At 37.8% G+C, this 72,089-nt stretch overlaps 3 long non-coding RNA genes across 3 annotated transcripts; 2 read left to right on the forward strand and 1 right to left on the reverse strand.

Annotated features, from left to right (window-relative positions):
- Positions 1 to 21,679: 21,679 nt before the first annotated feature.
- Positions 21,680 to 22,882, forward strand: LOC122053848. Its single transcript, XR_006132400.1, has 4 exons — positions 21,680 to 22,198; positions 22,289 to 22,357; positions 22,430 to 22,499; positions 22,817 to 22,882. It is a non-coding gene; the product is annotated as an uncharacterized LOC122053848 (long non-coding RNA).
- A 6,232-nt stretch (positions 22,883 to 29,114) lies between these two features.
- LOC122053849 lies at positions 29,115 to 29,939 on the forward strand. Its single transcript, XR_006132401.1, has 4 exons — positions 29,115 to 29,255; positions 29,346 to 29,414; positions 29,487 to 29,556; positions 29,874 to 29,939. It is a non-coding gene; the product is annotated as an uncharacterized LOC122053849 (long non-coding RNA).
- Positions 29,940 to 44,853: 14,914 nt separating this feature from the next.
- LOC122053850 lies at positions 44,854 to 46,322 on the reverse strand. The gene is made up of 5 exons (XR_006132402.1): positions 45,946 to 46,322; positions 45,687 to 45,843; positions 45,533 to 45,584; positions 45,392 to 45,428; positions 44,854 to 44,907 (listed from the first exon to the last, which is right to left on the reverse strand). It is a non-coding gene; the product is annotated as an uncharacterized LOC122053850 (long non-coding RNA).
- Positions 46,323 to 72,089: the final 25,767 nt, after the last annotated feature.

Genomic DNA, 72,089 nt, shown 5'->3' on the forward strand with positions numbered 1-72,089 from the left:
CACTCTATAGAGCAGTTGGCACAACTGTATGTTAAGGAAGTGATCAGACTTCATGGAGTTCCAAAATCTATTATGTCTGATAGAGATGGGTGCTTCACCTCTCATTTATGGGAATGTGTTTAGAATGCACTAGGCACCAAACTCAAGTTTAGCACAGCCTTCCATCCTCAGACTGATGGACAGACAGAGCGAGTAAATCAGATTTTAGAAGATATGCTCAGAGCTTGTGCGCTAGATTTCAAGGGAAGTTGGTGCAAGTATCTGTGCTTAGCTGAGTTTGCCTACAACAATAGCTATCAGGCCACCATTAAGATGACACCATATGAGGCATTGTATGGTAGGAAGTGCAGATCACCCATTTGCTGGCAAGAAGCAGGTGAAAGAAAAGAAATGGAAGTAGAGTTGGGCATCCAGACAGAGATGATAGATGAGACCACTCAGGCTATCCAGAAGATCAGACAGAGAATTGAGACTGCCCAGAGTAGACAGAAAAGTTATGCTGACACACGCCGTAGGCCTCTTGAATTCCAAGTAGGGGATTCAGTCTTTCTCAAAGTTGCTCCGATGAAGGGAGTGATGAGATTTGGCAAGAAGGCAAGTTAAGTCCTCGCTACGTAGGACCCTACCTGATCACAGAAAGGATTGGAAAAGTAGCATACAAGCTGGACTTACCACAAGACATGTCAGCAATACATAATGTGGTTCATGTCTCCATGCTAAAGAAGTGTCTCCACGGCCCTAGCCAAGTGATTCAGCCTCAGTCAGTGCAAATCCATGAGGATCTTAGCTATGAGAGCAGACCTACACAGATAGTGGATAGAGAAGTTAAGAGACTAAGGAACAAAGAAGTACCACTAGTGAAGGTCATCTGGCAGAATCAGAAGCACGAGGAAGTTACTTAGGAGCGTGAGGACAGCATAAGACAGAAATATCCAGAGTTATTCTAAGTTCGAGGATGAACTTTTTATAAGGTATGGGGAATAGTAACAACCCAAATTTCCTCATTTTGAGTCTTAATAGTATTTAAAAATATTTAGAAATGCTATAGAAATATTCTAGAGATTTTTAGAAATGTTTAGAGTATTTTTATGTAATTTTTGGAGGTCGTTTGGTATTTTTACTAAACGAAAGAAGTTTCGACAAAAATAATGTCCAAGCCGAGATTCAAACCGGAGACCTCCGGCCGAGCCAACTCTTAAGCAAATCCGGCTGACCAAGTGCCCAAGCGGGCGTTGTTGATCAAATAGAGGTCAGAAATAATTTAAGTGGTAGATAGTTAACAAAATATTGGAGTTATAAAGGGAGAACTTAGGTTTTACCGTGACCTAAAAACCTTTCCTCTCCTCTTCTCCCGATGGCACACGCAGCGGATCTGTTGGGCGAAAACGAAGAAGACTTAGGGCTTCACTCCGGCGGCTGGTAGAGGGGGTTTTCTGAGAGCCATCCACACCATCGCGATCACCTCGTCGAGGAGAGCGCATAGACGTGAGGAAGTTGCCGAGATTGCAAGTCTTCGAGAACCTAGAAACCCTTCTTCCTGGCTGTGAGTTCAAGAACACAAGTAAGTTGCTACTCTCCTACAGTAGGAGTAGTTCTGTGACTTTGTTTTCTTCTTTACTTCCTTTCCAAGCATGAACAATCCTCCTTGTGGCGTTAGGGTTTTGAATTCATGCAGTGAGTATAACCAGCCTTGTATTTGAAAGCATTGTAGATTGAGTTCTGGGTTTTTCTTATTAAGTAGGAACAGCTAAAAGAGCTAGTCTTTTGAATTGGTCACCTTTGATCTCCGTTGTGTAGTTTGGAATTTCAGATTTTAGTTTTCTTTGCTATTCCATGAGTCGGAATAGGCTCTCCATATTAGCATTTTTGGCTTAGACTCTCCTTGCTATTTTCGGGCAGCCTTACCTAAATTCCAGCATGCGGTTTTGGTGTTCTGTTAGCATTTCAGTTTGTTCGAGTGCCTAGCTAATTTATCAAACATGCATAGCCATGTTTCAGCCAGAACATCCCTTTCACAACAAGTGAAGCATTGCAGATTTTATTATTCATTAAGCTTCTAGTTTCCTTTAGTATATGCAGTAGGCGTGAATCATAATCGTAGCATTTCAGTTTATCTCCTTTAGCAGTGTAGATTCTTTGTTCTCTTTAAGCATCTACTTCCTTTTGTCTTGGTAGTAGGCGTGTACCATATTCAGAAGAGGTGCAAAGATTTTAGATCCCTTTAAGCATCTAGTTGTTTTGTTGTTATGCCCGTGTACACAATGAGTTTTTGTGTTAGGCAGCGCTTACCTAGTATCTAGAACCAATTGCTATTTTCATTGAGCATGCATGGTTTTCCTTAAACTTCCAATTTTAGTTTTTGAGGACCCAATTTTAGTTTGTTATATGTATATGCAAATTTTTGTAAAGCTTTGTATACAGATTTTTATTAAGCTAGTATGCAGATTTCTGTTAAACATTAGTGCAGATCTTTGTTAAGTATTGTATGTGTAGATTTCTTTTGTGTTCTATGCATGATTGTGTGTTATCTAGTTAGTTTCACTTATAGATGCATATGGAAAATACCCTATTAGTATTTTGAGTGTAAGAAAAGTATAAGAAAGATAAAGAAAAGAAAGAAAAAGGCCAAGGCCTTAAGTAGATTCCAAAGTCAAGACTTTAGGGATTTTGGCACACAAGGTGCTTGTTAAAATGCCGAGGCATTATATATTAGAAGTAATAAAAGATAACAAGTATTTTATTTTTTAAGAGGCTAGTACCCGACTTCCAAGGTTGTCGTAAAAGAAAATCCAGGTGACCAATTCCAAGGTCTTGGCCCTAGTAAGACCAAGGTCTTTACCCTCGTAGGACTGGTGACTAGTTACCACAGTCTCTATTAGGGAGCGCGCATTGGTACTAAGCCTGGGCCCAAGAAGAGATTGATTATTATTTTGAAGTATTAAAGTATAAGTTTTTAAACAAGTAAAATAAGTTTCACTTAAGTTTAAAATTCAGCAAGTTAGCTTCTTTTAATTCGAAGCATGCAGTATTAGTTTTATTTGTTTCCTGATTAGTTTATTGAGCATGATTAGCCTTGTCTTCCAGCATGCAGTTTTATTCTTGTATATCATGAGTATGCAAATTTTAGTGCTTCGCTATTAGATGAGCATGAGTAGTTTTCTTCTTACGGATTCAGTTTTTAGTATTGCTGTATTTATATGCACATTCGAGTTTTTGTGAGTTAGATAACGCTTACTAAGCAATTTTGGTTATAGATTGCATTTCCTCTTACTGCAGATAAAGGAAAGGAAAAGCTATAGCGAAGGAAGGCAGCAAGGAGGTGTAGATGGGTGTCTGATGCCAGGACTATGGGAGAGACTTGGGACGTTATTAAGTTTTCGTGTTTTAGTGGATAAGAATCATTTGAGATTGTACCTTATACACCATGTCATTTGAGATTATTCTTGGTTGAGATTGCATGCTAAGATGAGTTCAGTTTAGTAAGTAGGTACTTTTGTGTTTTCATTGAGATATAGTTTCATATGATTCTGCTATTATGAGTTATATGTGTATGTTCTGTATTTGGAGTATTGTATTGTATTTTAGTTCTGCTGAACTACATATACTCTGCCGAAATTTTAAGTTTCTGGAAAAATTTAAGTCTAGTTTGTCATACTAGTTAAGCAAGATTCTATAGTAATTAAGTAACGGGCACCTTTAGTGAGTAGTGAGAGTGGTGGTCGTTACAGGGCGCCCGAGATGCGCCATCGAAGGGGTGCCCTAACACGGTGACTAGTCAAGTGCCCTGGTGGTCTGGATGCCCGGAGCTGTTCTAGGTGCCCAGATTGCCAAATTTCATCGACTTGCTAAGCTGGAGTTTAATGATTAGCCAACCCATGTCAGCGGTCCAAACGCTCGGACGTGGATAAAATTCAGGGATGAAGTTTCGACGAGAGCATACCACATCAGCATGGTCTTGGCACCTGGGAGGGGATCCATGCACTCGAAATGGGCTATAAAAGAAGGCTTCGACCAGTGGCTCAACAACAACATTTCGAACAACTTTCACTTCTTCGTGCTGCTCATAAAACTCTCTAGTGGAATGAGTTATTATCGATGAACTTGAGTTGTGTGTTCAGGGCGAGCATGGGATACTCAAGCTCATCGGAAGGCCAAAATCAATTTCTCCTCTAGGTCCCTGTCGTAGCCTCATTATAGCCTTAAGTCCATCCAAATGTAAGGTTCTTCTTGGTGTACAAGAAGAGGTCAGTCCATTGCTTGGTGACCAAGCAAGGGCCGGCTACATCCTCTTCTATAGGGGCCGACCCTTTGCTTGGTGACCAAGTGTAACAACCACCCTTCTTACAACTCTACTACTCCCTAAGGTGACCGTTACTTAACTATTAACTCTACTTAACCGGTGTGATCGAAACCACAAGGAATCCCTACCGAAAAATTTTGGCAGAGTCTCCCCTGTACCGGTGACCATAAACATCAATACATACACAGTATACACAGCCACAGGTGGCTGGAACATATATCAAACACCCACGCAGTTCATATATAATAAAAATAACTAACTTACGCAAAACACGATAAAACAATCCAAATGACATGGAACTCAGAATACATTCTCAATGTTTATTAATCACTACAATGCGGAAAACTCAACAACATCCCAAGTCTCTCCCATAGTCCTGTCATCACACACCATCCGCACCTCCTCGTCGTCTTCCTTTATCTGCAGTAAGAGGAAATGCAAACTATAAGCAAAATGCTTAGTAAGCGCTATCTAACTCACAAAATCTCGATATGCATGTACATATATCTATAACATGATCTAACTGATTACTTACTGAAGACTACTCATGCTCATTTACTAGTAAAAGAATGAAACAGGCTGAAATGCTAAACATGTAAAGCTACTCATGCTCAGAAAATAGCAAAGAACAATAAGCTAATCTAAACAACATGCTAGCATAAAAGAAAACTCAACTTGCTAATTTTAAAACAAAGTGAAACTTATTTCATTTCTTCTAAACTTATTCTTTATTTCACTTGTTTAAAACTTATTCTTTAATACTTTATACTTAGGTAAAACTTGTTTTACTTGTTCAAAAACTTATACTTATAATACTTTAAAATAGTAATCAACTTCTCTTGGGCCCAGACTTAATACCATCTTATGCGCGTTCCTTAATAGGTTGGGGTAGCGAGCCACCAATCCTAAAAGAGCAGACCTTGGTCTACCAGGGCCAAGACCTTGGAATTGGACACCTGGATTTGTTTAACGATAACCTTGCGAAGTCGGGTACTAGCCTCTTCTTAAAAGTAAAATACTTATAATCTTAATTACTTCTTCCTTAAATGCCTTGGCATTTTAATAGGCACTTTGTGTGCCAAAAATCCCTAAAGTCTTGACTTTGAGATCTACTTAAGGCCTTGGCCTTTTCTTCTTTTCTTTATCTTTCTTATACTTTTCTTAAACCCAAAATACTGTTAGGGTATTTTTCCATATGCATCTATAAGTGAAATCAACTAAGTAGCACACAATCATGCATATTGAAGTAGCAAATAAACTCAAATTTGTATGCTTAAACAAATTCTAAAACTATAATTCTTAACCAAAATCTGTACTATGATACTTAACAAAAATCTGCACTATATTAAGCTTATCAAAAATCTGCATATTAAACTTAATAAAAATCTGCACTAAGGCTTAACAGAAATCTGCACTAATGCTTAATAGAAATCTGTACTAGATTGCTAATCTACACCACTAAACAACTTAACACTGCATGTTAAAGAATTAATAACAAAATGGGTCTAACAGTAGGTTAATCAATTAATAACGCAAGGTCTAGATAAGCTCATTTCTTCTTCTCAAGTAGATGCCAAATCATCCCTCAATCTAACGCATGATATCCTCTCATTGTCTGTAGCGTAATTTTAGATATTAAATCTCTCTTCTAATTAATTTCTTGTCAAAATATGAATATTGGAATCCAATTCTATCTATTTTCTCAATTGTCCAGTTTGAAAGAGAATTAAGGATGAAGATATTAATCAAGAAGAATGTCATCCTTTAAAGAACAAACCAACTTGAATCTTCATCAAATGCAGTTGTCTATTCTTTTGAAGATCAATCCAGAAAGCATGCCTAAAGACTTCCTCAATTCTAAACTGCAAGACTTCCTCAATTCTGTACAAACACAATCAAAAAGCAAGGAAGGAGGGCTAAATCCCTAGCTACTCAATTCTAAACTACAAGGCTAAAATCTAAGCTACTGTGATGAGATCTTCATTAAGGACTTCCTCAAAACTTATCATATCATGTAAAGAACATCTTTAACCCAACATAACCTCACAAATCTACAAAGGAATATACTTGAAACCTCTTAATCTACACCAGAAATTTCCACAAGCAAGGAAAGAACTAAAATGTTTCTTATCTTCTAATTCTTTTAATATAGAATGCCTCGGCATTTCTTCAAGCACTTGGCGTGCTGCTGATCCCAAATTCTGAAATTTAGAGATCCTATCAAGACCTTGGTCTTTTCTTACTTATAGCTACTCATAATCCTCAGAAACTAAGACTATCTGTTCATGATACATGTATAAATAACAAAAATCAGAACTAATGGTTTACTGAAAATTCTGGAACTGAAACCCACTGAAAAATCTGAATCTGAATTGCTTAAATTACACGATAAGGAGACCTAAAACTGTAAGTTAACACAAGAAAACAACAACAGATCTAACAACTTAATTAACACAAGTTACTCCCACATAGAATTCCATAGGGAATCAAAAATTCTGCACTTCTACTAATTATAGAACACGCCTACTGCCAAACAAAAGAAGTGAATGCTCATTGAAATAAAACTGCACTGCTATAAGACAAAACTTTCATAAACATCATTCGTGCATCATCATGACAACTAAACCTCTATAATAGAATTTAAACCAAGCCTTAAAGAATCTAAAACTTCGAAGTTATACTCTATATATTGAGATTGCAAATTTCTTTAACTTCTAAGGGTTAACATGAAACAACTTGTAATGCACATTGTGATAACTATATAACTTCTAAAATAGAATTTTAGGACTACCCTTATGGATCTGAAACCTACAAGTTCTAAATTTAATGGGAACATAAATAATTATCTAACTTCCACATAGAGGTGAGGAAGGAACCTAAATCATGGTATCATCTTCTTAAAAACACAAAGGACATAAGGTTCCATAAACATCCCAAAATCAGCTAACATGAGGTAAACTTCAACTCTACTCATTCTACAATCTTGCTCATTTAGTCAAGATAGAGAGTTATCTGAACTAACCATTACCCTATCTAGAAGAAAGGTTTTGTCATTAAACAAGTGTTGTACCAACATTTAGGGTCATCTAGAAAAAGTAGGAATCATGCTCAGAATTGATCTAACATTTACCAAAATCTGTCCATAACAAAAGAATTCGATGCCAAAACAAGGAGCAACAATCCCCTTACTTTTACGTCATAGAGTACTAGATCTATCCACAATTCTAGAAACGTTGAACTACAAACCCATATCAACTTTGGAAATCCACTAACCTGTCCATAGAGAGAGGAAATTCTGAACCCATCAAAATGTGCAGGAGCCTCAGATGAATTCACACTTCATCCTATAGATCTACTACCAAACCTATAACCAACTCTAAGAACCCAAATCACCAATGAATAAATTCCGAAATCTACAAGGCCCTACATGAACCAATCATGCCTACTAAGGTAACAAACAGAAAGGGTTTGGGTCGAAATCTGAGAATACTGATTACAAGGCTTGAAGGAAATCTAACCCACATGCTTGAACTGAACTAATCCTTCTCTTTCTTTCTTTAGGGTTCACGGCAGTAAGCATCAAAAACAAAACCCCTTAAAACATGCTTTGAAATCCAAAAGGAAACAAGAATCCGAAACCTCAACATATGGCAGAAAATAAAGGAAATCCCGGAACTACTCTTACCGCAGGTGAGTAAGCAACTTACACTTGCGTTCTTGCACTCACAGCCTGGAAGAAGGACTTTCTAGGGTTCGGGTGAGCTTGAAATTGTGGCCTCTTCCTCGTTCACGGCTTCCTTCTTGATGAGAGACCTTGGATCGACGAAGAACTCCCAGAGTTCGCCCCTCGCCGGGCGCCGGAGAGATGCCCTAGATCCCCTGCTGCGTTTTCGCCCGAGAAGGAGTCGCGCCGTCGCGAGAGAGGAGAGGAAAGGATTCGGGCTCGGGAAAATTTTGCCCTCTTTTTGTAACTAGGGTTTCATTATCAACTATACCTTAAATATATTCCGCTCCTTCCTAAATTAGCAAAGCCCGCTAGCACAGTTGGTTGGCTGCGTTCTGCTTAAGGCGCGGCTCGCGGGTTCGAATTTCGGCTGCAACCATTTTTCTTCCTATTTATTTCCTATTCATTAACTACTACTTAAATAGAATATTTCTCCTTCTTTAATAAGAAACGTCCGCTGGAACAGTTGGTCAGCCTGATTCGCTTAAGGCTTGGTTCGGCCGAAGGTTACGGGTTTGAATCTTGACTTGAACATTTTTTGTCGAAACTTCCTTCGTTTAGTAAAAATACCAAACGACCTCCAAAAATTACATAAAAATACTCTAAAAATCTCTAGAATTTTTCTATAGCATTTTTAAATATTTTTAAATTACCTTTGAGACTCGAAATAGAGAAATTTGGGTTGTTACACCAAGCATTTAGGGGCCACAATATTCAAACAAGGAGGGTTGTTTTTGAATTTTTAAAATCTTCTCTTTGTAGAAAACTATAAGTTTTAAAAGAGTAATTTTAATTTTAAAAACTTTCCTTATTTGAATTAGGTCACATGTTTTAATAGAGAGTTTTAAAAGTTTTAACACTTTCCTTTTTTTACCATTCTCATGGTTTAAGAAAAAAAGGAAGATAAGTTTTAAAATTTAAATTTTCTATCATCATGTTAAAAAAGGAAATTTTATAAGAGAAGTTTTAAATTTTAAAACATGATTTTAATTTTTAGAACTTTCCTTTTTTTAACTCCTACTTTAGGAAAAAGAACTTGTAGATTTTATAAGAGGATTTTTTCTTGTAAAGTTTTTTAAAAAAATATATTTCCTTATTCTTGATGTGGTGGCCAGCCACCTTGCTTGGAGCCCAAGCAAGGGGTCGACCAATTATAAAATAAAATCATCATCAATTAATTTTGGTGATTGATTCAATCAAGAAGAAAGAAAAGGAAAATTAAAAGGGAAAAGGAAAAGCTAGAGGAAGATTTTAATTTTTGTAAAAATTCTTCCCTTATTTGCCTTGGGCAACTAATATAAAAGAAGGGGTGAGGAGGCTTCATGAGACACAACTTTTATTCTTTTTCTTGGAGATCTCTTGGTGGTCGGCCCCTCTCTCTTCTCCCTTTCCCTTTGCTCTCTTCTCCTTGGTGGTGGTAGTGGCCGGATTTTAGAAGAAGAGGAAGAAGCTTTTGGGTGGTGTTCATCTTGGAGGATCATCACCCACACGACGTCCAAGGCGAGACGAGGAATACGGCAGAAGATCTTGAGGTCATTAGCTTACAAAGAGAAGGTATAACTAGTAGTTTTCTTCTGCATCATACTAGTTATTTTCTTTGTAAGAATTCTAAATATAAGAGGCAATTAGATCTAGTTTTTCGAATTTATTTTTTTAATTTGTGTTTTCTTCTTTTTCGAATTTGTGATTCGATTGTTCTTTTTGGTTAACCTAGAGTTATTTAAGGAAATTAAATATTAGCTTTCCTTAAAAGGCTTTGCCTAGGTGGTGGTGGTTGCTCCCATATCAAAGAAGGTCATATGTCTCGCCATGCAGTCCTGGATGCCAATTTTGGAAATTAATATTTAATGAAATTAATAACTTAGGTAGATTTGAATCAATAGTGTTAAGTTTCGCTTGCGATTCAAATCTAAACCATTAAGAACAGATAAGTTAAATTTGGAATCAATGATGTTAAGTTCCGTCTGCGATTCCTAATTTAATTTCTAAAGAACACAATAGGTTATTTAAGGAGAGGTTTGAACTTGTACAAAATTTTTGTACAGTGGAACCGGTACGTTTTTTCTAAGACTAACCAACACTTAGCTGAAGGCTCGCACGGAGAGGCAAGGAGGCGCCTTCTGTGTACCTGAAGGCACCTTTGAGTTGGGATGGAAGGCACCTTCCATGCCCTTGAAGGCGCCTTCAGATGGATAAACGTTTGCAAGCTACAAAGGTTATCAACATTGAGAAGTTAGGGATAACTTTCATAGCTAGAGGCATCTTCCATGGGGTTAAAGGTGCCTTCAGCACTTTATAAATGTTTTGTTCGAGTAGAGGCTTAATAACAACTTGAATTCTAGTCTACTCTCTTACGCGCTGCCCCAAAGATGATCCAACGAAGTCATAATGCTACTCCGACGACCAGAAGCTCTCAATTTCAACATCGTAGTTGTTGGTATAATTTTCAATTGTAGTACTTTAATAATAAATCTGTTGTACTCATTTTTATAATATTCTGGATTGATAGTTAATTGCCCAAAGTAAACACTCAACGATTGTGGGCCTTAGAGTAGGAGTCATCACAAGCTTCGAATCAAGTAAAACAAACTTGTGTCATTGTTTTCTTTACTTGTTCTGATTCCACTGTGTCTTACTCGATTGTTTTTAAATAAACATAAAAGCCACTAGTGTTATTCACCCCCCACCCCCCTCTTTGCACGTCTCATTGTAGTGCTATTTGTTAAAACCTTAGAAGAAAATATTTTTATAGTTTAAATTTATGTAGATGACATAATTTTTAGCTCAACCAACACTTATGTTTTTCAAACAAAATATGTCAAAGAATTAATTAAGAAATTTAGAATGAAAAATTCTAAAAATATTAATACCCCAATGGCAGCCAATGTTAAAATTGACTCTGACTTAGATGGAAAACCAGTAGACTTAAAATATTATAGAAGTATAATAGGAAGTCTACTATACCTAACTGCAAGTCGACCTGGTATTTTATTTGTAGTATATATGTGCGCTAGGTATCAATCATATACAAAAGAATCACACTTAACTAATGTAAAAAAGAATACTTAGATACATTAAAGGAACCCTAAGTGTAGGACTTTGGTATTCTAGAACTAGCATATTTGACTTAGTTGGGTACTCTAACTCAGACTATGCTGGATGCAAATTAGATAGAAAGAGTACAAGTGGATTCTGCTAATTTCTAGTCAATACCTAGTAAGTTGGTCCAGTAGAAAGCAACATTGTATTGCTTTATCTTAGCCATGGGAGAATGTACATCTCAACTATTATAGATAATGCACAATTTAAAAAACTATCAATTAGAATATAAAAATATAAAAATATAAAAATATCAATTGATAACATAAGTTCCATCAATTTAACTAGAAATCTAATTCATCACTCAAGGACTAAACACATAGAGGTTAAGCATCACTTTATAAGGGATCATGTCAATAAGGATGATATTGTACTTGACTATATTGAGTCTAAGTCAAACATAGCTGATATTTTTACAAAACCCTTACCTGAACCTGAGTTCAGCATACTTAGAAGACAGTTAGGTATGTACTTAGTAGAATAGATTCAAAATATTTTTCAAATTCTATTTTTTTCAAAAATTTATGGTTTTTCAAAAATGCTTTTCAAAATTAGCTTGATTTTAAAATTTTAGGATTCAAGCTTTCTATTTTCTTTAAAACTCTCAATTTTACTAGTGCTTTTAAAGATTAGACTTTACCTAGGTCTTTTCCCCTAAAAAGCATGTGCCCATAGGTTTCAACGAGAGAATCTCACAAGCACACTAGGAATATCTTGCTTATGTATGAAAAACACTTAGAATGTTGTGTAATGCATAGGGTATTGCCTAGACTTCAGAATACTTATGTTCGTGCATCAACATAAGTCTGGGCAATAAATACCAATTCGAATTGATCAAGTTGAGTAATCCTTTTTAGTCAAAACTAACTCAATCAAATACTTAACTTGACTAACAAAGTGAATGTTACTAGCTTATGGTAAACAGCTAATAACTAAAGGTTAGACATTTATTCTAAGGAAAATATATGAGTGTTTTAAATTTTTATTTTAAAAAATTCTTTTACTTTACATGCTTGGACTCTAGGATAAGAGACAAGAACTTCCCCTCAAGCCTAAAAGCATTTACTTAAAATTTTGGAATTAAGGGGGAGATAAAAAAAATCTCTAACTCTAAAATTATTTTTAATATATGTCAAAGGGGGACGAATAATAGAAGTTAAGTTAAATAAAAAAAACTAAACTAAGTTTTAAAGACAAAATCAAAACTTTTTAACTAAGCTTCTTTTAAATCGAAATACTTAACTAAGATTTTATCAAACTCTTTTCAAAGCTAAGTACTTAAATTAATATTTTTTTTCAGCAAAGTACTTAACTAAGTTTTTTTATAAATCTTTTTAAAAGATAATTAAGTACTTAAAGTGTTTATAAAAATATTTTAAAGCTAATTAAGTACTTAAAGTTTTTATCAAAATCTTTTTAAGTCTAAATACTTAATTAAGTTTCTATAAATCCTTTTAAAGCTAATTAAATATTTAAGTTTTTATCAAAATCTTTTGAAAGTCAAGTACTTAACTAAGTTTATATAAGAAATCTTTTTCAAAAGCTTAGTACTTAACAAAGGTTCTTAAAATCTAAGAATGGAGCTAAGGTTTTTATTAAAGAAAAAGATAAGAAAATGTTATGTTTCAGAGGGAGTTTTTAGAAATCTTTAAAAATTCTTAACTCCATTTCAAAAACTTAGAAATTTTGAAAAAGTTTCTATCTACTTGGAAGAATACTTAATTAGTTTTACTTGTCATCTATCTGGTTTTACTTATTTTAACTTAAATATTATTTGTGTTGTCATAATCAAAAAGGGAGAAATTGTTGGTGCAGAAAGCACCAGAAGATCAAACCTAAGTTTTGATTATGGCAAAGGATCCAAAGTTAAGTTGTCTTATTGATTGATAAGTTCAACTAAGTGTGCAAGAAAGTCCTAAGTGGTCTTAGGCTAAAGTGCTAGAGGATTCTAGGTAGGTGAAAAGTTCTGGTTACGGATAGGCAGCGAAGTCCTGGTCCAGGGGGCTAGTAAATCCTTGGTGAGTCAAGAACGTTGGGTGAAATCCTAGTGTCGAGTACACTAGGTGAAAATCCTAGCGATCGTGAACATTAGGTGGAAGACTGGACGGGTTGGGATCGAACATTCAACATGAAGTCCTGGCATCTCGGACACTGAGCAAAATTCTAGATGGTCTGGAGGACCAATCTTACAAAAGGTAAATTCTCCTAAGAGGAGTAGGTGAGGACGCGTTCCTCGTTGAGAGAACAGTAGGCGTCGGTTCAACTTAGGATTTTTGATAAATTTGAAAGTCATAACCGGACAGTCCAGAGACTGTCAAGAAGTTTTATTATTCATATTTTATTGTACTAACTTTGTCTTGTAGGGTATGTTTTATATTTTGGACTAACATGGCTTTCATGGAGTGAAAAGCATAAAATAAGCTTAGATGAACAGTGCACAAGGCACCTCCAGAGAGGTTGGAGGTGCCTCGAGTTCTTAGCTAAAGGCTCATGTGGAGAGGCAAGGAGGTGCCTTCCGTGTGCCTAAAGGCGCCTTAGAGCTAGGATGGAAGGTGACTTCCATACCTTGAAGGCGCCTTCAGATGGATAAACAGCACAGGCTACGGAGGTTATCGACACCGAGGAGTTGGGGATAACTTTCACAACTAGAGGCACCTTCCATGGGGTTGAAGGCGTATTCTGTACTCTATAAATGTCTTGTTCGAGTAAAGGCTTAATAACAACTTGAATTCTAGTCTACTCTCTTGTGCGCTACTCCAAAGATGATCCAACGAAGTCGTAATGCTACTCCAATGACCAGAAGCTCTTAATTTCACCATCATAGTTGTCGGTATAATTTTCAATTATAGTACTTTATTTATAAATTTGTTGTACTCATTTTTGTAATATTTCAGATTGATAGTGAATTTTGCAAACCACACTTGGAGTAGGAGTCGTCACAGGCTCCAAACTAAGTAAAACCAACTTGTGTCGTTGCTTTCATTACTTGTTCTGATTCTTCTATGTTTTACTCAATTATTTTTAAATGAATGTGAAAGCTACGAGTAATATTCACTCCCCCTAGCACATCTCAATCCTATAGCATACAGTAGTAGAAGTGTGAATAGAGAGGAACAGAAAGTTGTACAAGAGTTGTTCTAGCTTGGAGCTCGAGGTGCACCTTTTTAAGCAGCGTTTAGTTGACCCAAAAAGTTTTTGGTCGACTAATCATTTCAGTTGATGGATCCTATGCACTTCTTTCTTTACCGAGGGGGAGGTAACCTTAGGTAACAAGAAGTCTTAGAGGAGTAAACTCTAAGCAAGGTTGATTGAAAAGTTTCTAGTTAATTGTGCGCAGTGCACCGGACCAGCGGATCTCAGTAAATCTAAGTTTAGTTTTACTATAGTATTTTGCATTACTAATATTGTTGTTGGATGTCTTAATGGATCAAACGATCAGACATTGAGCAGAGAAAACCCAAATAGGTCTGGAGGACTAAATGTTTGGCAGATAGGCTGACGTAAGGAACTAGAGTAAAGCAACAGGATGGTTGTGTCTTGGAAGGGATAAATCCTAAGTCACTGATCCAACTGGAGAAACCGGGAGGTTTCTAAGTTGAGAGCAAGATTGATCTTATTGTCTTTTCTTACTCATGCAGCATTATACTATTGTGCTAACTTTGCATTGTAGGAATATTTTTATATTGTGGAACTAACTCTGTTTTACAGACTCTGATGGGATCGATAGATCAAACAAGAGGTTCAGTCGATCGAACCTAGCTGATATGGTAGGGTTCAGTTCGCACATACTAGACTTAGAAGTCAGGTGGATCGATCGACCGAACCTAATTCGGCAACACAGTGGCAGAAATCATTCCAATGAGTCTTTGAGTTCTTTGACCTGAGTTTTAAAATTGGAATTCTCCCTGAACTTGCTCAGTCAAAGAGCTCGAGTTAGTCGCTTCCTTAAGGGTTGTTACCTCCTTTTGGAGTGACTTGACCCAGACGTTGGATTTGGCCAGTTTTGTTAATAAATATGTAACTAAATTTTGTAAGTCCTCTATTTAAGTACCAACAATTAGGGAACTTACAATGTTGTTTGGCCCTTCGGAAACGGATACGGATCCGTGGCTTCTCTCAGACTTGGTTTCCAATTCGCTCTCAATTTTAGACTCAAACTCGATTTCGGCAACATACTCTTGTGCTGGTAGAGCGAGGAAGCTTTCTTGCTTGTGTTCTTATTCGTCAGACTCTTCCGATGACTTGGACCATGTTGTCGTGCTTCTGGTTTGGACAGTCAAGTTTGTAGTGTCCCTTCTTATTGCAGTCGTAGCAGGTAACTCCAAACTTGGCCTTCATGTTCGATTGAGTTACCTTCTTCTTCTTTAGTGCTTTCTGAACTAATTTGACTAGCACGGTGGTGATTTCATCTTTGAGATCCGATTCATCTTCGAATTCAGGTTCAGTTCAGTGTTTGATTTTTGGTTCTCTCATTCTACTTGTACCTACAATCAAAACAATACCTTTCTCACCTAGCAATGCATTAGTCTGCTCATGTAACTCAAATTTTGAAAATAATTTGTCTAATCTAATTGTTGATAGATCCTTGGATACCTTGTAAGCATCTACCATTGATGCCCAAAATGGATTCCTCGGAAAAGCGTTTAGTGCATACCTTATGATGTCACAGTTCTCCACCTTTTGACTGATTGCATGGAGGTCGTTCAGAAGGTCTTGGATGCGTGTGTTTAGTTGACTCGCAGATTCTCTATCCTACATTTTTATGTTATACAATTTATTTAAAATTAAATCTCTTTTCCTTACCTTAGTATCGGAGGTACCCTCGTGCAATTCGTTTAGTTTATTCCACAACTCCTTTGCACAGTTGAAGGAGCCGATCCGGTTCAACTCTTCTTTTGTCAGGCCACATTGTAGGGCTCGAGTTGCCTTGGTGTTAGCCTCGATTTTCTTCGTTAGACTCATGTCCCATTTTTCGCATGATACTAGTTTGCCAGTGTCGTCGAGTGGAAGCGCAAGGTCGATTTGGATGATTATCCACATCTCTACCTTGATCTTCAGATAGTACTCCATTCAACTCTTCCAGTAATCAAAATCTTCTCTGGAGAATAGAGGCAGACGTGCAATGTTGTAGCCTTCTTCGTGGGCCATTGTACAGGAAAATCTCGCAAGAAAAAAGAAAAAGAAAACAAATGTCCTAAGACTTGGTCTTGGATTAGTAGTGCGGGAGAAAAATAAAAATAGCAATACACTATTTTCAAAAAATAATAAAATATTAATAAAAAAAATATTATTATAAATTTTGGTAACTGCGATATTTTGCTAATACTAACCAATGGTGAAAAGATGAAAAATAATTTTTTAAAAATAATTTTAGAGGGAAAAAATGAAAGGTGTAAGAATCTTTTTATAAACAAAAACGGTATATAATTTTCTTTAAAAAAGAACCCCCTCTGCTCGATTGGTGGTTTCACCAATTCAGAGCGGACTTGCTCTAATACCAATTGTAAGATTGTTGACGTGCTAGAGGGGGTGAATAGCACTCGTTGCTTTATCACTAGTTTCGGAAAACTCAAACTAACGCAACGGAATAAAGAACAAGACAAAAGCAGTGCTAACACAATTTCTTTTACTTAGTTCGAAGCCTGTGTCGACTCCTACTCCAAGGCTCGCCATCATTAATCACTTTCGGTGGGCAATCACTAATAGTTCACAAATCTTTTACAAGTAATTACAAGTATTGAAAAAACAAAGTATACCGATAATAAGAAATTTGGAATTTATTCGTCGGTTTTCGGAGTAGCGTTGAAGAGAGCAGCAGTTGTTCATTTTTTGATCTCAAAAATTGTGTTGTTGAAGCAACTAGTCGAGCCCTCCTTAAATAGCCAAGTTAGGCTGATCCAGATCCACTAATCTCGGGATCAATTTGACTCGTCGCTGATCGGTCGACCAATCCCCTGGTTCGATCAATCAATCCTACCTGAATCAGTCTGTCTTCTTGTCCAGATTCAGCTTCGGATGAGTCCTCATTCGGTCGACCGATCTCACTATCCTTGCTGGCTTATCTGGTCTAATCTGATCAATCCGTCCTGATCTCAGTTATCGCATATCCAATGTTCGGTCGACCGATCCTTCAGTCAAATTCGGTCAACTGGCTGGAAATCAACTTTGTTTGCTTAGAGGTTCGGTCAACCGATCCTCGATTCGGTCGACCGATCAGGGCTAAGTCCAATCCTATAAAACTATTAGTTTCTTACAAAACAGAGTTAGACAAAATTACAAATAATATATAAATCATTAACTTGACAGCCTTCAGACTATCTAGTTTTGACTTCGGATTTCCTCCGGAAACCCTAGGTCGAACCGACGCCTACTATTCCCTCAATGGGGAACGCGTCCTCACCTACTCCTCTCAAGAGAGATTACCTATTGCTAGATCAGTCCTCTAGACCGACTGAACTTTTTGCCTAGGGTTAGCACCCCCTAGGACTTAGGGTTACCCCCCATAGGGTTTTTCCATAACCTAGGGTTACCGCCTCCTAGGACCAAGGGATATCACCCCCTAGGGTTTTCCATCTGCCTAACCGTAACTAAGACTTTCCATCACCTAGAGTTACCACCCCCTAGGGTTTTTCACCTACCTAGAATCCACTAGGACTTTTGCCTAAGACAACTTAGGACTTTCCTGCAAGCATAATCAACCTTATTAAATCACAAGACAACTTAACTTTGGACCATTTGACATAATCAAAACCTAAGTTCGATTGTCCGATGCTTCCCGCACCAACAAAAGGTTGCTATCTTAATTACTTTGATTCCTAAGGAATCCTTATATTTTGCACCAATAATTAGTTAATATGTAAAATGCATTTCACTTACCCTCTATAAAGATAATAATATGATGTATTTAGAGTTTTTAAAATGAATATGAATAAAATATATTTTGAAAAAAAAATATTTTTATTTTGAAAGGCTCCTATCAAAAAATATTTTTAAGATATTTTTCAAAAAGATTTTTCAAAACATATAATATTTTTACAAAATTAGGATATTTTTCATAGAAGAATTAATGTTTTAAAAATAAATTTTTAAGTATTTTGATTTCAAAAATATTTGACAATGATTAAGATTTCACAGAAATATTAAAAAAATATGTTTTCAAAAATATTTGCAATGTATTTTTATCAAACATCTTTTCAAAAAGTTTTTCAAAATAAGAAACATAGTTTTCAAATAAATTTTCAAAACATAATTTTTCAAAAAGCTTTCTAAAGTATGATTTTGAAAAATATTTTCAAAATAATTTTGAGAAAAAAAAAGAAGTTAGGTTAAAACTATGTTTTTAAAAAAGAATATTTTAAGTCAAAATTTTTAAAATATTTTATTTTGAACCTATTTTTAAAATATATCTTTCAATAGAGTCTCTCCCCCTTAATGAGATACTCTTTTGGATATCCTTGTTACCCACATGGAAGGCATTTCTAAATGTCTCAAGATTTTAGAGATTGTGGTTGACTTTATGACCTATGAAATTAGGTGTTGGTCAACAATAATATATGTAATAAACTCAATCAATCATCAATTAAAATTTTAGAAATATATTTAAGAAAATATATTTATAAGTTTTCAAAAATATATTTAATTTAATTTTTAAATATGGTAACTATTGGTGCGGTTAGCACTAACGGTCTAACTCAAATTTTGATGAATGACAAAGTAGGTTAAGTTAGATTTGTTGTGATCTAACACTTTGATTGAGTGTACAGAAGAAATCCAGCTAGGTCAACCAGATAACTAGTACGAAGTCCAGATAGGTCGACGGGCTAATCATATATTAGGCACGAAGCCCAACTAGGTCGACGGGTCGACTCGATAGCTGGAACAAAGCCTGGCTAGGTTGACGGGCTGACCGAATAACTGGCACGAAGTCTAGACAGGTCAACGGGCTAACCAGATATCTGGGAGGTAAGTTAAGGTAAGTCACTTGAGGGGAGTGACTTGGTGAGGACGCGTTTCTCGTTCGAGGGAACAGTAGGCATCGATCCAACTTAGAACCATTTTGGGAATCTAAGTTGAGATCGTGACTAGATTCTGATCTCGGTAAGATGGAATCTAATTACTACTCTAATTGTCTATAATTGTGTTAACACTTTTTTTTGCAAGGTAGTATAAGTTTTATTTACCTCGAACTAACTTTGTCTTGTAGGAAAGTAGCCTGTTGGAAAAGAAGGTCTGGGTGCCCGAAAGGGATCCGCGCGCCGGGATGGTCCAGGCGCCGGGAAGTGATCCGTGCACCCGGAAGGTAAATTTTATCTCGACAGCTTGGAGTGCACCGATTGATTGGCCGACGTCACTGTCCAGGCGCCCGGAAGGGATCTAGGTACCCGGAAGGAATTCGAGCGCCCAGATCACTCCTATAAAAGGAGCCTTCCACCAGAGCTTCGGTATATACCTTCTCTCCGCGATTTCTCTCGTGTGTGCTGCTTCCAAGATGCTCTTGCTACGCTACGAAGCTTCTCCAACAACCAACGATTCAGTCTTTATTTTCTTGATGTCAGTAATTTCATTTTACAAGTTCGTACTTAATCTGTAATCATTTTGTGAATTACTAGTGATTGCCCAAAGAAAGCACTCTCACGTGCGGGCATTGGAGTAGGAGTCGACGAAGGCTCCAAACCAAGTAAAATTAGTTTTGTTAGCATTGTGATTGTTATTTTCGTTGCGTACTCGATTTGATTTTCTAATTCTCAACAATCACTATTCACCCCCTCCCCCCCCCCCTCTAGCGAATTCTACAATCCAACAAGTGGTATCAGAGCAAGTACTGCTTTGATTTGGTGCAACCACCAATCAGGCAAAGGGGTGAAAGTTTTTTTTCTCTTCTCATTTTTCGGTTTTAAGTTTTTCAAAATAATCTAAATTGCTATAATTATCTCTTTGGAAATTTTTTTTCATAGAAATTCAAACTGAACTGGTGTAACACCAATTCAATCTTAAATATTTTACTTTTTCTCCCACACTGCTAAATCTAAGACTAAGTCCTGGGATCCTCTTCTTTATTTTTTGTGTGTGCAAGAATTATGGCCCAAATCGAGGGATTCAGCACCGTCCATCCTCCCCTATTCAACGGTGATGACTTCCCGTATTGGAAGAAGTGAATGGAGGTCTATCTAAAGACCGACTTCGACCAATGGTTCAGCGTCACCAAAGGATACAAGACTCTTGTCGACAACTCCAAAAATCCGTTGGACCCTGAACAGTGGAACCTGATGATGAAGAAGAAAGCCCAGACGGACTTCAAAGCCCTTAACACACTACAATGTGGGCTAACAAAGGAGGAGCTGAACAGAGTAGGCCCACACGAAAATACGAAAGAATTATGGGGAAAGTTCATCGAACTACACGAAGGAACCAGCAATGCTAAGATAACTAAACGTGATCTTTATTTAAATAAATTATTTAATATAAAAATGCAAGAATGAGAATCAGCGCGTCAACTCCACACGAGGATAAAGGATATCCTTAACGGGCTTCACATCATCGGCCACCAAATGGAGAACCACAATTTAATAAGGCATGCCCTAAACGCGTTTCCTCGAAATGCATTATGGGTATCCATCGTGGATGCCTACAAAATTTTAAAGAATCTTTCAAAATTAAAATTATATGAATTATTTTATGAATTTGAGCTACACGAACAAACTAATGCCATAACCGAGAAAGGTGTTGCTCTTTTTGCAGGTTCCTCCAAAGAAAAGTCAAGAACTAAGCCTGAATCTGAAGGTGAGTCTAACCAAGACTCAGAAGACGAAGAACACCTGGTGAACTTGGTAAGTAAAATGTTCACCAGGAGAAAAAAGAACTTCAGCAAAAAAGACCTACAGAAGATCAACTCCACCATCGAACCAAGAAATGTGACCTGCTTCGGATGCAACAAGAAGGGTCATTACGAGAATGAGTGCCCAAAATTGAAGAACGATAAGTCAAAGACTGTAAGATATCGCAAAATTAAATAATAAATATTATTGGACGAAAAATCTTATTGGATTTTTCCAGAATTTTTAGAAATTTTCTGGGAATTTTTCGGAACTCGTACAGAGGGTTTTGAGGGGATCGATCGGCAGGCATGGATAAGGCCTGTTTGGAATACCCATTTAAGTGGGAGTTGATTTGGGAATGGACTTAGACTTTAATTATTCTTAAACCTAGGTTTCATTTTTTTTATTTTTATTTCCTTTATTTTCTTCTTTCCTTCCCGATTCTATTTTCTTCCCTAATCTCCCGATTTCCTCCATTCGGCCTGATCACCTTCCTCCCCGATTTATCTCCACCGACGACGATCTTCCCCTTCGAGCACCTCATCAACGCCAAGCAATCTTGGCTACTTGGCGGTCCGACCTTCTCCTTCTCTTCATATCGCGCCCGACTCTTGCCTCTTCTCCCGATTCTTTCTCGTCGCCGGTTGCCATCGCCGGCTCTGGGAGCCACCGATCGTCTTCTCCTCTTCGTTGGCGCAGCCCCATCGCCAATTGCCAGCAAGATCGCCCTGACCGGTTGGATTCCCTCCTCATCTCCTCCGTGATCTTGCCCTCTTCCGATCTGGTCACTGCCGCCCTGACGTCGCCGATCCCCACAACCATCTATGCCAAATGTGATCGCGATAGGGGAGGAGACTAGTCCTTGGCCGATCCATCGCCTTGGTCGCCATCCGTCCACCTTCGAGCGCCGCTGAAGCCACCTCGACACCAGGTGATGCTGTTGCCGGAGGAAGAATCAACGCAGGGGGGGCTAGGGCATACTCTTCCTCTCACTGGCGGATCGGAGCAGAGCAGAGCAGAGGCGGTTTCCATCAGGGCTTTCTCCCCACCAGATGGATCGAATCGAGTGATCAACCTAGGTAAGCTTCCTCTGGACTCTAATGGATTCAAGGGTTTTGCTGCTTTGTGATGTTCTTCCTTGATGCTGGACTTGTGGGAAGCATCGGATCAACTTCTTGGTGGATTCTTAGTGAGCATATCACTGCCTCTTTACTTCTTGTAGCTGTTGGGGTCTTGATTGAGAGGTGGGGATCGATTTAGGTAAGTACTGCTTCTGTTTTGTTAGAGTTCAGCAACTCTTTGCTGTATAATTTGGATTCTAGATTGATTCTTGGAAGAATTGGTGTGTAGGTGTATTTGTAGCTGCTGGACAGTGGGGGTAGGGCTGTGGGGTACTGGATTTGGCTGCTCTATCTCAAGGTGAGTGTATTCCAATGAATGCATTTCTGTACAGTTGCTTCATGGGCTGATTCCTGAAAGAATTTGGTGTAGGACTACCTTGGGAGCTATCGGGCAGAGGTTGTTGGATTGGGAGCTACTGAATTTCTGTTAAAACCTCATGGTAGGCGATTTCCAGTGATGTATTTCCATTATTTTCATTAGTATGTGCTAGATTAGGGGTTTTAGTGGGTTCTTGCATGAGCATTCTTAGAATCGTTGGATTTGTTGTAGGTTAGATTTATGTAAGGGTTTGATGGTTGGATTAGTGGAGATGAATTGTAGAAATTAATGGTGGTGGATCATGTTTGGATCTAGAAGGAGTTGAATTAAGGAATTAGATAAGTTACTTCGATTAGGGTTTTCCCTAATTAGTTTGGGGAGTTTATTTAGCTAATTGATATCTATGTAATTAGCTAAATATATATTATGTGATCGCAGGACTTGGATTCGGGACGAGCGTCTCAACGTGGGATTTTCGGACACGAGCTACGTATTAAGGCGGGTATTTCTTCCTTGGCCTCTATGTAGATTCTTTTGTACTTAGTGCATGGTTATTATTGGATGAATTAGGCTGCTTTATCTTATATCATGATCGGTTGTTATTTTCCTGCATGATACTTATGCTTGACCCTTGTGATGATCTATTTAATTCATATACAGTTTCCACTCTTGATATCTACTCTGTTATGATTACACGTGTAGAGTATGTCTTGTAGGGATTGTTGGGTTGTTGGTATTCCCATGTTAATTGTGTATATGATGTACACTGAACATATGTGGGTATGTATTATAGGAGTCATCTTGTTGACCGTGCATTTACATGTGGTGTGTACATACGTATCTGTCATGTACTTTTGGAGGAGTTGTGTTGATTGTATGTTCGGAGTATATACACATGTCCGTTGTGTTTTTATTGGAGGATATATGTTGATTGTACTTATCTTTTGTGTACATGTGTGGTGGGATTATTGGAGATTTATGGTTGATTATACATATATAGTGTGTACATATGTTTGGTGGGATACGTGGTGGTATCATGACGATTATACTCTTGTTGGAGGTATTTTTTGAGGTTTGGGGTTGTTGCATGAATGATGATTATATATATATATATATCATGTTCATCATTCATTGCATCTGATGACCGTTGTCTCCCTTGTGGTTGAGAGAGTCATCAGTTGGTTTGGTTTAGCACCGCACACTCGGCCACTCATGGGTAGTGGTAGTTGGAGCAGTTGCTGCTAGTCCTGTCGTGCCACCCGATCACGAGGTTTAGTGAGATCCGGCGTTGTGAGCAGTCAGGGACCCTGATGCTATTTAGCTAGATAGCTATTAGCGGACTGTCCGCCTCGACCACTATATAGTGGGCTGGAGGGTAGTACAGTCGTCACAGACCCAAGCCTCTCGGCCATACAGGGGTCGTGGTGTTCGGAGAGGTGGCGGGGGTGACCATGGAGCATGCATGCACTTTTGCATATGATGCACGGTGCATCTGGGGGTTATATTTGCATAAATGCCTAGTAGATACTAGTTGCATGTGATTGTCGTTGTTGCACTTGATTGAGATATGGTTGTTGCATTTGGTTGCCATGCTGCATACATGTCATTTATTTTACATGTATATGCAGTCGTATTTATATTGCACAGGTGTCACGGGTATATCTGTTGCAGATCCGGTGAGTTTACTGATCATTGTACCATGTGTCGATTCCAGATTGGGTATGTATCTGTCATTATGTTAGTTGTGATTTGTACAGTTTATGTCAGGTTATTATGTCGGGTATGTTCAGATGCATTGATTATGATAGTATGATCATGTTCTTATTCCCTACTGAGACTGTATACTTGTGATCTCCATGTTTGTTCATTGACCATTCACTATCTTGTCTATTACCCGCTGAGTTACCTATACTCACCACCGCATGTATACATTTATGTTTTCAGGTAGATGGTTGGAGTGTCGCTCGGAGTATCCTGCCTGCCAGGTCCTACGTCACATCCGAAGACTGTGTTTGTTTTCTATTGTATATTCTTTTCTTATTCGTGGCATTGTATTTGTGTTTAGCCATGTGGCTATCTTATTCTTTTGGTGTTGTATTTAAGCCGTGCCGGCATGCATTGTATCTATTTGTCTTGTGTGGGCTTTCCGTTTTCGTTTTTCCGCTGTGTTGGTTTGTTTTGTACAGCCGTGTGGGCTATTTTATATATAACTGCGTGGTTGTGATTGTTTCATTCCAGCCGTGTGGGCTGTTATTATAACTGCGTGGTTGTGTATATAAATATTCCAGCCGCATGTGGCTGATGTATATTTTGTTTGTAGTGATGCTTCATATTGTCACTGGTACAGGGGAGATGTTGTCGGATTTTTGTCTGGCAGGGATTCCTTTGGGGGCGTGACAATTTAGTGGTATCAGAGCGAGGCTTGATGCCTGTTTTGTTTTTGTTTTGGATTTTCGAGATTTATCTGATACCAATTTTTGGTATCAGAGCAGGTTCGATGCCTGTTATTCGTGTTTGTGGATTTCGTGATTCGGTTTTCTTGATGTGACTTTTCCGGTTTTGGGAACAGGCAGCAGCAGGACATCTCCAGGCTATAGGAGGTATGTTTACATATTGTTATCATGCATTTCTGTTGGTGTATGTATTGTTGCCCATATAGTTTTGATGTGTGTTAGTGTTCTCTTGTTAGTAGTTGCCTAGTTGATTGTATCATGCATTTCATGTGTTGGGTCAATCACTGATCACGGTTGACCTAATGGAGATCAAGGATTACAGTCTCAAGGGATTTGTTATATCATACTACCATTTGTGTTAGTTACTGATACTATTAGTTGGTTGAGATTTAGAGTCACATACCAGTCTCGATTATCATTAGTTGTGTAGTGAATGATATCGGTATACCCATGTTGACTCAGTTAGTAGAGTACCGGTTTACTCCTGTTGAGGATTGACTTAGTTGGTTTTGTCAGTGGCGTACTGTTTTACTCATGTTGGTTAGGTTAGTAGATTACCTTCGTTGACTTGGGTAGTGGTGGATTGATTTTACCTTAGTTAGTTTCATCAGTGGATGATTGATTTACTCTTGTTGGATGAGATAGTGTTGATCGATTGATTTTATTGGTCCGACCAGTAGGGGATTGACTTACTCTATTTTTAGAGACGCCTATCTTTGGGATACTCGTACTGGGTTAGGTATTTTGGGAGACATACTTGAGTACATGACTTGTACAGTCATGGGACGGACTGACTTGCCGTATACCATTGTCGGCTTGGTTAGCTTGTAGAGGATTGTCATATCCTATTCCATGGGGACTTTGACCATGGATTGTCTGTACCTGATAGGATGACTTAGAAGGTACATTTGGATATGATACCTCCATTAATGCGGGAAAAGTGTAAGGCTACATGCTTAACACTTAGGAGATACATCCATTATTGGGGTGTATGAGTTGGAGAGTACATTTGGATATATGATTCGTACCAACATGAGAGAGTTGAAATTAGCTGCTTAACCTTTACGTGACCCGGTACCACGTGAAGGAAGAAGCAGAGAATGTTTTTGGAGATCAGGTCATCACTTAGCCTTAGCGATTTCCTTGAGGTGTTTGGAGAGAGAGTACCTCTTTACCTTGTGTACATTGCTCAATACTAGAGGTTACTGAACCTCAGATGGAGCAATCACAGTAATAAGGGGTACAAGACAATGGTTAGACGACTCAGCTAACATTGTCTCGATCAGGTGGCTTAAGACCTTGACCACGTGATCATTTTACCATATCTTGTAGTCTATATCTCATATTAGAGGGTTTGACCTTTTATCGGTATTTGTCGAGGGACATTTATAGATGAAGGTTGTGGAGATATCTTCTGGATGGATAGACTTTTAGTCAGGAGGTGGTGTGAATCTTTGGACTTGGGATTGACATCCTTTTACTGTGGATATTTGAGTACCTAAGAGGATGAGATGATGAGATTTGACAGACTTTTTGGATACAGCTAGTTTGTTGGCAATAGGTGTTGAGGGTTGGATGCTTTTCTTTTACTCTATCGTTGTTTAGAGGACTATCTGGTATGATTGATTGATGTTGAGGATGATTGGAGTTGGTGGATATTGGGAGATCAGATGTGGTGATAGGTTGCCTTTTGATGATCTATTGGTGGATATTTGGTTTGATGGTCTACTATTTGGTGTTTGAGGTTGATAGAGACATGAGGAGTAGCACTTGTGTGATATTTATGGATTTAGTGATTTGTAGTTGGTGATTAGATTATAGACTTGTTGTTGATGATCTTATGGTAGAGTAAGCTTGTGGTACGTACATTATGAGTCCTTGGTGTTACCATTTAGGCATACCGTGCCTAGATGTTTACATGGACTCAGTGTACTTGGTATTTTTAGGGTTTGGATCAGTTTTCATTGTCTTTATTGGCGAGGTTGTGATCTATTCCCGATCCGAGGTGGATCACGTACACTAGCTTCGCATAGTTCTAGAGATGTTTCGACGGGAACATCTATATGTGCAGTTAGTAGTACGTATTGTGATTGTCTTCTGCGAGATTTCTGGGGCGCGTTGTCTTTAGTAGAGAGATATTAGTGGATCCATGGGAATTAGAAGTTGTTACCAGTTGAAAGTAGTCTTAGTTTATACCAGAGACTCGCAGTTTCCTTTAGTTTGGCTGGATATTACTAGAGATTGATTGAGGGTTTTCTCCAGCATTTACGCAGTTGACCGGATTGTCTAGGAAGAGTATGGAATTTTCCTGGATAGATGTTTATGAGATCAGTTTAGATAACTGCACCGTCTTAGTTATGCTTTCTAGTGTAGACGGATTTGCACTCTACACAGATGTATCGTACTTGGGGTTTGGTGCAGTTCTGATATAGCATGAGCGAAGCAGTCTCATGCCAGTAGTTAGAATTCTCGTGTAATGAGAATTGGATTCTTTGTTTCGTGGGAGATATGGTGTGTTTCCGGGCCACTTCTTATCCGGGAAGAGTGACCGCAGGAAACACATCGTTCTAGATTTGTGATACATGTTGTATAGAGATTTGGAGTGTTCTTATTGGTGGATTTTCATGAAGGAAGACATCGTGGATTTTGTAGCTTGATGTCTAGTATGTCAGCAAGTGGAGGCTAAACATCGGAGATCAGTAGGATTGTCTTTGTTGATTTGGATACTAGAGTCGAGTTGGAAGCAAGTTATGACGGTTTTTGTTGTGGGATTATCCAGGAATATGATGGTTTGGGTAATCATGGATTAGTTGATGACTTTGCTCCCTAGCTATCAGTATGTACGACGGATTCTTTTGGATGGAGTAGCAGGATTATACTCTAGAAGGATTTCCAGACTGGATGATGTACCTCTGAGTATTGTTTTGGATGGAGATCAGTGATTTCATGTCATGGTTTTGATTATGGTTACAGCAGACCTTGGATTAGGAGTTTCACTTTAGTATAGATTTTCATCTCAGACTGATGGATAGTTTGAGCGCCCTATACAGATGTTGGAGAATCTATTGATGGTGGATTATGGATTTCAGAGGTAGTTGATTTATCCACAGTTGGCTAGATTGCTGAGTGGAAGTAGCGGGAGTAGGGTGAGTTCATAGCACACAGAGTTGTCGCTAGTCACTTGGAGGAGGATTATCATGTTTGGAGATATGTTTATGATACTAGGGTTGGAGATTTGGTTATGATATTTGGATGAAGTGGTATATGGGTATGTTGCTTGGTGGTTAGCTTGGTTGAGGATCCCTGAATTGACCAGTAAATTTGGGGACCAAATTTTTATTAGTGGGGGAGAATGTAAGATATCGCAAAATTAAATAATAAATATTATTGGACGAAAAATCTTATTGGATTTTTCCATAATTTTTAGAAATTTTCTGGGAATTTTTCGGAACTCGTACAGAGGGTTTTGAGGGGATCGATCGACAGGCATGGATAAGGCCTGTTTGGAATACCCATTTAAGTGGGAGTTGATTTGGGAATGGACTTAGACTTTAATTATTCTTAAACCTAGGTTTCATTTTTTTTATTTTTATTTCCTTTATTTTCTTCTTTCCTTCCCGATTCTATTTTCTTCCCTAATCTCCCGATTTCCTCCATTTGGCCTGATCACCTTCCTCCCCGATTTATCTCCATCGACGACGATCTTCCCCTTCGAGCGCCTCATCAACGCCAAGCAATCTTGGCTACTTGGAGGTCCGACCTTCTCCTTCTCTTCATATCGCGCCCGACTCTTGCCTCTTCTCCCGATTCTTTCTCGTCGCCGGTTGCCATCGCCGGCTCTGGGAGCCACCGATCGTCTTCTCCTCTTCGTTGGCGCAGCCCCATCGCCGATTGCCAGCAAGATCGCCCTGACCGGTTGGATTCCCTCCTCATCTCCTCCGTGATCTTGCCCTCTTCCGATCTGGTCACTGCCGCCCTGACGTCGCCGATCCCCACAACCATCTATGCCAAATGTGATCGCGATAGGGGAGGAGACTAGTCCTTGGCCGATCCATCGCCTTGGTCGCCATCCGTCCACCTTCGAGCACCGCTGAAGCCACCTCGACACCAGGTGATGCTGTTGCCGGAGGAAGAATCAACGCAGGGGGGGCTAGGGCATACTCTTCCTCTCACTGGCGGATCGGAGCAGACCAAGCGGTTTATCCATCAATGTGACCAACAGGTGGATTGGATCAGTGATCACCTAAGGAAGCTCTTGACTCTAATGGATTCAAGGGTTTTGTTGCTTTGTGATGTTCTTCCTTGATGCTGGACTTGTGGGAAGCATCGGATCAACTTCTTGGTGGATTCTTAGTGAGCATATCACTGCCTCTTTACTTCTTGTAGCTGTTGGGGTCTTGATTGAGAGGTGGGGATCGATTTAGGTAAGTACTGCTTCTGTTTTGTTAGAGTTCAGCAACTCTTTGCTGTATAATTTGGATTCTAGATTGATTCTTGGAAGAATTGGTGTGTAGGTGTATTTGTAGCTGCTGGACAGTGGGGGTAGGGCTGTGGGGTACTGGATTTGGCTGCTCTATCTCAAGGTGAGTGTATTCCAATGAATGCATTTCTGTACAGTTGCTTCATGGGCTGATTCCTGAAAGAATTTGGTGTAGGACTACCTTGGGAGCTATCGGGCAGAGGTTGTTGGATTGGGAGCTACTGAATTTCTGTTAAAACCTCATGGTAGGCGATTTCCAGTGATGTATTTCCATTATTTTCATTAGTATGTGCTAGATTAGGGGTTTTAGTGGGTTCTTGCATGAGTATTCTTAGAATCGTTGGATTTGTTGTAGGTTAGATTTATGTAAGGGTTTGATGGTTGGATTAGTGGAGATGAATTGTAGAAATTAATGGTGGTGGATCATGTTTGAATCTAGAAGGAGTTGAATTAAGGAATTAGATAAGTTACTTCGATTAGGGTTTTCCCTAATTAGTTTGGGGAGTTTATTTAGCTAATTGCTATCTATGTAATTAGCTAAATATATATTATGTGATCGTAGGACTTGGATTCGGGACGAGCGTCTCAACGTGGGATTTTCGGACACGAGCTACGTATTAAGGCGGGTATTTCTTCCTTGGCCTCTATGTAGATTCTCTTGTACTTAGTGCATGGTTATTATTGGATGAATTAGGCTGCTTTATCTTATATCATGATCGGTTGTTGTTTTCCTGCATGATACTTATGCTTGACCCTTGTGATGATCTATTTAATTCATATACAGTTTCCACTCTTGATATCTACTCTGTTATGATTACACGTGTAGAGTATGTCTTGTAGGGATTGTTGGGTTGTTGGTATTTCCATGTTAATTGTGTATATGATGTACACTGAACATATGTGGGTTTGTATTATAGGAGTCATCTTGTTGACCGTGCATTTACATGTGGTGTGTACATACGTATCTGTCATGTACTTTTGGAGGAGTTGTGTTGATTGTATGTTCGGAGTATATACACATGTCCGTTGTGTTTTTATTGGAGGATATATGTTGATTGTACTTATCTTTTGTGTACATGTGTGGTGGGATTAGTGGAGATTTATGGTTGATTATACATATATAGTGTGTACATATGTTTGGTGGGATACGTGGTGGTATCATGACGATTATACTCTTGTTGGAGGTATTTTTTGAGGTTTGGGGTTGTTGCATGGATGATGATTATATATATATATATATATATATATATATATATATATATATATATATATATATATATATATATATATCATGTTCATCATTCATTGCATCTGATGACCGTTGTCTCCCTTGTGGTTGAGAGAGTCATCAGTTGGTTTGGTTTAGCACCGCACACTCGGCCACTCATGGGTAGTGGTAGTTGGAGCAGTTGCTGCTAGTCCTGTCGTGCCACCCGATCACGAGGTTTAGTGAGATCCGGCGTTGTGAGCAGTCAGGGACCCTGATGCTATTTAGCTAGATAGCTATTAGCGGACTGTCCGCCTCGACCACTATATAGTGGGTTGGAGGGTAGTACAGTCGTCACAGACCCAAGCCTCTCGGCCATACAGGGGTCGTGGTGTTCGGAGAGGTGGCGGGGGTGACCATGGAGCATGCATGCACTTTTGCATATGATGCACGGTGCATCTGGGGGTTATATTTGCATACATGCCTAGTAGATACTAGTTGCATGTGATTGTCGTTGTTGCACTTGATTGAGATATGGTTGTTGCATTTGGTTGCCATGCTGCATACATGTCATTTATTTTACATGTATATGCAGTCGTATTTATATTGCACAGGTGTCACGGGTATATCTGTTGCAGATCCGGTGAGTTTACTGATCATTGTACCATGTGTCGATTCCAGATTGGGTATGTATATGTCATTATGTCAGTTGTGATTTGTACAGTTTATGTCAGGTTATTATGTCGGGTATGTTCAGATGCATTAATTATGATAGTATGATCATGTTCTTATTCCCTACTGAGACTGTATACTTGTGATCTCCATGTTTGTTTATTGACCATGCACTATCTTGTCTATTACCCGCTGAGTTACCTATACTCACCACCGCATGTATACATTTATGTTTTCAGGTAGATGGTTGGAGTGTCGCTCGGAGTATCCTGTCTGCCGGGTCCTACGTCACATCCGAAGACTGTGTTCGTTTTCTATTGTATATTCTTTTCTTATTCGTGGCATTGTATTTGTGTTTAGCCATGTGGCTATCTTATTCTTTTGGTGTTGTATTTTAGCCGTGCCGGCATGCATTGTATCTATTTGTCTTGTGTGGGCTTTCCGTTTTCGTTTTTCCGCTGTGTTGGTTTATTTTGTACAGCCGTGTGGGCTGTTTTTTATATAACTGCGTGGTTGTGATTGTTTCATTCCAGCCGTGTGGGCTGTTATTATAACTGCGTGGTTGTGTATATAAATATTCTAGCCGCATGTGGCTGATGTATATTTTGTTTGTAGTGATGCTTCATATTGTCACCGGTACAGGGGAGATGTTGTCGGATTTTTGTCTGGCAGGGACTCCTTTGGGGGCGTGACAAAGACAACCAAGAAGAAGGCACTCAAAGCAACGTGGGATGAATCATTTTCAGAGGAATCGGAAGATGAAAATCAGAAGCACTGAAGCAATCTCACACTAATGGCCCACAAATCAGAATTGGAAGAAGAATCAGAAGATGGATCCGAACCCGAATTGAGCCACGAGTCCGCAGTCGTTTCCGAAGGTTTCGAGGAGGTATACTTTAGTTTGAACAAAAAGTTTTTTAAAGTTATTGCATGCCTAGATAGAAAATTAACTGTAACTGAAAATCAAAATAAAATGCTCCTTGAGGAAAACTAACACCTCAAGGAGCATATTACAAAATCTAATCCAAATCAAATTGTAAAACTTGAGGAGGAAAATTCAATACTAAAAGTTGAAATCAACAAACTTAAAGGGTTATTAGAAAAATTTTACAACCAGATCTAAAAGCATGGACTTTATTTTAAAAAATCAAAAAGGTGTATACAACAAATCTGGTCTTGGATACAAGTCCAGTTCAACAAATAAATTGTTTGTATCACTCGTAACCCAAAACAAAAACCAAATTAAAACATGGGTTCCAAAAGCGTGTCTAACTACACAAGTAGGAATCAATCAATATTATATACCTAAAAATAAAATATATTATGTAAAATCAAATAACCTAAGTCAAAAGTCAAAATATAAACCTAAATCAACTAAACTAAAACCAAACCATATAAATAAGCATAAAATCAACTTAAACCAAGATTATAATCAAGTATATTATAATTATAAAAGTAATCAACATAAACTCAAAACTAAAACTTAAATCAGATCATTAATTCAGGGGGAGGTTCTAGAATAGCTAGCACCACTAAAAATAACCTACCCGATAGGGTAATTAGGATTAGCTTAAAAAAAGACAAAGTTTAACTTGATCTACAGTACTGGTAAAGTTTTGGATGATAATAGGTTAGAGAAGCTCCATCTATGCATGTCTAGGAAGATATGGCTTCGACCTGGTGCATTTTACTAAGTGAACTAACTGAAGCTACCCCTTACGGATCCTAACTAGTTAGACCAAGATTTTGTACTATGTTCAGTGGATGGGACTATTTGAAAACCTCGAAGGCATAGTTACTTTAATGATGTCCAGGTGACTCACCATAGCCCAGAAGTTTATCCAAAGAATATTTATTTGTTGAGCCCAAAGTTAAACCTGAATCTAACACAAAGTTAAACCAAACCATAAAATTCAATTTAACTCATCTCACAAAATTGTAGGATTCCCTGAGTGAAAACATAGATCGGGTGAGATAACTAAGGACATAATTTAAATTAAATTAAAATTAAGATTTAGATTAAATTAAAATTAAAATAAATTGAAATTAAAATAAATTAAATTAAATTATAATTTAAAATTAAAATTAAATTAAACTAAACCCAAGCTTAAAATTAAATTAAAAATTATTTTTAAAATTATTTTAACTTAAAATTTATTTTAAAAATTATTTTAACTTAAAAATTATTTAAAAATTTATCTTAACTTAAAAATTATTTAAAAATTTATTTTAACTTAAAAATCATTTTAATTTAAAAATTATTTTAAAAATTATTTTAACTTAAATTATTTTAAATTATCTTAACTTTAAAATTATTTTAACTTAAAAATTTATTTTAAAAATTATTTTAACTTAAAAATTACTTTAAAAATAATTTTAACTTAAATTTTTTATCTAAACTTTAAAATTATTTTAAAAATTATTTTAACTTAAAAATTATTTTAAAAATTAATTTAACTTAAAAATTAAGTTAACTTAAAAAAATTTTAAAATTTATTTAAATTTAAAAATTAATTTAACTTAAAAATTAATTTAAATTCAAATTAAAACTCTAATTTATCTTAAATCCTACCTGTTATAGGAAACCAAGTGGATCTTGGACAGTGGTTGCTCCAAACATATGACTGGAGATCACACCAAATTCACTCAACCAACCTACAAAAGCTTAGGAACAGTTGCCTTTGGGAATAATGACAAACTCAAGGTAATTAAGATAGGTAATGTTGAACTTAAAAGTGATTTTACTATTACGAAAGTATTATTTGTTGATAATTTCAAGTACAACCTTCTTAACATTAGTCAATTATGTGACTCTGGATATTAGGTTAGGTTCCTATCTTCTGAATACCTAATCAAGCACTTAAATAACCCTACCATAAGTCTAAAAGGATTTAGAAAAGGCAATATCTATGTAATTAACCTAACCATTTCTTCACTTAAGTATTACTTAACACAAAAAGAAGAAACCTGGTTATGGCATAGAAGAATGTCACACACAAACTTCAAAAATATATACAAATTAAATTGATTAGTTTGAGGATTACCAAAATTACCCAACTTAGACTTAACAATCTGTAATGCTTGTCAACAAGGAAAACAAACAAAATCTACTAACAAACCAACTAATCAACTTTTAACAAATTCAATATTAGAGTTATTACACTTAGACTTATTTGATTCCCATGGGGTCAAATCAATAAATGAAAGCTTATATTGTCTAGTAATAATAGATGACTATTCTAGATTCACCTGGGTAAAATTCTTAAGAAATAAAGATGAAACATTTGAAATCTTTACTAATTTTTCCAAACAAGTTAAAAATGAAAAAAAAAATCTAAAAATTAAAAGAATTAGAAGTGATAGTGGAGGTGAATTTAAAAATCACAACTTTAACCAACTTTGTCTTGAAAACGGTTACCATCATGAATTTTCATGTCCTAAAACACCTCAACAAAATGGAATCGTAGAACGAAAAAATAGAACTTTACTTGAAGTCTCTAGAACAATGCTAAATGAATATAACTTGCCAAAATACTTTTGGGCAGAAGCTGTTAGTGCAGCCTGTTATATACAAAATCGAACTACAATCAATAAAACTCATAATAAAACCTTATTTGAAGTATATTATAATAAACAACCTAACATTAAATACTTTAAAGTATTTGGATGCCCAACCTACATACTAAATACAAGAGAACACTTAGGAAAATTTATCTCAAAAATAGAAAATGGGATATTTGTAGGATACTCTTTAAACAATAGGCATTATAGAATATATAATAAAGTCACACTGAGAATTGAAGAAACCTCAAATGTGAAATTTGAAGAGTCCAACCAAAACTTAGATCAAATCCAAATCCAACCAATTGATTTTGTCCAAGTAACACTAGCCAAGGGGAACAAGCGAAAATCTAATTCATGAAGAATAAGATCAGATTCAAGGGAATGATCCTCCTAGAACCATAAGAGTCAAACCAAATCACCCAATTGACTAAATAATTGGTGATCCAGACCTAAGAGTTCAAACCAGGTCATCCTCTAGAAACCTAAGTCAAATATCCCTAATCTCAAAACTTGAACCCAAAACTATAGCTGAATCCTTACTTGACCAAGATTGGATCATAGCTATGGAAGAAGAATTAGCCCAATTTGAAAGAAACCAAGTCTGAGACTTAGTACTACCACCTAAAAATAAAAAGGTAATAGAAACAAATGGGTATTCAGAAATAAATTAAGTGAAACTGGGGAAATTACTAAGCTAGGTAAGTTGCTAAAACAAATGGGTATTCAGACTTAGTACCACCACCCAAAACAAAGCTAGGTTAGTTGCTAAAGGGTTTAGTCAAGTCGAGGGACTTGACTATGACGAAACATAAGCCCCAGTAGCTAGACTTGAGTCCATTAGAATGCTACTTAGCTATGCAGCCCATAAAGAGTTCAAACTTTATCAAATGGATGTCAAATCGCCTTTCTAAATGGACTAATAAAAGAAGAAGTCTATGTAGGTTAGCCACCTGAGTTTGAGAGTTTAGACCATCCCGACTATGTCTTTAAACTAAAGAAAGCTTTATACGGACTTAAGTAAAAGCCTAGGGCATGGTAAGAAAGGTTGACTTCTTATCTAATCTCCAAAGGATTCAACCAAGGATGAATTGACCCAACCCTATTTGTCAAATCAATCAAAGAAGATATCTATAGAGCCCAAATTTATGTAGATGGCATAATCTTTGGATCAACCAACTCAGAATTTTTACAAGAATTCATAACCCTAATGGAACAAGAATTTGAAATGAGCTTAGTAAGTAAATTAACTTATTTATTAGAATTACAAATTAAATAAACAAATGAAGGTAATTATATTTATCAACAAAAATATATTAAAGAATTACTTTAAAATTCAAAATGAAAAATACTAAAGAAATAAAGACACCTATGGTAGTTTACACAACCCTAGATGATGACCCTAATGGAAAACCAATTGACTTAAAATACTATAGGAGTGTCATAGGTAGCCTATCGTAAAGTTAGTATGTGAGCTAGATACCAAATATGTGCTAAAGAATCACATTTGACTCAAGTCAAAAGAATTTTTAGATATCTTAAAGGAACATCGAATATAGGAATTTGGTATGATAGAATAACCAATTTTGAACTCATAAGTTATTCTAACTTAGATTACGCTAGATGTAAACTGGACCGTAAAAGTACAAGTGGTGGATGTCAACTACTTGGCCCATCACTTGTCAGCTAGTTTAGTAGAAAGCAACACTGTGTTGCCTTATCTACTACTGAGTCAGAATATATAGCTATAGGAGAATGTGATGCACAATTATTATGAATGATGCACACTTTAAAAGATTTAAATTTAAACCTTACCAAAATAAAAGTACTCATTGATAATGTTAGTTCAATCAATTTAACAAAAAACTCTGTGCATCATTCAAGAACTAAATACATTGAAATTAGACATCACTTTATCAGGGATCATGTCACTAAAGGTGATATTGAACTCAAATACATTGAGTCCAAATCTAACTTAGCTGATATATTCACTAAACCCCTCCCTGAAAGTGAATTTAGCAACTTACGTCGATAATTAGAAATATGTTTAATAAACTAAGTTTCTTAAATTACAAAATTATTTTCAAAATTTTCTTTAAAATTCTAGGGTAAAATTTTTTATTTATATTTCTCAAAATTCCCTTGTAACACCCCAAATTTCATGATTTAGAGTTCTAAAAGTCTATAAAAATATTTGGAAATACTTTTAAAATATTCTAGAGATTTTTAGAAATTTTTAGAGTATTTTTATGTAATTTTTTGGAGTTCGTTTGGTATTTTTACCAAGAGGAAGAAGTGTTAAAAAAAAAAAGAGAGAAAAGGAATATGTTGAAGCCAGGATTTGAACCTGCAATCTGTGACTTCGAGCAAAACTAGCCCAACCAGCTGAGCTACACGATTTTTATTAATCTTATATGGAGCGAAATGTATATATGCAGTAGTTGGAACGTTTAAAATAAATAAGAAGGAAAAATGGTTGCAGCCGAGTTTCGAACCTGAGAGCCACGCCTTAAGCAAAACACGGTCAACCAACTGGGCTAGCGGTCGTTGCTAAATAGATAGGCAGCAACAAATATTTAACCTATAGTTGAGACGTTTAAAATAAATTGAAATTAAAAGTGCGCGGCTGAGGGATCGAAGTCGAGACGTTTGACCCGAGCAAAACCCGCCTGACCAGCTGTGCTGGCGGCCGATGTTAAATAAGGAAAGAGTGAATAATATTTAAGGTATAGTAATTAATAAAAAACTTAGTTATAAAAAAACAGCTTAAGTTTTTCCCGAAACCAAAACTTTTCCTCACCCTTCCCTCGTGACGGCGCCGGCTCTCGGGCGGAAACAGAGCCGAATCTAGGGCTCATCTTTGGCGGCCGACGAGGACTTTTTCCGGCGAGATCTCCACACCTTCGTGATCCCCTCGTCGAGAAGAACAAGTAGATACCAAGAGATCTTTGAGGAAACAACTTCTCCGAATCCTAGCAGCCTTTTTCTCTCCGGTTGTAAGTCTAAGAACAGCGAGGTGAGTTGCTACTCACCTGCAGTAGGAGTTGTTCCGAGCTTTGATTCGTTTTCATGGCTTTCGGATTCTTGTTTTCTGTGATTTTCTTCCTTATTGCTCTAAAGGTGGAAGTAGCCATAGAACCCTAGTTTTCAGATCTAAAGCTTTGGTATTCAGCTTAAGTCTTGTTGAGGTTTTGGTTAGCATAGTAAGTTTCGGATCTTGTTTCCCTTGAATTTGAAGCATGCCGTACAGCAGTGATTTCCGTTTAGTTTGTTTCCTTGGCACATAACAAGAAGAACAATCATGCTTTGGTTCCTTGTAGGTTCTAGTGTATCATCATATCCACGTATCAACTTTAGATAGCAGCAGAATTATTTTGGTAAATGGCAATTTTTAGCAAGTCTATATGCAGAAATTCATTGGTAGTATGCAGATTATCTTGTGAGAAAATTTTGGATCGAATTCAAGGTTGTTTATGTTCCTTAGTGATGCTTTCAGATTTTGGAACAAATTGTTTTATTTGTTTATGTTCATTAGTAGACTTATTCATTTGTAGCTTAATTAGACATGCCAATTTGATTTCCTTTATAGCTTACTGGACCAGCATGTGTTTATTAAGCATTTAAGTTTCAGTTTTGATGTATATACATATATATGCACATTGAGTATTATGAGTTAGTTTAATCTGTTGGTTTCCTTAATGGTAGATTAATGGATTTATTTAGAGCAGTGTACAGGATTGACTGTACTTAATTCCTTGGGTATCTAAAGCAAGCAATTAATTCTGTATCTTTTGGAAATGAATAAGTTGATTAGATGTTAACAGCATGGTGAATTTAGTTTATATAGATATACATGAGTAGATCTTTTAGTTCCCATTTGCTATTGATTTCGGGTTCTTTTCTTTTGCTGTTTTCAAGCATGAGCAGTTTTAGTTTTCATTGTTGTTTAGTATTTCCTGATGAAGCATGATATTCTGTTAATTCCATGCAGCAACGATTCCTTTATTTTCTAGATTCTATTGCATGCCTAGTAGTTGAATTGGTTTTACTTTCACAGCATGCTTAAGTTGTTCTAGTTTCCTATTTGCTATTGGAATAACATGAGCAGTTCTATTTTTATAGCATGCAGATTTTTATAAGTAAAGTATGCAGATTTTGATAGGCTTAATATGCAGATTTGTGTTAAGCTTTGCATGCAGATTTATGTTAAGCTTTGTATACAGATTTTCAGTACGTAGGGTGTGTTCTAGTGCACACCAAGTGCTTGATAAAATGCTTAGCTCAATATAATGCTACAGTAGGCATTTTAATAGCTCAGTTAATGCAGTAGAAGCATTTAAAATAACTTATTTAGTCTTGCTTCAGCTTATATAGGACTACGGTCCAATGGGTGGGCTCCCACAATCACCTCTAGGTTCAGATAACCTAGTTAAAGCAAGGTAAGAAAATTAGCTATGAAATCAGTATTTTATTTTCAGCAGTGGCACTGTACTGGATTAGATATCCATTGGGTTGGGCTCCCATAGTCGTCCCTAGGTTTAGATAACCTAGTAAACCCTACTAGACTCGCCGGGTTTAGTTAGGGATGCGCGCACAGCAAGTACAGTTGCCGGGCTCATCAGCAGCATGATTATTATTTTAATCTATTATGTAAATAGTTTTCAAAACTTCACAAATTAGTTATGTGAATACAAGTTAGACTCAGTTTAGCATTAATTAGTTCAGCTTATGTATCAGTTCAGTTTCCTATTGATACACATGATAGTTCTATGATTAGCTGTATATGTTTAGTATTTCAGTTAGCATGATTTCTTTGCTATTTATGAGCATGAGTAGCTATACATGTTAGTTTTTCAGTTAGTTGATTTATTTGCTATTTATGAGCATGAGTAGCTTTACATGTTGGCATTCAGTTTTAGCATGTTTTTATTTATATACATGCATATCGAGTTTTTGTGAGTAGGATAGCGCTCACTAAGCTTTTAGCTTATAGATACTATTTTCCTCCTACTGCAGATAAAGGAAAAGCTAAAGTATAAGGAAGAAGGCGACAAGTAGATGCTGTGACGGTGTGTGATGTGTGGACTATGGAGATCCTTTGGACTTAGCTAAAGAACTCACTTAGTTTAAGAATTTGTTTAGTTTAATTTCTTATTAAGTTGATAAGAAAATTTTGTAGTAAGAAGTTATGTTTCCGCTTTTCATTACCTGCATGTTTTGATTTATTAAACTGCGTGGTTGTGGTTAGTTTCCATTTTTATTAAACTGCGTGGTTGATTGGAATATATTTCCAGCCGCCTGTGGCTGAGTATATTATGCTTGTATTATGAAAAATGGTCACCGGTACAGGGGAGATTCTGCCGAAATTTTTCGGTAGGGTTTTCCATGTGATTTTTAATAAACCGGTTAAGTAGAGTAGTAGATAAGTAACGGTCACTCTTAGAGAGTAGTAGTAGTAGTAGTAAGAAGGGTGGACGTTACATCCCTATTTCTGTAACACCCCAAATTTTAATATTTGGAGTCCTAATAGTAAGTACAAATATCTAGAAATATTTTAGAAATATTCTAGAGATTTTTAGAAATTTTTAGAGTATTTTTATGTAATTTTTGGAGTTCGTTTGGTATTTTTACCAAAAGGAAGAAGTTGCAAAAATTAAAGAGGTTCGGACAAGGTTCGAACCCGCGGCCTCCGACCCGATCCAAGCCTTAAGCGGATCCGGCTGACCAAGTGCTCAAGCGGATGTTTCGTGATAAGAAGGGAAGCGAAATATTCTTAACCTATAACAAAATACCCTAGTTATAAAGAGAGAACTTAGGGATTATTTTCCCCGTGACCTAAACTTCTCCCTTCCTCTCCTCTCTCACTCGCGAACGGCGTGCAGCAGCTCCTGCTTGGGCAAAAATGAAGGAGGCTAGGTCTTCTCTACGGCGGCTGGCCAAGGGGTCTTTTCGAGAGTTCTTCATATTTTCATGATCCTCTCGTCGAGGAGAGCATGGAACCGCGAGGAGTCGCCGGAAATTTCAATCTTCCGATACCCTAGAAGCCCTCTTCTTCGGTGGTGAGTCCAAGAACGCCAAGATTTCCTTTACTTGCTGCCATGAATTGAGGTTTCAGATTCTTGCTTCCTTCTTGATTTCGTAGCATGTTGTAAGGGCAGTGCTCTTGATGTCTGCTGCCGAGAATCTCAAAGAAAGAAATGAATTGTTTAGTTAGGCATATGGTTTGGATTTCTACAGATTTCGGATTATGCTGAAAAGATTTGTTGATTGAGGTTTTGCTGCCGTGAGTTTTATAAAGAAGATGAGAAGGGGTTTTAATGGATTTGACATGTAGGTTAGACTTCTCATTTCGTATAATTAGCATCTCATAATTGGATTTTTGTTAATTGTGGTTACCTCAATGGACACAATCGGCTCATATGGAGCCTTGCAAGTTCAGTTTGTGCTAAGTAAAGGGCATGAATAATTTTAGTTCCGAGGTGTTCAATGGATTGTTGTGGCACAGTGTTTGAGGAATGATTGTTCAGTATTACAGATTTTGATTTGTTTAGCATTGCAGATTTTGAATTGTTTAGCATTGCAGTTTTGATGGTTTAGCATTGGAAGATCCAATTTGATCTCTAGTAGCTTAATTAGATTTGCAGATTTTTGATTGTTTAGCATGAAGTTTCGTTGGAGCAATGAAAAGGGCACAAGTAGTTTCCTTGGGGATTGTTGTGCAATCCGGTCATTCTTGGCTATTAGGCAATGAACATGAGATAGTATAGATTGGTTGTTGAGCATGTAAGTTTCGGTTATGATCACTGTCGTGGATGGCTATATGAAGCAATTTGTTTCCTTTTGGTTGCCTTGTAGTAGTGCTGAACAGGAGGAATTGTAGAGGTTTCGGCTTGTTCTTTTGATACTTGCTTCCATGAAACTTAATTCAGAATTTGTTAGATTTGGATATGAACAAATAGTTTTAGTTTTAGTTCTTAAAGCATGTAATTTAACATAGTGCAGATTTTGTAAGTTTATAGTGCAGATTTCGTAAGCATATAGTGCAGATTTTGTAAGTTTATAGTGCAGATTTCGTAAGCATATAGTGTAGATTTTGAGAGCTTATAGTGCAGTTTTCTTTAGAGTTTCAAGTGCAGATTTTAGTTAACATTTCAAGTGCAGAATTTAGTTAACATTCAAGTGCAGTTTCGTTAAGCTCATAGTGCAGTTTTGTTTAGCACAGTATGTAGATTTCTATTTGCTTAATATGCAGAATTTTATTTAGCACAGTATGCAGAATTTTGTTAGCAAAGTATGCAGAATTTTGATTAGCATAGTATGCAGTTTTATTGAGTATTTCAGTACAATTTTATTAAGTATTTCCATGCAATTCTGTTAAGCATTTCAGTGCAATGTTAATAAGCATTTTAGTACAGTTTTGTATGAGACATTCTTTTATTAGAGGTATTAACAAGTATAAGAGAGATAAAGAAAAGAAAGAAAAAGGCCAAGGCCTTAAATAGATCCCAAAGTCAAGATTTTAGGGATTTTAGCACACAAGGTGCTTGTTAAAATGCCAAGACATTTAAAGAAGAAATAATTAAGATAATAAGATATTTTACTTTAAAGAGGCTAGTACTCGACTTCCAAGGTTGTCGTTAAACACATCCATGTGTCTAATTCCAAGGTCTTGGCCCTGGTAGACCAAGGTCTAGTCTTTTAGGATTGGTGGCTCGCTACCCTAACCTATTAGGGAACGCGCATAAGATGGTACTACGCCTGGACCCAAGAGAAGTTGATTGTTATTTTAAAGTATTAAAGTATAAGTTTTAAACAAGTGAAATAAAAGAATAAGTTTTAAACAAGTGAAATAAAAGAATAAGTTTAGAACAAATGAAATAAGTTTCACTTTATTTTAAAATCAGCAAGTTTAGTTTTCTTTTATGCTAGCATGTTATTTAGATTAGCTTATTGTTATTTGCTAGTAGGTGAGCATGAGCAGCTTTACATGTTTAGCATTTCAGTTTGTTATGATTCCTTTACTATTAGATGAGCATGAGTAGTTTTCAGTAAACATTTAGTTAGTTTATGTTATAGATATATGTACATGCATATCGAGATTTTGTGAGTTATATAGCGCTTACTAAGCAATTTTGCTTATAGATTGCATTTCCTCTTACTGCAGATAAAGGAAGGCGACAAGGAGGTGTGGATGGTGTGTGATGCTGGACTATAGAAGCCTTGGGACTTAGTTTAAGAATTTGTTTAGATTAATTCTTTATTTAAGTTGATAAGAAAATTTTGGAGTAAAAGTTGTATGTCATTATGTTTCCGCTATTCACTACTTGTGATCCGATTTATTAAACTGCGTGGATGGTGTTATTTTTCTTGTGTATATATGCTTATATTGTCACCAGAGAGATCTTAGAAAATTTTTTAGGCTGTCACTGCCAAAGAGTCCCTGACAAAATCCGACAAGATCTCCTGCATCTGGTGACACATGAAGCGTCACTACAAACAAAATATCATCCGGCGTCTGGAATATTTATATACACAATAGCAGTTATAATAAATGAGAAAACAATCACAACCACGTATATTATATATAAAGCAATGTATACTATTGCAATTTAAAACAAAAAAGCGATCAAGCCCAACATAATTACATAATGCGCCATAGGCTAAACACAAATACAACACGAAACAATAGGATAGCCGCATGGTATACAAATACTGCGAAAATAAGAAAACAATATACAAAAGAAAACAATCCGATCTTCGGATGTGGCGATGGACTAGTGACAGACGAGATTCTCCGAGCGACACCAACCATCTACGAAGCACGAAAACATAAATGTATACGTGCGGTGGTGAGTATAGGTAACTCAATGGGTAATAGAAAAGATAGTCGTGGTCCATAAACAATATGGAGATCAACTGCTCTGATGAGGGAATAAGAGATCATACTATCATAATCATGATCCGAACATACCGCATAATAACTGATATAAACCTGTATAAACCACAACTAACGTAATGGCAGATCATACCACTGAATCGACATCAAGGTGATGATCGGTAAAAACTCACTGAACTGCGCAAACATACGTACCGTGATACTGCTAATATAAATACGATCGCGTATACATGTAAATAAAAATAAATACGCGTATACGTGACAACCATATCTGAACAATCATCGAAAACAAACGCAATACCACAAACAGTAGTAACTACTAGTGATGCAATATATCTCAAAGATGCCGCGTAGAATCAAAAGTACGTGCTCCAATGGTCACCCCGCCTCTCTCCGAACACCACGACCCACGTGTGGTGGAGGCTTGGGTCATGGACTGCTCGCGACCCATTCTCAACCTATATATGTGGTCGAGGGCAGACAGTCCAGCTATCTAACTACATAAAGATCGTGGTCCCCGATGCCTCGGATCTCACTAAACCTCGGGTGGTGGCACGACAGACGAATTTGCTCCAACTACCACTACCCAGTGGTAGGGTGTGCGGTTTAAACTAAACCAGCCAATCACGACTCTCTCAACCACAGGGAGAAATCGTGTATCGATGAATGAACGATATATATATATATATATATATTAATCATCATCCATGCAACAACCCCAAACCTCAAAAAATACCTCCAACAAGAGTATAATCGTGATACCTCCACGTATCCCAACATATATAATATACACTGTATAATCAACAAAAATCTCACGATTAGTATAGGCACAGATGATCCTCCAAATAAAGTCTGATCAATATACTATCCTCGTATACCCCAACAATCGTAACGTAACAATATATGCGTCTGCTAAATATACATGTACATCAAGTACATTATACACGTATGAGATAACGCATCTACCCGCATCTAATCCAGATCGTATTAATACCAACAATCGACAATCCCTAACAGGCATAATGCACAGCGTAATCTGCAGTATGTAGATATCTAGTTGAGACTATATATGAATTAAATAGATCACAATGGTCAAGCATAAGTCGTAAAGCGAAAAGACGATCGTCATATAAGAAGATACATTAATCAATATCATAACCATGCACTAAGTACAAGAAAATCTACAGAGGTCGGAAGAAATACCGTTTAATCGTGATAAAATAAATCCCACATCGTGATGATCGTCCCATATCCAAAATCCTGCATAAATCAATATATATATATTATTGTTTAGTTGATCACATAATCAACAACTAACCAAACCCAAAACCTAATCCTCAATCTGCATAATTAACACATCTTAAATCCAATTCACATAAATCATCATCAATCAAACACTAATCCAAACTCATCATAAATCCTTCTAAACCCACTAATCACAATTTATCCAAACAAACCTAGATCACGAAATCTCCAACATAATACAATACAAATCCTTATCAACCTACATCTCAATTGATTTCCTTAATTCTCACTAATCAAATCTCCTTATAACTCCTTCAATCTTTCCAAACATAACCTACCAGCCATTAATTAATCCAACACAAGAGCATCCAACTACAACGAATCCCTCTACATGCTTCCATGTGCTCTAAACTAAACATGATCTAATATCCAATAACAACACTGATAGAACAAAGCAATAATAGAAGGATCTAGAGATACATCATCAAAGGAAACTCACCTCGAGATAGTGCCACAAATCAAGAGCTCACAGTAACCTATCATAAAATCAATCCATTACACCTTAGATCAATTTCTATATTCCATTAGAAAACCTAATAGAGTAGCACACTAATAAGAAAAACTAGTGGTAACCCCTTACCTTGAGGGATGGCAGCAAACCAGTAGCTAACCCTACAACTCACTGCCAGAAGCTACAAAGGATACCCATAATCAATTCTTCCAATGATCAATCCATAAATCCAATCATATGGCAAAAGATTTGCTGAAATCCTAATTCACAACACTAAACTCACCTCAACAGATGCTTAATTCTTCAGCTGAGACTCCAATCAGCCACAAGGAGGAAGAAGGTCAAGGCCTGCTCAGGGAAGAACCATCACCAGGTTGATCTGAAGCCTTGATCAGTCGCCTCCGATGTTGTTTCCCAATCCAAAACCAGCAGGTGTGAAGCTACATATCAATCCCCGACGAACAGATTAAGGAGAAGACGATCGATCAGCTATATTGTTAGGGCACGGGTCAGAGAGTACCAAGAAAAGAAGGCTAGCTTACCCTCGGTGATCACGTGACTCCAAGCAAATAAAGATGTCTGGAAACCCTAGAATTAGCGCCCCTTCTCCCCCTTAGGTCAGTAGCCCGCGTGCAAGGGAAGAAGATGCGGCTACTGATGGCGGCAATCGGCGACCAGGGCTCATCAGCGTCGAAGGTCGGTAGTCTGCGACGATGAGAAGTCGAAAGAGGGCGGCGCGTGGATCGGCATTCAACAATCCGAGAAGGAAATCGGGATTTTAGGGGAAATCGCAAGAAGAGGCAAAAGCTCGGGTTCGGTGGCCGGCCGAAGCTCAATCGGGAGAAGGATGAGAATCTCCATGCCGCGATAGGGAGAGGAAGGAGGGAGGCTCAGCCGGCGGTGCATCAGGCTTCGGCGATCGGTTCCCTGGTGGCGTCGTCTGCTCCGATCGCATGAGAAGGAGCGAAGAGGAAGAAAGTCGGGGGCAGGGGAGGAGAAAGAATCGGGAGAGCAAAATAAAGAATATAAAACTTAGGTTTAATTATTAAACCTTTAAGTTAAATCCTAAATCAACTCCCATTTAATTGGGTATTCCAAACAAGCCTACTCTGTACCCAGAATCCGTCCTATCAAAACAGATCATACTGAGCCCGTTTAAATCCCGAAAAATTTCTAAAAATTCCAGAAAAATCCAATACAATTTTTCGTCCAATAACATTTATTATTTAATTTTACGGTATCTTACATTCTCCCCCACTAATAAAAATTTGGTCCCCAAATTTACTGGTCAACTCAGGGACCCTCCTCCAAAGTAACCACCAATCAACATCCTCATATACCACTCCATCCAAATATCATGAACCAATCTCCCACCCTAAGGGATGACTCTGTGAGTCATGAGCTCACCCTACTTCTGTTATTCCCACCTGCATCTAACCAACTGTGGATAAATCAAACACCCAAAAATCTAAAATCCACTATCAATAGATCCTCCAACACCTATATAGATCGCTCAAACTATCCATCAGTTTGAGATGAAAATCTATACTAAAGTGAAACTCTAATCCAATCTGCAGTAAACATAATCAAAATCAAAATCACCGATCTCCATCCAAAAACAATACTCGAGATCATCATTGGAAATCCTCTAGAGTATAACTCGACTCAATCCAAAAGAATCATCCTACAAATCGATAGCTAAAGAGACAACTAGTCAACCAAGAATGATTAACTAAAGCATCATATCATCTCAATGTCCTGGATAATTCCACGACAAATCTGTCAAAACATGCTCCCAACTCTACTCTAGCATCCAAATCAACGAAGATAATCCTGCTAGTCTCTGATATTCAGCCTCTCGTGCTGACACGCTAGACATCAAGTTACAAAATCCACGATGTCTTCCTTCATGAAAATCCACCAATAAGAACGCTCGCCCAAATCTCCATACATCATATGTCACCCGAACGTCAGGATCAATGTGTTTCCATAGTAACTCCTCCTGATAAGAAGTGACGAAACACACATAATCTCTCATGAAAATAAAATCAAACTCTCATTTCATGAGAATTCTAACCGATCTGAGGGCTCCGCTCGCCTCTTACCACGCCTGACTACACCATCTGATATGATACATATTGAGTACAAATCCATCTACACTAGAAAGCATAACTAAGCTTGTGTAGTTATCTAAAGCGATCTCATAAACATCTATCCGAAATTCCATACTTCCCGAGTCAGTCCGTCATCGACATAAATCTTTGGAGAAACCCTCAAATCTCGATATAGACTATGACTACTCCCCCAATGACCTCTATCTCCTGTGGATCCACTGATATCCCTCTACCAGAGACAATGTGTCCCAAAAACTCGTAAAAGACAATCACAATACGTACTACTAACCTCACATATAGATGTTCCCGTCGAAACATCTCTAGAACTATGCGAAGATAGTGTACGTGATCCACCTCGAATCGAAAATAGATCACAACATTGTCAATGGAGACAAAGAAAATTGATCTAAATCCCTAATAATACCAAATACATCGAATCCATGAAAATATAAGGTCTAGGGTACTGTAAGCCTAAACGATAAAACCATAAACTCATATATCCGTACAACCAGCACACCCAACCGTAAGATCCCCGACAACAAGCCTATGATCAACTCACCAAATCCATAGATATCACCGACATACCACACTCCATGTCACTATCAACATCCAACGCTAACTAATAGATCATCAAAACAAATATCCACTAATAACTCATCAAAAGACAACCTATCACCACACATGATTTCACAATATCCATCAATCAAAATCGTCCTCAACATCAATCAATCATACCGGATAGTCTCCTACACAAAGATAGAGAAAAAAGGAAAGCATCCAACCTTCAACACACACTTCCAACAACTAAATGTATCTAGAAAGTTTGTCAAATCTCATCATCTCATCCTTTCTGATAATTAAATATATAAAGTAAAGGAATGTCAATCCAAAGTCAAAGGGTCACACAATCTCCTAACTAAGAGTCTACCCATCAAAAGAGTATCTCCACCACCCTCATAATCATCCTACATATGTCCCTTGACAAATGCTAATAAAAGGTCAACCCTCTAATATGAGATATAGACAACAAGATCTGGTAAAATGATCACGGGGTTAAGGTCTTGAACCACCTGATAAAGACAATGTTAGTTGAGTCGTCTAACCATTGTCTTGTACCCCATCATACTGTGATTACTCCACCATGAGGTTCAGTAACCTCCAGTATCGAGCAATGAAGACAAATATAGAGGAACACTATAACTAAATAGCTTATCAAACCATCAGTCAATCAACGCTCAACCCCTCGAAGATCATCATCTGAAACTATACCTAGTTACGGTCGGACCTCCTAGGTATTACTCAACTAACACCACTTCCTCCGCACCATTGCAAGGTATATATCACTGAATACATCATGGATATCTAATCATATCTAATAGCTCCATGAGTCAGGATCTCCCATGGAACAACGTTAGGCGAATCGACTGATCATCGCCTTATAATCCATCATGCTACCGAAGGAAGAAGAGAACTACTCTCTCTCCAAACACCTCAAGGAAATCACTAAGTGATGACCTGATCTCCAAAAAGCATTCCCTGCTTCTTCCTTCACGTGGTACCGGGTCACGTAAAGGTTAAGTAGCTAACTTCAACTCTCTCATGTCAGTACAAATCATATATCCAAATGTCCTCTCCAACTCATACACCCTAGTAGTGGATCCATCTCATAAGTGTTAAGCAGGTAGCTTTACACTTTTCCACATCAGTGGAGGTATCATATCCGAATGTACCTTCTAAGTCATCCTATCAGGTACAAACAGTCCATGGTCAAAGTCCTCATGGAATAGGATACGACAACCCTCTACAGGCTGACCAAGCCGACAATGGTATACGGCTAACTCAGTCCTCCCCTTGACGGTACAAGTCACGTACTCAAGTGAGTCTCCCAAATATCTAACCCAACACAAGTAACCCCAAAGATCAGAATCTCTAAAAATAGAGTATACCCTAATGATCGAACTGCTAAATAAATCGATCGTCAACTAACTGATCTAATAAGGGTAAATCAATCCTCGTCAAAATCAACTAAGGTAAAATCGATCCCCCACTACCCCAGTCAACGAGGGTAATCTACAAACCTAACCAACAGGAGTAAATCAATACTCTACTAATCAAAATAACAGGAGTACGAAACCAACTAAGATAAATCAATCCACAACTGCACAAGTCGATCAGGTAAATCAATCCTAAACTGATCTAACCAACCGGAGTAATACAAACTGAGTTAACATATGCATACAGATATCATCCACTATCCAGCTAATAATAATAGAGATAGGTATGTGACTCTGACTCTCAACCAACTAGTAGTAACAGACACTAAAACTACTAATAGTATGATATGAGGAAATCCCCTAAGACTGTAAATCCTTGATCTCCATTAGGGTCAACCGTGATCAGTGATTAACCCCACCCATGAAATGCATGGTACAAACAAATAGGCAGGTACTAACAAGAGAACACTAACACACATCATAACTATATGGGCAACAATACATACACCAACCGAAATGCATGATAACAATATGCAAACATACCTCCTAAAGCCTGGAGATGTCCTGCTGCTGCCTGGTCCCAAAACCCGAAAGTCACATCAAGAAAATCGAATCACGGAATCTAAAACACGAATAACAGGCATCGAACCTGCTCTGATACCAAATTGGTATCAGATAAATCTCGAAAATCCAGAACATGAAACAAAACAGGCATCGTACCTGCTCTGATACCAAAAATTGATATCAGAAAAATCTCGAAAAATCCAAAACAAAAACAAAACAGGTATCGTACCCGCTCTGATACCACTTGAGGCAAAACCTTAATCCTTAATCCACAATATCAACCAATCCACATCACACCACTCAAAAACTAAGCAAGCACAAAACCCTACAACCCATTAGAAAAACTTAATTTAGCAACCTACAAATGAGTAACCCAGCAATACATCACTGTAAGGCATTTACCTTGCGTGGATGGTGTTATTTTGCTTGTGTATATATGCTTATATTGTCACCAGTACAGGGGAGATGCTGTCGAAAATTTTTCGGTAGGAACTTCTTTGGGGGTGTTACAAATTTAAGTGTTACTAATATTAGCATAAGTAACACTAGTGAGTAGAGTTAATAGTTAAGTAACGGTCACCTTAGAGAGTAGTAAGGAAGGTGGGTCATTACAGTTGGTATCAGAGCAGTTCCTATTCTCCAGCATCACACATCAGCATCAGCTTTGCCGTCTTCAAGTAAGAATGTATTTATACTTTTTTTATGCTTTTCCTTTAGTGCTTGCAGTATAGAGAAATGTTTAGAAGTACCTACTCATATGTGTTAAAAGTCAAGAATCATGCTTAACTAAGATATATCTAGAAAGTATAGTGATGATTTTAAGTTTTCTTTCCCTCTGCCTGACTTGATGGCAAGAACAGGACGTCCCCGTACCAAGTTTTTTATATCTAGGAAGTATAGTAGTACTGGAAGGGCAAGTGTAACAAAAGGGAACAATGGAATTCGGGAGGTAGCCAGGAGCGAGGTCCAGTAAACAAGTAGACCAAGTTTATAACAGGTCTTCCAAGGACCACTAATGGGTACGATGCGATATGGGCAATAGTGGACAAAGAAGTTAAGAGACTAAGGAACAAAGGAGTACCACTAGTGAAGGTCATTTAGCATCAGAAGCACGAGGAAACTACTTGAGAGCGTGAGGACACTATGAGACAGAGATATCCAGAATTATTCTAAGTTCGAGGATGAACTTTTTATAAGATAGGGAGAATTGTAACACCCCAAATTTTAATATTTGGAGTCCTAATAGTAATTAAAAATATTTAGAAATGCTTTAGAAATATTCTAGAGATTTTTAGAGATTTTTAGAAATTTTTAGAGTATTTTTATGTAATTTTTGGAGTTCGTTTGGTATTTTTACCAAAAGGAAGAAGTTGCAAAAATTAAAGAGGTTCGGCCGAGGTTCGAACCCGCGACCTCCGACCCGATCCAAGCCTTAAGCGGATCCGGCTGACCAAGTGCTCAAGCGAATGTTTTGTGATAAGAATAAAAGCGAAATATTCTTAAGCCATAACAGAATAACTTAGTTATAAAGAGAGAACTTAGGGATTATTTTCCCCGTGACCTAAACTTCTCCCTTCCTCTCCTCTCTCGCACGTGAACGGCGTGCGACAGCTCCTGCTTGAGCGGAAACGAAGGAGGCTAGGTCTTCTCTCCGGCGTCGACGAGAGCATGGAACCGCGAGGAGTCGCCGGAAATTTCAATCTTCTGAAACCCTAGAAGCCCTCTTCTTCAGTGGTGAGTCCAAGAACGCCAAGGTAAGTGCTCTCACCTGCAGTAAGAGTAGTTCCGAGATTTCCTTTACTTGCTGGCTTGAATTAAGGTTTCAGATTCTTGCTTCCTTCTTGATTTCGTAGCATGTTGTAAGGGCAGTGCTCTTGATGTCTGTTGCCGAGAATCTCAAAGAAAGAAATGAATTGTTTAGTTAGGCATATGGTTTGGATTTCTACAGATTTTGGATTATGCTGTAAAGATTTGTTGATTGAGGTTTTGCTTCCGTGAGTTTTATAAAGAAGATGAGAAGGGGTTTTAATGGATTTGGCATGTAAGTTAAACTTCTCAGTTCTTATAATTAGCATCTCATAATTGGTTTTTTGTTAATTGTGGTTACCTCAATGGGCACAGTCGGCTCATATGGAGCCTTGCAAGTTCGGTTTGTGCTAAGGAAAGGGCATGAATAATTTTAGTTTCGAGGTGTTCAATGGATTGCTGTGGCACAGTGTATGAGGAATGATTGTTCAGTATTACAGATTTTGATTTGTTTAGCATTGTAGATTTTGAATTGTTTAGCATTGTAGTTTTGATGGTTTAGCATTGGAAGAACCAATTTGATCTCTAGTAGCTTAATTAAATTTGCATATTTTTATTGTTTAGCATGAAGTTTGGTTGGAGCAATGAAAAGGGCACAAGTAGTTTCCTTGGGGTTTGCTGTGTAATTCGGTCATTCTTGGCTATTAGGTAATGAACATGAGATAGTATAGATTGGTTGTTGAGCATGTAAGTTTCAGTTATGATCACTGTCGTGGATGGCTATATGAAGCAATTTGTTTCCTGTCACGCCCTAGGGAAGTACCTCCCAAAAAATTTCGGCAGCACCTCTCCTGTACCGGTGACAATATGACACTCTCATACATGCAAAATACGTCAGCCACATGCGGCTGGGATATATATGCATAAAAATAACCACAACCACGCAGTTGAATATGTAGCCCACACGACTATATCAAAAACACAGCGGAAAAACGAATATGAAACCCACAAATTCGAAAGTCCACAAAGACACACCACAGGCATAAGTCCACAATACGCGTATCAAAACATAGTACTATCTAACAACACCAAATCCATGAAACATGAAATACCACTAGTAAGAAACTAACAACCGATAAGAATCCTCGGATGTAACGTGGGAAGAGAGACAGGCTGGCAGCATACTCCAAGCATCTCCATATCACTTACCTACTACCTGAAAACATAACAGTATAGACGGGGTGGTGAGTACAAAGAACTCAGCGGGTAAGAATAGAATAAAGCATGGTAAGTACAACAACATAAGAATCAAGGGATACAGTCTCCATAATAAGAATAGAATCATGCTATCGAAACATAACACATCTAGCCATATCTAATACAATGACTATACATAAACATACCTGACATAATAGATGCACATGCTCGATTAGAATCAATACCGTGATACCAAATTCAGGGAACTCACCGGACTAGCAACAGATCTACTCAAGACACCTGTGCAAATATAGATACGGCTGCATATACATGTAAAATAGATGACATGTATGTAGTATGACACCCAAATGCAACATACATAGCGCAAACAAATGCAACAGCACACAATCACATGCCACTAATATCTACTAGGCATGTATGCAAAAATATCTCCCCAGATGCACCGCGCATCATATGCAAAAGTGCATGCATGCTCCATGGTCACCCCCGCCACCTCTCTAGACACCACGACCCCTGTATGGCCGAGAGGCTTGGGTCTGTGACAAACCGTACTAGCCTCCAGTACAAGCACCGCTATAGGCGGCCGAAGCGGACGGTCAGCTAAGTAGTTATATAACTACACAGCTAAGGGTCCCTGACCACTCACAACTCAAGCCCTCTGACTACTGTACCCTCAAGACCCACTACTCCAGAGTGGTCGAGGCTGACAGAGTATAATCACTGAACGGCTGAGCAAGCGCGATAGGACTAGCTCCACTCCTATCTACCACTCTCCTAAAGTGGCTGAATGGACAGCTATAAACAACTGACGACCCTCTCACCACAAGGGAGACGTTAGTCGTCAGTATGCAATGAATGATGACATGATGTGAATAGTCACAATATAAATACCATCATCCATCGTGTACCCCAACACCCCCAATAACCACCACAAACGCATAGACATACTCCAACACATAACATGGTCAACCAACTGTACAACCCTAACTCCACATACCCGTCACATGTACACTCTACATCATAATGCATGATAAACACGCTAATCGTACCAACCAGATAACTCCATGACACAAACTCAACATATGTCCATGCACAGAGTTCTGATATCAAGGGTGAGACTGTGTCGAGGTAACAAGATCATATCAAAGCTCAAAAAGAAAGAGACAAGAGGGAATAAAACAAATATACAGATTTAAGGTAATGCAACCTAAGCATCCGAAAATAACCATGCTTTATAGTTCAAAGAACTAAATAGGAGATAAGAAAGAAATACCCGCCTCGATATATCCCGTATCAATAGAACCACCCCACGTCATGCTGCTCGTATGGATCAAGATCCTGTGTCACATATACAATTCAATGAAATCATATGTATTCACTACAAATAGGTGAATTACCTATAAACAATTAACCAACTTTAAATACCCTAGTTATTGTGATTACTACTCCCTCCCACAGATAAAGCTAGATTAACTTTCTACCTAGCTTAACTCCTCCCAAGAATTAATTCCCATTGAACCCTTTCATAGCCCCTAACAGGAAGCACCAATTATTATTGTTAATCCATCCTGACCAAGCCAATACACAACAACCCTAGTAACACAGCACAATAATAAAAACATCTAACACCTAACAAATCCAATTTGTATTGCTTCTGCTATCAATCCAGATCAAAAGACATACAGGGCAATCACTGGATAACCTCTACTGCCACTAATAATAGTTAAGAGGTAAGAAGAAGCACCAAACCATGTATCTTTTACCTACCAACAGGAGACTTCCTACTACATTTTCACCAGCAGATCAAAAGAAAGAACAGCAGAGATTAGAGGAGCTACTCACCACTACCCATTGGTGAGGATAATTACTCTCATTACCTCTTCTTTGATCGCTGGAGGGAACCACAGATTTGATGAAGAAGGCTATTCAACGGTGCTGTGGTGGTCGTAATCCTATACCCAAGTGCTTACTCTCCAGAAGCAACCATCTGAATCAATTCGATGTTAAAGATTTAAATGCCCTATCCATTATAGGGTTTAATCGCCGGAGACACTTATAGATCCGATGGAGAGAAGCAATCCCCCAACAGAGCTGTGGTGGCCGGAATCCCAACACAAACCTCTGCCTCTCGGAAACACTCGTCCGAATCAACCCTAGAAAGACAACCAGGAGTACTAATCCACAAGCAAATCAAAACACTTACCTCAACTTCAAGACTAGGGCACGATTTGTTGTTGCCGACAAATAGAGGAAGGAGATCGGAGAGGAGTCAGTGTCGTTACCTCACCCAATCAGTCGACGCTGGCCAGATTCCAACGTCGGTGCCCTCGATTCCTCCCGACAGCACGCGAGATCGATGGATCGGAGGTTCGTCGCTGCTGTTCGTCGAGACCAGAGGAGAAGGAAAGGTTGGGAAAAGAATAGGATCCCCTCCCTCCTAACGTTTCGAGATCCCTCCCCGTCGGTGCCTCCGAGAGAGGAGGAGAAGAAGGTAGTCGATCGCCGAGGTAGCGTCTGCGTCGATCGTTCGCGCGAGAGAAAAAGGGGAAGTGGAGGGATCGGGTCGGGTTCTAGGGTTCGGGTGATAAAAAGCCCTATTAATAGAACCCACTTAGGGTTAAGGAAATCAAACCCTAACTAACATCTCAATTAAACCCTCACACGCGTATTCCTAAACAAACCTCCACTTCTATCCCCGCAAAACTACTCATACAACATCCGAAAAATTCTAGAAAAATTTATAAAATTTCCTAAAATTTTCATAAGGTTATTCCACCATAACCCTAAAATAAATTCGCATATCTTACATTCTCCCCCACTAATAAAAATTTGGTCCCCAAATTTACCTCTACCAACAAAAGCAAGAAGTAGTAGATAAATTTATTCTAGTTACTGAAATAAACTTTACTCACCTTCAGTAAACAGGTGTGGGTAACTAGCTCGCATCTTATCTTCCAATTCCCAAGTGGCTTCTTCATCTGAGTGATGTCGCCATCCCACCTTGACCAGTCGAATTACCTTGTTCCGCAACCGGCGCTCTTTGCGGTCCAAAATCCGAACTAGAATCTCCTCATAAGATATATCTGGCTGAAGTACAACTGATACACCTGTGAGAACATGCGAAGGGTGCGGTATGTATTTCCTCAGCATAGATACATGGAAAACATCATGCACCCCAGAAAGTGATGGTGGTAGCGCTAGCCGATACGCTACCGCACCTATTCTCTCGAGAATCTAGAAGGGTCCAATATAGCGAGGTGCCAACTTACCCTTCAAGCCAAACCTTTTTACTCCTTTCGTAGGGGATACCCGTAAGAATACATGATCACCAACAGCGAACTCTAACGGTCTCCGTCTACGATTCGCATAACTCTTCTACCGATCCTGAGCCTCTGACAACCTGCGCCTGATAGTACGAACCATCTCTGCATCACGCTGAAGGCTCTGTGGCCCCAAAATCTAGGATTCCCCAACTTCTACCCATAAGGTGGGAGATCTACAGGCTCTGCCATACAACGCCTCATAAGGTGCCATCTGTATCGCTGAATGATAACTGTTGTTGTAGGCAAATTCTGCTAAATGTAAATGATCCTCCCAACTACCTCTGAAGTCTATGACACATGATCTCAATAAGTCTTCTAATGTCTATATAGTACTCTCTGACTGACCGTCTGTCTGGGGGTGGAAAGCGGTACTGAATCGTAACTCTGTACCCATAGCCTGCTGTAAACTCTGCCAGAATCGCGAAGTAAACCGCAGATCTCTATCTGAAATAATGCTGAGAGGTCCAATGACTCCGTCCTACGTATCGGTAGAAAATGAGTAGATTTGGTTAACCGATCAACGATTACCCAAATCGTATCATGTGCTCGTCGGGTTCTGGGCAGTCCCACGATGAAATCCATCGTGATGTGCTCCCATTTCCATTCAAGTATCTGAATCTTCTGAAGCAAACCAGCGGGTCTCTGATGTTCAGCCTTCACTTGCTGACATACAAGGCATTGTGCAACGAAATCTGCAATGTCCTTCTTCATTCCAGTCCACCAATATGAACATCTCAGATCTCTATACATGCGTGTACCACCAGGATGTATCGCAAATCTGGACCAGTGTGCCTCCTGGAGTAGGCATTCCTTCAAAGGAGGTGATTCAGGAACACACAACCTTCCCCGGAAGTATAGAATTCCATTTTCATCACAAGAAAACCCTGTCTGCTGTCCTGGGATGATTTTGCTACACAAAAACTGCAGATGCTGATCTGTAGCCTGAGCTTCTTTAATCCTCTCTATAATGGGCGACTGGGCAACCATAGATAACATAATACTCCGCTCAGTTTGACCCTGCTCTACCAATCCCAACTCAGAAAATTTCTGTACCAATTCAGTAACCATCACACAGTGACAAGCTAGAATTCCTCGGGATTTCCTACTCAACGCATCAGCTACCACGTTGGCTTTCCCTGGGTGGTAGTTGATCGTACAGTCATAATCCTTCAAGAATTCCATCCATCTTCTCTGTCTTAAGTTCAATTCTTTCTGAGTAGCTAGATACTTAAGACTCTTATGGTCTGTGAATATCTCGAAGGTAATCCCATATAGATGATGTCTCCAGATTTTCAGCGCATATATAATAGCTTCTAACTCCAGGTCATGCACCGGATAGTTCTTCTCATGCTCTTTCAACTGACGTGATGCATAAGAAACTACCCGTCCATGCTGCATAAGTACTGCGCCTAACCCCTGCAATGATGTATCCGTATAAAGCACGAAGCCATCATCTCCAGAAGGAAGCACTAGTATAGGTGCAGAAATGAGTCTTCGCTTAAGTTCCTGAAAACTCGTCTCGCAAGACTCTGTCCAACAAAACTTCACCCCTTTCCTGGTCAACTGAGTCAACGGCAGAGCTATGCTAGAGAAGCCCTCAACAAATCTGCGGTAATACCCTGCCAGACCAAGAAAGCTACGAATCTCCTGTACAGACTTTGGCTGCTCCCAACTGGTAACAGCCTCTATCTTTTGTAGGTCCACGGATATACCACTGCTAGAAACAATATGTCCCAGAAAACCCACAGAAGATAACCAGAATGCACATTTGCTGAATTTTGCATAGAGACGTTCTCGCTGGAGCGTCTCCAATACTATACGAAGATGTCGCCCGTGTTCTTCTTCGGATCGAGAATATATCAAAATGTCATCGATGAACACAATCACGAACTGATCCAAGAACTCCAGAAATACCCTATTCATCAGATCCATGAAAACTGCTGGAGCATTGGTAAGCCCAAATGGCATTACCAAGAACTCATAGTGTCCATATCGAGTACGGAAGGCTGTCTTCTGTATATCTGAATCCCTCACACTGAGCTGATGATAGCCAGAGCGCAGATTAATCTTTGAATACACACAAGTATTCTTGAGCTGATCAAACAGATCCTCTATACGTGGCAGTGGATATTTATTCTTAATAGTCACTGCATTTAGCTGCTGATAGTCGATGCATAATCTCATCGATCCATCCTTCTTCTTCACAAAGAGAACCGGAGCTCCCCATGGAGACACACTAGGATGGATAAACCCTCTATCCAGCAGCTCCTGTAGCTGTACTTTTAGCTCCTCCAATTCTTTAGGTGCCATGCGATACGGGGCTTTGGACACTGGTGTTGTCCCCGGAATCAACTCAATCGTGAACTCCACTTGCCTTTTCGGGGGCAATCCGGGTAATTCTTCTGGAAATACGTCAGGGTACTCCTGAACTATAGGAATGTTAGAAAGCTGTGTGGTAGTATCCTGATCAATCTTAATCATAGATAACAAATACCCCCGACATCCTTGAGACAATAATCTCTGAGCTTGCATTGCTAAGATGACAGAAATCCCCTTATCCTTGGTACCCATGAATACCCAGGATGGTAGACCCGGAGGTCTAAATGTAACCACTCTAGCGCTGCAGTCGACGGTAGCATAATATCTGGCTAACCAGTCCATACCCAAAATGATGTCAAATTCTAGCATATCTAGAACCTGCAAGTCCACCATAAGGGTCTAACTCTCGAAATCCAACGGACATTCTTTAATCTCTTGACTGATATCTAGTATCTCTCTCGAAGGTAAAGATACCGCCAATGAGTGAGTCCGACGAACAGGTAGTCTACAAATCTTACTCAGAAATGCCCGGGAAATAAAAGAGTGGGAACTGCCAATATCAATCAACAATTCAGCCGGAAATGAATAAACAGAAGCCCTGGGAGGTGCGGATGGATGTGTGATGCCTGGACTATAAAAGCCCTGGGACTTAATTTAAGAATTTGTTTAGATTAATTCTTTATTTAGGTTGATAAGAAAATTTTGGAGTAAGAAGTTGTATGTCATTATGTTTCTGCTATTCATTACTTGCATGATCTGATTTATTAAACTGCGTGGATGGTGTTATTTGGCTTGTGTATATATGCTTATATTGTCACCGATACAGGGGAGATGCTGCCGAAAATTTTTCGGTAGGAACTTCTCTGGGGGCGTGACAAATTTAAGGGTTGCTAATATTAGCATAAGTAACACTAGTGAGTAGAGTTAATAGTTAAGTAACAGTCACCTTAGAGAGTGAAGGTGGGTCGTTACAATTTCTAGACTTTTAAAAATCAATTTTAGCCTTAGTCTAGATCAAATCCTTAGAATGCATGTTCCTATAGATCTAGGACTTGAGCATCTCACCAACACATTAGAGTTACCTTGTGTAACGACCCAATTTTCCTCATTAGGAGTTTTAAAAGTTCTTAAAAATATTTAGAAATACTTTAGAAAAATTCTAGAGAATTTTAGAAATTTATAGAGTATTTTTATGTAATTTTTGGAGTTCGTTTGGTATTTTTACCAAAAGGAAGAAGTTAGAAAAAATAGGGAGATTCGAACTCGAGACCTCGAACCCGAACCAAACCTTAACCGAACCCAGCTAACCAACTGTTCCGTGATTATTTTGTGAATAGATAAGAACCTGTAATATAGTTAAGTTATAAAAGGGAGATAAGTTATGAGAGGAACTTAGGTATTGTTATCCCGTGACCTAATTCCTTCTCCTCTTCTCTCCTCGCGTCTCTCTTCTGCGCGTGACGACCGTGCTTTGGCGGAAGGCAAGGAAGGTTAGTGCTTCACTCCGGCGGCCGATTGAGGGAGTTTTCCGAGAGTTCTCCACCTCCTCACGATCCTTTCGTCGAGGAGAGCTTGTGGGCACGAAGAGGAGCCGGATTGTTGAGTTCTCCGCAAGCCCTAGAAGCATTAGAAGCCTTCTTCTCGGTTGTAAGTCTAAGAACGCTAGGTAAGTCGCCACTCACCTGTAGTAGGATAGTTCCGGATTCTTTTTCTTTTGATTCAAATTTTCTGAGAAGGTTGTGGTTTAGGGCTTACTGCCGTGAGTTGTTAAGGAAGAGGGATGTGGTTTTTAATTGGATTAGATTCTGAACTTTGCTTATTCTTGTGTTCCGAATTTGTTCTGTGATGAAGGTTAGTTTAGGGTTGCTGCCATGACCTTAAAGGGGCAAGACCGGTTATTCTTGCTATTAGGCAATATACATGAGATAATATAGATTTCCTTTTTAGCATGTAGTTTCGGATTGTGCTGTTAAATTGGCATGAACAGCTCGGTTTTGAGTTGCTGTGCAGTTTGGTTTGTGCACGAAGAATTTGCTGTGCAGTTCGGTTCGGGTTTGTCTGATTTGGTTTTGGAGATTTAGAAATCCTCACGATGAGGTGAACTTTTTTTTTTTTGTGTAAAGCAAGACCAAGGTCTTTATTATAGATTTGGTTTCGGTTTTGTAATGCACGTGGTTTCCTGGACAGATTCATAGCAGATAAAGATGGATTTTCATTGGGTTTTTATTCTAGTTTTCTACCATATATGCTAGTTCCTAGATTAGTTCTTGCAAGCATTAGTATACAATCCAAGTTCTGCATTTTATTATAGTAGTTTTTCTTTTGGACCTTTGTCTCTTAATGTTACATAGGAACTTATATGAAGCATGTTGTTTTCAGCTTTGAGACAGTTAGATGGAGAAAGATTTTAACAGTTATGTTTTAATTGAGCAGTGTTAAGTGGTATTCTAAAAGGTGAAGTGCTTTTGGATGCTTTAGTTTGGACTAAGCATTTGAGATTAAACACCTTGAAGTATATCATTTTTAAGCATTTAGTTTAGTTTTGTTAGAGTATATATGAGAACTCATCCCCTTTAAATAAGGTTATTGCTAGCTGGATCTAAACAAATCTGTGAGTCTTATGCTACAATCGTCTAGAATGATAGCAGTCCACCATCTATTCATGGAGTGGTACTATTGTCAAGAACGGATGGATATGGTATTGTGAATTTTAGTTGAATCAGATGGTAGTAAATTTGTAAATCCGAGGTTTGTAGGTTGGTCAAGGAATTATAAATGGGATGAGATATCATAAGAATTTAGTGCAGGTGTAATACCATTGTATTGTGCTAAGGAGTGTATATGGATAACATCTGTGCTTGGCTAATTCTGGAATTTTAAATGGATTACGAGTTATAATATCTTTATTGAGTGAATTCCAGATAAGCTGTGTATTAGTCATATTATGGAAAGGAAGTTTGAGAGACGATGAAAATCTGTACTAGCCAGAATATGTTTCTTTTGTTAAGTTTCTTTGCAGAATTTCTGTTAAGCAAGTGCAGATTTTGTTAAGCTAGTATACAGATTTTTATTAAGCTAGTATGCAGATTTCTGTTAAGCATTAGTGCAGATTTTTGATAAGTATTGTATGTGTAGATTTATTTTGTATTCTATGCATGATTATGTGTTACATAGTTAGTTTCATTCATAGATGCATACGAAAGATACCCTAACAGTATTTTGGGTTTAAGAAAAGTATAAGAAAGATAAAGAAAAGTATAAGAAAGATAAAGAAAAGAAAGAAAAGGTCAAGGCCTTAAGTAGATCCCAAAGTCAAGACTTTAGGGATTTTTGGCACACAAGGTGCCTATTAAAATGCCAAGGCATTTAAAGAAGAAGTAATTAAGATTATAAGTATTTTACTTTTAAGAAGAGTCTAGTACCCGACTTCTGAGGTTGTCGTTAAACAAATCCAAGTGTCCAATTCCGAGGTCTTGGCCTTGGTAGACCGAGGTCTGCTCTTTTAAGATTGGTGGCTCGCTACCCCAACCTATTAGGGAACGCGCATAAGATGGTACTAAGCCTGGGCCCAAGAAGAAGTTGATTATTATTTTGAAGTATTATAAGTATAAGTTTTTGAACAAGTAAAACGAGTTTTACATAAACATAAAGTATTAAAGATTAAGTTTAGAACAAATGAAATAAGTTTCATATAGTTCTAAAAATCAGTAAGTTTAGTTCTTTATTCTACCATGTTTATCTAGTAGATGAGTAGTTTTTCATGTTTACCTATTAGATGAGCAGCATGATTAGCTATTAGAATTACATGAGTAAATTCCTTAGCTTTTCTTTGCTATTAGTTTGACATGAGCAGTTATGTTATGCTTTACTTTCTTTTAGAGCATATAGTTTCTAGTTCTTTCTATATACATGCATATTCATGTTTTTGTGAGTTAGATAGCGCTTACTAAGTAAATTTTGCTTATAGATTGCACTTCCTCTTACTGCAAATAAAGGAAAGGAAAAGATTTAGCAAGGAAGGCGACAAGGTGGTGCGGATGGTGTGTGATGCGTGGGCTGTGGGAGAGATCAGGGGAATTGAGTCACACTTTATGTTTTATGTCAATAGAGATTGATAAAGAGTTGTTTCTATTTTTTCTAATGTTGCTATTGAGTCTATTCCGCATTGTTTGTTTGGTTGTTGTGTCTTATTACTGCGTGGTTGTGATTAGTTTTTGTCACTTATTAAACTGCGTGGGTGTTTGATGTATTTCCAGCCGCCTGTGGCTGTGTATACTGTGAATGTATTGATGTTCATGGTCACCGGTACAGGGGAGACTCTGTCAAAAATTTTCGGTAGGGATTCCTCATGGTTTCGATCACACCGGTTAAGTAGAGTTAGTAGTTAAGTAACGGTCACCCTTAGAGAGTAGTATGGTAATAGTAAGAAGGGTGGTCGTTACACCTTGTTTGTGTATTACTGAACTTAGAAAGGGGTGAGATGCACAGGCAGATTGCATGGACTTAAGATTCTTATTTCAGTGCATCAACATAAGCCTGAGCGTTAAATACCAAACTAATAGTAATCAAGTTAAGTACTTCAGCTTAATCAAACACTTCCTGAATAGAGTTAACTTAACCTGACTAACCAAGTGAAAACTGTTATCTTCTGATAGTCAGTAAGTAACTAATGATTAGACAGTTAAGGATTTTTTTTTATATAAGGTTCAGGGAGAGAATTAATTCAAATTGTTTTCTATTTGTACCAAAATTATTTTCTCTTCTTTGAAAATATTTTGCAGTGTTTTAAAATTTCTTTAATTTTACAAACTTATTTTTAAAAATTATTTTTAAATTACTTTAATTTTGCAAACTTATTTTTGAAAATTATTTTAAATTTTCTTTAATTTTATAAACTTATTTTTAAAAATTGTTTTTAAATTTACTTTAATTTTGTAAACTTATTTTTGAAAATTATTCTGAAAATTACTTTAATTTAACAAATTTATTTTTGAAAATTACTTTAACTTACAAAAATAAGTTAACTTACAAAATTAGTAAGTTTTTACCTTAATATTTTATGAAAATTATTTTTTAAAATATTTTTTCAAGACAACTTAAAAACTAAGCTATGTTGACAATTGTGAAAAGTGAGTAGGTTTTTGAATATGTGTTCAAAAGTTATCTTCCAAAAATAAGCTATTTTAAAAACGTTAGAAATTATTTCTGATATAAAAGTTTAAAGCTTATAATTTTTTTAAAATCACTTTATATGATGCCTTTACAGACTTTTCCAAAATTTTTCTTTGTTTTCTAAGTTAAACTCCCCAAGTAACTCTAGATTCTATTAGTAATCTCTACTGCAATTTTGTTTAGCCGCTTATTCCTATCTTTTCTATGTTTTTTTTACGAATGTCAAAGGGGAAGAGTTAGGTAGATTAAGTTAGCACCAAAAATACAAAGCAAATGTTGGTGCAGGAAACATCCGACGATCGAACAGGTGTTTTGATTATGTCAAAGGGTTCAAGTTAAATTGGTTTGTTATCTAATGTGTGTGAATGAGCTTGTAGGAAAGTCCTAACTGCGGTTAGGCAGGGGGAAAACCCTAGGAAGTGGTAACCCTAGGTGGTGGAAAACCTTAACGGGTGGTAACCCTAGGTGGTGGAAAATCCTAAAGGGTGGTAACCTTAGGTCCTAGGGGGTAGTAACTCTAGGTGGTGGAAAACCCTAAGGGGTGGCAATCTTAGGTCCTAAGGGGTGGTAACCCTAGGTGGTGGAAATTCTAAGAGGGCTAACCATAGGTCCTAGGGGGAGGTAACCCTAGGTGGCGAAAAATTCTAGGGGATGGTAACCCTAGGCAGAAAGTTCAGTCGGTATGAAGGACCGGACTGACATCAGATATACTCTCCTGAGTGGAGTAGGTGAGGGTACGTTCCCCGTGGAGGGAACTGTCACTCCCCCAAAGGAGTCCCTATCAAAAAATTTTGGCAACATCTCCCCCGTACCGATGACAATCTAAAACATACATACATACAAAATACATCAGTCACATGCGGCTGGAATATATACACAACCACGCAGCTTATATTTAGCCCACTTGGCTGGAACATAATAAAACACAACCACGCAGTTATATATATACAATGAACAGCTCACTCGGCTGTATTAAAAACCAACACAGAGGAAAAATGATAACGGAAAGCTCAATACAACACAAATCAACACACTGCTAGTTGGCTAGGCTTTATACAACAACCACAACAACAAATACAACAACACACCAAATACAGCAAATACCAAATACAAATAAAACATATATAAAACCTGAAATGGTCTTCGGATGTGACGTAGGACCCGACAGACAGGATACTCCGAGCGACACTCCAACCATCTACCTGAAAACATAAGATATATATGCAGTGATGAGTATAGGTAACTCAGCAGGTAATAAACAGGATAGTGCATGGTCTATAAATAAACATGGGGATCAAAGTATACAGTCTCAGCAGGGAAATAAAGAACATGATCATACTATCATAATCAATGCATCTAAACATACCTGACATAATAACCAGATATAATCATAACTGACATACAAACTGCACAAACCACTACTGACATAATGATAAATACATACCCAATTTGGAATCGATAGATGGTACAATGATCAGTAAACTCACCGGATCTGCAACAGACCTACTCGTGACACCTGTGCAATATAAATATGACTGCATATACATGTAAAATAAATGACATGTATACAGCATGACAACCATATGCAACAAGCATATCTCAAACAAGTGCAACAACCACAATCACATGCATCTAGTATCTACTAGGCATGTATGTAAATATATCTCCAAAGATGCACCGCGCATCATATGCATAAATGCGTATGCATGCTCCATGGTCACCCCCGCCACCTCTCTAGACACCACGCCCCCTGTATGGCCGAGAGGCTTGGGTCCATGACAAACCGTACTAGCCTCCAGTACATGCACTGCTATAGGCGGTCAAAGAGGACTGTCAGCTAAGTAGTTATCTAACTACATAGCTAAGGGTCCCTGACCACTCACATCTCTAGCCCTCTGACTACTGTACCCTCAAGACTCACTACTCCAGAGTGGTCGAGGCTGACAGAACACTGAGCGGTCGAGTAAGCGCGACAAGACTAGTTCCCCTCCTAACTACCACTCTCCATCAATGGTCGAATGGACAGCTACAAAAGACTGACAACCCTCTCAACCACAAGGGAGATAATAGTCATCAGTATGTAATGAATGATCAACATAATATATATATATATATAATCATGATACGGACAACGTCATCATCCATGCAACCCCCAAATCCACATAAGTACCCCACAATATGAATATAATCGTAATGATATATCCACATATCCCACCAAACACATGTACACCACTACACATGTATAATCACCCAAAAATCTCCAATAATCCCTCTAGACACAGGTGCACAAAACATCAGTACAATCAATGTGTATCCTCCAGTAAAAACACATCCGTCACGTGTATATACAACAAAAATACAATCAACACAACTCCTCCAAAAGTACATAACTAACACGTGTGTACATACAACATGCAAATGTACGGTCAACATGATGACTCCTATAACACATACCAACCTACGTACAATCCACAATATATGCATAATCAGCATGGTAATTCAATCCACTAGACACTCCCTACAATACATACTCTACAAGTGTATACACATCACAGTAGAAATCAAGAGTTGAGAATGTATATGATATAACTAGAACACCTCCAAGATCAAGCATAAGTATCAAACAAGAAAACAACAAACGAACACGATATAAGGTAAAGCAGCCTAATCCATCGAATAATAACCATGCACTAAGATCAAGAAAACTACGTAGAGGTCAAGGAAGAAATACCTGCCTTTATCTTTCGATCGTGCTAAAATACGTCCCACGCTGTGATGCTCGTCCCGTACTAAAGTCTTGCATCAATCAATATATATATATTCTATTTAGCTAAATTTATATGAATTAAGTAGCTAAATAAAATCCCCAAACGAACTAGGGTAATTCTAATCAAACACGATCTTTGATTAACCCTAAATTAATGTTTAGGTCTTACTAATACAATTCACCACTTAACCTAGAGTTAAGCTAGTGTAACTTCATTTAATCCATTATTAAATCCATGGAGTAAATCAACCTAATTAATCTATTTCATCTTCAACCCATGAATCAATCCATTCCATTACCATCACAGATTCTAATCCAAATCCAGCTAACCAAATCTGACCCAAATCTAAATTTTTAAACAAGCTATAGATCCAAACCGAAATCATGAAATCACCTGCATACCCTATATCCAAGCTTCTCCAACAATCCCCCAATCAACCTTACCCATACTACAACCTAATTAGATTAGGTTTATACATGATTCCTCCCAAAAACTCCCATAAACCAACTATAAATCCACATCAACCTAACAAGAACAACCAACTACAACCTTCAAATTAATCCACATCTCAATTAATTCCTTAATCTAATTCATTACATAATGTAATCAATTTATAGCACAACTTACCCAACCTGGACTTCTCCTTCGTCGATTCTCTGTTGGAAATTGGTAGCTAGGGCAAGGTGGGGTTGCTGCACTCCAAAACAAATATCCTAAAATACAACCAGCATCTCAATATATGAGCATTAGATTCAAATCTCAATCCACCAACTGAAACCAACCAACTTACCCTCTGTTGAACCCTGATTACTAGCCAACTCGATGATGTTTGGAAGAATAAAAATCAAGCTAAGATTCGGCAGCCCTAAAACTGGAATCAGTAAGCCAACCTAAGGAACACAATGACCGGCAATCAAACAAAGAAGAAGAACAATGATCAATGGCACAACCTACCCTTCTTGTGATCGGATGGGTGGCGTCCAACAACTATGCCTCAGCCAGTGTCGGCGATCGAGAGACGTCGCTGTGCTAGCTTCGAGGGAAAAAGACTCGGCCTGGGCAGAGGAACCGTGGCGTGATAGTTCTCAGAGGCATCGGCGTCGTGGCGGCTGTGAAAAGGTGAGGAGAAGGGTTCGGCGGATTTAGGGCACGGGTGAGGATGAGAAGAAAAGGGTTCGATGACGATGAAGAGAAAATGGGTAAAGAGAAGATGAGGAAGATGGAATATGAGGAGAGCTCACGGCTCCGGTGGTCGGCGATCGGCTAGCGCGCGAGGAGGAGAAGAGAGAGTCGACGCATGAGGAAGAGGAAGAAAGAATCGGGAGGAATAAGAAGATAAAAGAAATAAAAACTTAGGTTTAATTTAATTTAAAACCTAAGTTAAATCCTTAATCAACTCCCATTTAAGGGTATTCCAAACAAGCTCCCTTTAGCCCCACCGATTCATCCCCTCAAAATGAGTCATACGGACTCTGTTTAAATCCCAGAGAATTTCTAAAAATTCTAAAAATATATATATAAGAGTATTTTCTCTAATAATCTTATTATTTAATTATTATTTGGGTGCCATATTTTATAGGAACAGTAGGCGTCTGTTCGACCCAGGGTTTCCGGTCGAAAATCCGAAGTCAGAACCAGGCAATCCGGTGACTGTCATACATTCTTGTTTATGTTATTATTTATGTGCTAACTTTGTTTTGCAGGATATATTATTGTTCTGTGGACTAACCTATCTTGCAGAGACAAAAGAGCACATTATGCCTCGGATGAACAGTACTAGAGGCGCCCAATGGAGATTGGAGACACCTTGGGTGCAAAGGCGGTGAAGTTGACAGCAAAGCTGGAGGCGCCCTCATGGAAGCTTGAGGCACCTCGGACGGCATTGAAGGTGCCTTCAAGGAGGCTGAAGGCGCTCTCAAGTGGATAGGCGAAGACTTCTTCGGAGCTGATCCACGTTGCGGATCTGGAGGTGTTGGAGGCACCCTCAAGGGGCTTTGAGGTGCCTCCAACAGCCCTTATATGAAGATCTCGACCAATAGCTTGAATATACACTTCAAGAGTAATCCTTCTGCAATACGCTACTAACGAGACATTCCGATTAAGCTACGACAAGTCCCCAACAACCCGAAGCTACGAAACTTCCATATTGTGTTGTCGGTATAGTTTTTTTTCAGCATTGTTTGTAATTATTCTTTGTAATCCTTTTGTGTGATTATAGTTGTTTCCCAAAGTAAACACTCAACGAGTGTGGGCCATGGAGTAGGAGTCGCCCAAGGCTCCGAACCAAGTAAAAATACTTGGGTCTTTTTGTGTGTGCTTTATTTATTTCCACTGCGTCACTCGTACGTTTTCGAATACGATAAGTGAAAGCCACGGGCACTATTTACCCCCCCCCCCCCTCTAGCACGTCTCCATCCAAAAATTGGTATCAGAGCTAGGCCGCTCTGATTGGTGAAACCACCAATCAAGCAGGGGGGTTCCTATTTTGAAAGAAAATTATATATTGTATGCCTTTCATTTTTTTCCCTCCAAAATCGTTTTCAAAAAATTCATTTTCATTTTTTCACCATTGATCGGTATTAGCAAAATATCACATTTTCAAAAGTTTGAAATATTATTTTTTTATATTTTTTTATTATTTTATTATTTTTTCTGAAATTAGTGAATTGTTATTTTTATCTTTCTCCCGCACTACTAATCCAAGACCAAGTCTTGGGATATTTGTTTCTTTTTCCTTTTTGTGTGCGAGATTCATTTTTATAGCACTCCAAGAAGGATATAGCACTGTCCGCCCACCGCTCTTCACCGGAGATAACTTCGGTTACTCGAAGGGTCGGATGGAGTCGTACCTTCAAACTAATTTTGAAGTCTGGATGATCATCAAAACCGGTCTGGTACTTCCAACTGACGACGCCAGCAAACCAATATCGTGCGAGAATTGGGATCCAACTCTAATAAGGAAGGTAGAAGCAAACGCTAAAGCAATGTATACACTTCAGTGCGGCCTAACCAATGAGGAGCTGAATCGCATCGGTCCCTTTTCAAGTGCAAAAGAATTATGGGAGAAGCTGATTGAGCTACACGAAGGTATTTCCGATACAAAAATAAGTAAGCATGATTTAATAGACAAACTATTTGAATTACATGAGCAGACTGATACTACTCAGGCCGAGGAAGGTCTTGCGTTGGTTGCATGTACAAGCAAGACAAAGGAAGCTAGAAAGAAGAAGGTGTTGAATGCAACATGGTCCGAGTCATCAGATGAATCCAAATACGACGAAGAAGAACAAACGAGCTTTCTCACTCTACCGGTAGAAGCGAACATCGTCGAAACCGAATCTGAGTTCTAGTCTGAAATCGAGAGCGAGTCAGAAACTGAGTCAGAGCGAAGCCACGGATCTGTATCCGTTTCCGAAGGACCTAAAACCACTGTAAGCACTTAAATTTCTGATATTAACATAGATAATCTAGAAAATCTAGTTTCTTATTTATTAAAGAAATTGGCTAAATCCAACGTCCGGGTTAAGTCACTCCAAAAGGAGGTAACAACCCTTAAGGAAGTGACTAACTCAAGTTCTTTGACTGAGCCAGTTCAAATTAGAAATTCAACCCAAGTCCAACAACTTGAGGAAGAAAATTCCAATTTAAAAACTCAAGTTAAAGAATTTAAGAACACGCTTGAACGGTTCACATTGGGTTCCAAGAATCTTAATCTGATTCTTAGAAAATAAAGAGTCGTTTATAACAAATCTGAACTTGGATTTAAGACCAAACACAAATACAAGTCGTATTTATCACTTGTAAATCGATCAAATAGAAAAATAGTCCAAGCATGGGTCCCCAAGTCAAACCTGACTAATCAAGTCAGACTTTGACACTATTGGGTCGCCAAGGATCAGATACATTATCTTGATAGACCATATCGAGGCTATGATTCAGGGGGAGCCAATAGAAAAACTATCTTGATAAATAGATAAAATTACTTGATGATTGTTTATTTTCTTTTCTTTATAATATGCATGTTTAAATTAGGATAGATTAAGGACCTAGGTGTAATTTACACTTGTTTAGTTAAACCTAGGGGTTTCAAAAGGGAAATTAAATATATTATTTCTTTGAAAGGCTCTGTCTAGAAGTGGTGGATGATCTCATACCCAAGAAGGCCTAGTGCCTCGCCACAGCCTGGGAGTCAATCTTTGAAATATGTATTTAATTGACTAATTGGAAAACCTAAGTCTAACTCAAATGTAAATTAATCCTTAGAAATAATCTAAATCTAAAGATAATTATCTCACAAAAATCAATAAGGTTCCTTGGTTGATAACTTAGAAAAGGGTGAGATGGATCTAGGTAAAAATTTAGAATTAATTTACCAATTTAATTAATAATTTAATTCACCAGTTAAATTTAGAAATCAACAATTTATTAAAATATTTAATCAATTCAATTAAATTAACTCAATTAATTTTAATATTAATGTTTAAATCATAATTAAATTATTTCTTAAATTACTTTCAAAAAGTTAATTATTATTAAGGTATAAATCATTATTGTCAAAATCTTAAGTTTCAAATCATAATTAATTTTGAAATCTTAATTTTTATTATTAATTATTAAATTTTCATTTTCAAGATCTTAATTTTAATTTTCAAATCATATAATAATTAATTTTCAATTATAGTTAATTCAAAATCTTAATGATAATTAATTTTAAAAATCTTAATTAATTCTCAAATCATATTTTCAAATTATGATTTAAAACTAAATTAATTATATTTTCAAAATCTTCAAAATTTTAAATGTTTACTCATTTGAAATTCAAACTCACTAAATTTTCAAATTTATCTCAATTTCAAATTAAACAAAGTTAACTCCATCTCACACTCATTCATAAGATGAACATGCTTGAAAACCTAGAATGGGTGAGATGGAAATTTAGGAAAATCATATGTAACAATTCCTAAGTTTTTGTTAATTTACATGCTTGGACTCTAGGACCCTAAGAATTTATTAAGGCATTAATCAAGGGGGAGTGAAGGAAGTCGAGCTAAGTTTTTCTTACAATTTTTTAAAATATTTCCAAAAAAAATTAAATTTATTTTTATTGAAAAATAAATTATCTACAAAAACTAAGTATTTGCTCAAGTATTTTTCAAATCACTTACTTAATTAAGTAGTTTTTCAAGAAAATATTTTTTAGTTAAGCTTTTAACTTTAAATCTAAGATTCTATTAAATTTTTTTCTTTAGCTAAAGCTTTATCAAAATCTCTTTTAAGTTGAGTACTTTTTCTAAACCTTTACATGAAGCTAAGTGTTTTACGTTTGAAGTTAAGTGTTAAAATTCTCAAAGTGTTTTTAAAGCTAAGTCTTTTTAAGGCTAAATACTTGACAAAATGATTATTTTCAAAAGTTTAGCTAAGTCTTTGATAAAAGTGTTTTCAAAGTAAAAATTTAACTAAGTTTCTTA

The sequence above is a fragment of the Zingiber officinale genome, chromosome 3A, assembly GCF_018446385.1.
Source record: "Zingiber officinale cultivar Zhangliang chromosome 3A, Zo_v1.1, whole genome shotgun sequence".
In the NCBI taxonomy this organism is placed as follows: Eukaryota; Viridiplantae; Streptophyta; class Magnoliopsida; order Zingiberales; family Zingiberaceae; genus Zingiber; species Zingiber officinale.